We start from the raw sequence: 52,991 nt of genomic DNA, 5'->3' as shown, positions 1-52,991 counted from the left end.
AAGAAATGGAGGTTATCTACATGCAGATTAATATAAATAATCCATTGTTCTTTTTCAAGACAAGTTTAATAACAAAAAGGGGATAATAGGAGAGTAGGGATGTAGTACGAATGCAAATGTGAAATACAAATAATGACACAAGACAAGACAGGAACACATGAAATAGCTGAGTTAGTAAAACTTTCTTAAAGTAATAATCTGGAAGATTTTCATTTAAATAAATGTCTGTTAAAGGAGTAATTCGCCCCTGGAAAAAAACACTGTTCGTCAAAGCTGGTGTTCTCTGTAATCAATTGAAGCAATAATATTTGAAGTTGGCGCCATAGCTGTGGAGAAAGTTGTACAAACAGCTCGTGGTTTCGCCCATTCTACGTTCCTACAACACCCAGCGTGCATTGCGCCCCTCCCTCTGAAAGGAACAGCCCAGCGAGAGACACTGGAGTGAAATACTGTTTTCCAGTCAAGGACATTGATTGCTGCAGGCAGGGGCTCAGAGCAGTATAGAATCCGAAATACAACGAGAATATACCGGTCGATCATCGAAAAAGTCTTCAGGTCTGCAGTCTATATTTCAAACCTGACGATGTTGAATGAGACATGACATCAGAGGCGGGCGTCCTAGATTAAGGAAGTGTAGTTTAGCAAGCTCCCTGGCCTCGGCCAGATGGCGCGTTTTACATAGTCTGGCGGAGGTTTTCCAGGGCCCATTGGAGAAGCAGATAGCGTCCTCCAAAGACACAGAGCGTTTTTTTTTGGACCATAATGGCATTAGCTCCCCGTTATGGCATGATAGGACTGAGGTTGAACATTGGCGAACTGGCCCTTTAAGTCACTACCTATCGCCGAATGAGGTAACACAATGGTGATTGAGCCTATGGCCCATTGATGAAAGCCTTTGCATTTGTAGTAATACAGACTGGGTGTCTGTGGCGACTTTTGTGGAAAAAATCACAAGCGGCGCCCAGTTAGTGACGCGTTTTCCATCACCCAGCAGTGGTTGGTCTGCCAGAGAGGGTAGGCAGAGCTAAGCAGCTGTTTTTCCGGTCTCTGCAAGTGTCGCGAGTAAACAGTAATCTACTATGGCTGAACAAACAAAGAAAAGATCGATGACTACAGATACAACTTCAACAATAAGTGAAAATCCAAAGAAAAAGAAACAAACTCGACGCTCAGATGAAGGCAAGGAAAGCGACCGCCAGCGAGGAAAATCAAGAGTTACAACCGGAGCCAACTGTGGACGTCACACATGCAACACTGTCTGGATATCTGGGAAATGTGCTCCCGGGATTACCGTTTATCACCATATGTGCGAAACAGAGATCTTCGAGATCCCATGGTAGACTGTTTCAACAGCTTGGAGCATAAGGACAAAAATAGTCCTGCAAGGGGTTGTTCAAGACCAAAAAAAAGTGTTTTAAAATCAACATATGCACTTTAAAATATGTGCTATGTTTTATCTTCTGATTACTGATTTATGAGTCTAGTAGCAAACATCCATTTCGACTTCCTTCCAAAAGAACTACATACCTACAGGCGAGCTGGGAGCAGAGTAGGAAATGGGGTTACCAGTGCAAACTGAGGTAAAATGGGAGAACCACTCGAGTGTGTATAATGTGGAATATTAAAAATGTATCTACAACACTGGCAGGATCCAGTTTACTCTGACAGCTCTAGCAACAGACAAGAATCACATACAAAGAGTTATTTTAAGCTGATAAAGTAACACTGGTGCTTCTGTGTTATAAATAACTTGATGCTGTGAACCTTATATTCAAAAAATAACAGAGCTGCAAGGAAATCTGTGCAACTGATTTCTTCCTTTCACATTGACACAGATATTTCCCTGCATGATTGGTAATTATTCCACTTCATTAATACGGATCACAACCTGCCCTACTGAATCTATCGTCTGACCTTCGTCCTGCAAAGCTCGCTCATGCACAGAGAGCCATTAGCAGGAGTGAAAATGACGATGAGGATGAGGAGAGGACAAGTTGTCTGCTGTACGTGCCACACCCATCCCATCCCATGCCAGTGAATGGACACAGCAGGAGCCACATGTATCTTACAGCCAGCCTCCCTCCGCTGTCCTGAATGCACACTGTATTCAATGTCCAGTACAACTACTGCTATGGGATGTTTAATAATTCATCAATAAATCTGGTGTCACACGAAATGCAGCGTGCGAGTGAGTATCCCAGCTTCGATGACACAGGCAGAGCAGGAAACATGCCAATGTTATGATGTTATGTGTATGATGGATGCTGCAGCTGCATACGTGTCTATAGGAAAGATTGTGCATTATAAGCTAGATTTATTTTTGTCTCTTACCCGTGTCGGCTCTCCTGTCCTCTTCATATCCTCTCTTCCCAAGCCTGGTTTGTTATCCTCTCGGTCTGCCTCTGTCTGGGCTGGAAACAGCTCAGCAGACGTATGGGACTGGAGATGACATCACAGCTGCTCACTTGGGAGTAGCTCCCTTTGTCTAAAATTAAAACAGGTAAACCCTCTCTCTCCGTGTCTCTTATACTTACCTGTATTTTTTGACAACAAAAGTCACAAAAACAGTAGAGGAAGAAGTGTATTTACTGGAGAATATCTTCTCAACTGTAGATAATTAGCAAGTCAATGTTTCAAGGAAAAAAGTAACTAATTTAAATATGCACATGCTAACTTTTTTGGACATATGTAGGCACCCAAAAGGAGGATTAAGAAGAGACTTGCAGATGTCTTGACTTGTACTAAAATGCTATTTATAGCATCTTCTAGAAAGATCCTCTTTCAAGGAAGCAAGGTCGTTTATTTGTCATGTCTCGCCAGTAAACACCCACTTCTTTATTTTGTGGAATTTCGATTCTTCACTTCCTTTGCCAAGACTTGGATGAGACAATCAATACCGCTTTCATGTCTGCATGCTAAATATGGAGCTGGAGTCAGTAGTCTGTTAGCTTAGCTCAGCAGATAAACTTGGGCAAAACAGGCTAGCTATTGTTTCCAGTCTGTAGCTAGACAGCAGCCTATTAGCTTAGCTTAGTTTTAAGGCGGAAGCAGGGGGAAAAGGGTTGTCTGACTATATCAACAAGTGAGTAAAAAATGTTGATGCTTCATTCTAAGCTATCTAGCGCATGGTTGTGGCTAATAAGCAGCCTATTATTTTAGCTTAAAGACTAAAGCGGGGGAAAATGTCCAGCCTGGCCTTAATAATTAAGATTTTACACGACTGAAAAAAAAGAGTTACACTTTAAAGGTGCTGGTATTTATTAACTCTGGACTGAACCCGGCTAGCTGTTTCCCCCTATTTTCCCTGTTTCCAATCTCTAGCTAGTCTGCATCCTAGTAGCCTAGCGTAGCTTTTAGACTGAAAGCAAGGGCTTCATCAATAAGCCTGTACATTTTTTACTTGTATCTTTAGACAGAACCAGGAAAGCCTTTTCGTTTTTCCAGTCTTTATTCTAAGCTATCTCATCATGGCTGTGGCTAGTCAGAAGCCTATTAGCTTGGCTTAGCTTAAGGACTAAAGCAGGGATAATGTCTAGCCTGGCTTTGTCAATAATTAAGATTTTACATTTCAGTGTATGTACTGGAAAAAATAAGATTGTTGATAACAGCTTAATAACGGCGAGCTGCTTCCCCCCGTTTTCCCCGATTGGAATCTGTAGCTAATAAACCGGTAGTAGCCAACTTAGCGTAAAGACTGAAAGCAGGGAGAAATGGGTTGCCTGGCACGTACCTTTGAACAGAACTAGACTAGCTTTTTCCTGATTCCAGCATTTATGCTAAGCTAACTGTTAACATTGTATAGATCATCTCATCTCAAATTAAGTGAATAACCATATTTCTTTTAAATCTACTGCTCTATTCAGTTGTACATAATATAAACCCTGATAATCACGGTTATTTTCTCGACGAAGTTCCTTTAGCAACAATTTTCACAGGTGGAAAAGTACTCACTACCACCAGAAGTAAACTCATCGTTGAAGTTCCCCTTTTAAAAACTTTCAATAATTTAAACCACAATCTTCATTGCGGTTTAAATTATTCATCCAAAAACAGTTTCTGTTTTCTTCCATTTTCAGTGCTGGTTTTAATTATGCTTTTTTTTGCAGGAAAAGAGCAGCAAGGAAAACACAAAATCAAATCAAAGACCAGGCAATTTTAATCATTTTACCAGTCATGAGTAATTACATAACTTACACAGACATTAAGACATCCCATTGAACTGAGGTCAACCATGTAATCAGAGAATCCCCATTACTTCGACCACACACTGGAAAATGTAGGGAAACATGACTCAGCGAAATCCAGTTCTGTTGTCTGCAGGGTATCATGATATGACAGTTGAAATCCGTCCAACCACAGCAATGTTTTCTACTTTCCACTGAAATCTGAAATGGAAATCTCACACGCATAGCTACGTGTTGTAACACAAGCAAACAAACTCACAGGTGGGGATGATTAAGTAATTACCACTCGACGCTTCTTGACACTGCAATATAATGAGCTGCACTTCCCCTGTCAGCTGCTCAAACTGCTCTGTGTTTGATACCTCTTAAGTATCTCTTTGATGAGAGAGCTGAAGATTGCACAAAGATTTGCCTTTTATTCATTGCACGTACTCCCCAAGAAGTATCTAAACATAGCACACACGTCTCAATAATATTAGTATCATGTCTTGTAGATACAGACTGGACTCAAAAGTGTTTCCTGAAGACAAATGTAAATATCTCATGTCTTTCTCAAGAATATTGATGAACTGCTTTTTGGACGCATCAACAAATAAAACAGAGACATGGGTCACTACAGGACATGGTGACATGGTTAACAATCTATATATCATAACAGGGAAATTTAAAGTGAAATACAGGACATAAGATGGCTTTCTTCAATTAAATATTCATTTATTTTGGTCCAGCCCTTTTCAGGAACGTATGATGATTCTGAGTGGTTGGTTTGTTGGGTTAACATTTGGAATTACTGTGATGTTAGCGCAGCTGTTAGCTACAAACTTAAAGGGGCTATAATTGATATTTTCCTGATGAGTGCATTTTAAAATACAGAATGGTCCTGGTCATGTGGATGGACCTACAGAGCAAAACTCCTCCACCTGCAGTTGAACGCACAGTCTTGGAAACTACCCAGCTGTCATGTATCAAGGTACTTGAATGGGCTCGTTGGGCCCTGTAATTATGTTTGTTTTAGTGGTAGGCTTACTGTTGACATGTATAGCAACTTTGAAAGATATAACTTACATCTGTGCTTTTGCTTCAGTAACAAGTGAAAATATTTGCAGTGAATAAGGTCTATTAAAACCACAATCTCCTTGCCTTGTTGGATATATTCCAAGGGTTTTGGCAAAGCTGCTCTTCTGATAATTACTCTTCTGAGTATCTAGTGAGCTTATTGACATTGTTGATTGATCTATAGTATTTTTTAAGAGCATGTTTAACTTAAATCTCATTATTGTTTGACACACAGTGACGAAAAGGAGATCTGCATTGCTCATTTGAGCTAATAGAGAAGCTAACGCTGAATTAAATTGCAACATGTAACTATTTTTCTTCATTTTGAGAACTTTTGAATTATAATTTTAAAACTTCCTTTACATCTTTAAAGAAATTGTTTGTCAATTTGTTAGTTAGCTAAGATTAGAAAAGCAACACCACTCTCATGGCTGCATGCTAAATATGAAGCTACAGCCAGCAACCAGTTAGCTTAAGTTAGCATACAGGGGCGGAAAGCTAGCCATAACTTATTTTTAAACTCTTGTTTTTTACAGATTAATCAAACATGTTGTTATATTTTAATTAGTGAGCTTTAGAGGAGCTGTTTAACATCTGTAGAGCCAGGCTTGCTTGTTCCTTGTTTCAGTCTTTCTGTTAAGCTAGGCTAAGCTAACTGTCTCCTGGCTGTAGTTTCATATTTACTGTACAGACATGAGAGTGGTATCAATCTTCTTATCAAACTCTCAGCAAGAAAGCCCAAAATGTTTTCATTTGTGAACTTTAGAGGAGCTAGTTGGCAAATTCAAAGTCAGACTAGCTATTTCCATGTTTTCAGTCTTTCTGTTAAGCTAGGCTAAGCTAGCTGTCTCCTAGCTGTAGCTTTATATTTACTGTAGAGGCATGACCGTGGTATCAATCTTCTTATCTAACTCTCAACAAGAAAGCCCAAAATGTAGAACTATTCTTTGGATGACAATTTGACACTTTTTTAATCTCCAAGCATTAAATCTCTTCTGGTTTATTGTGGATTTTTACTTCATCCTCCTCCTTACGCAATTGCAAATAATCAGATACAGCTGGGAAATAGACCTTTCTAAAGTCAAGGTCAGTGGAAAATTCCCGTAACCCTCACACAGATGTTTTCACTTACCCTGCCTGCTCAAGTTAAAGTTGAGCTGGGAATATCACAGAATCGGATGTTCCCTCTAAAACAAGTAGTAGCGTGGGGGAGCTGTCGTACATCCCCACACGTTTGTTATCAAGGCAAAATAAAAATAAAAACCTGTGCAGGTGCATTGTGGGTGTGTAGACGCTTGAAGGCACTGTATTTAAAGGTTGGATGGATTGGAAGGAAGGTAGGATTATCACATTATCATATTTGTTACATTTCACCCTATCATTTGCTGCACGGCAACTAAAGATAAAAATCGGTGTTGATGTCATTTGACATTGAAAATTACTGGGAGGGCGTTTCCGACTATTTCTTCATTCTTTGCCTTTCATAAATGGGCTTTGAATTGCTTTGTGGTCACTGTGGTTTGTATTACTAACACAACCTGTGCCCTTTTAGACTGGTGATAGATGAGTAGCAGTATTCATGTGCGTGAATCTTCTAATTACGAAGCACAATTACTACTTTAATGATAATTGGTAGACACAAGGAGTTAAAAATAGTCTATAATATGTATGTAACATATTTTAGGGAAATTCACCATTAAAACTTAAATGTTACTAAACTGTACATTTAATGGGGGGATATTATGCTAATTTCAAGCGTCATATTTCACTCTGTGATACCTGTGCAATAGCTTAGCATAATTTACAGTTATGTAAATCAAAGTATGTAAAGTTACAACTTTTTCTCACACTGGTTCTCTGTGCAGGCCCTCATAGCTCAGCCCAGCTCTTCGAAGCCTGCTGAGGTCACAGAGTGCAGCATGTAGAAAAAAACTATGTGAAACCTGGCGTTCACAGCAGACTGAGCTGAGAAGCCTGGGAATTACTTCAAAATACTTTCACCCACGTTTAGTCTGGACGTCCAACATTGTAGCATTATATATATGTCTTAAAATGTGAAACAGTATAATACCCCCTCTTTAAGGTTTTAAAAAAAAATTGAGACATTTAGCATTTTTAACGGTTGAAATTATTTGTGCCATTCAAACACAATTAAAGCAAAATTCAACAGAAAATAATAACTAATAAATATTTCCTTGTTTGGTCTTTCACCCTGAACCCTGAAGGACCAGCAGTATAGATAATAGATGGATGGATGGATGTTTGGTCTTTCGAAATTAGTAATAATAATATGTAAATATGACAGTTTTTTTATTAAAAAGGGATGACATAAACACATCTTTATTGTTTTCTTCCTTTTCTCACTCATCCCACGATGCAGGGTTTTACTTTTTTGAAATGTGGTGGCAAAATTAGACTTTACAGATCTGTACAGTAGAAAAGGCAAGAATGTGATTTCCCTATAATGAGATAGAGGAGGTTTATTTAGCTTAGCTCGGACCGACTCTGCAACTTCTCATAGATTTTACCCTGAAATTTCTATCTTGCATTAGTAAAGCTGTAAAAAAAAAAAATTGCACATTTTCATGTTTTGACATTATCAGACTAAAAGTAAGTTGGTTACAGCCATCAATTATCAACCTAAAAACCTCTGCAGGTTAGCAGCTTCAAATGGACACCAAATATCAATACTGGGAGCAGTTTGAACTCTCTGAACTGTTTTGCACAACATCAGACTTATGTGCCAACCTTCTAATCTGTGATAAAGATACAGGAAAAGATTGTAATCTTTTTTTCTTCGTGCCCAATTGATACAGCACAAAAGTGCAGCGGTTGAGGGTACTGATTAATCTCTGAGTAAAGTGTCAAAACATTACACCAACTTACTAGTTCAGTAAATATGACATGGGGCCTAGATTACTGAGGAAAGGTGTATTTTTACGCATTATTTTAAAATGCATCAAAAATATATATATTTGCAGATGCATGAATAATTTCACCAGCAGTACCTCAGAGTAAAACATCTTTTTTTATAGGGTACAGCTTATTTTTTTGATGACTGGATGACAAAAAATGCACGATTATAGAAGAGGAAATGTACTTGATCAATCAAACCAGAATGATATTTTACCTTACTGTTGTAACGTGTCTTGGTTATAGACTGTATGAAAAGATGGACGACCTGAGAGCTCCCTAAAAGAGAAGCCAAAACATTTTGAGCGCCCCCTGCTGACTGGCTGTATAGGTCATAAAGCCCGCCTCCTCCATGTTAACAAATGGGACATGAGTCAAACTATAAAGTCAAAATAAGCGTCACTTTTCTGTCATTATAGTTAGTTCTTATCATGCTGATTTACGTCCAAGTGTTCAGTTTTCTGACAAGTTTGTTTTTAATTAGTTATCTGATGCTGTCAAAAGGATGATTGCGGGGTGCTGTTTGGCTCAGTTGGTAGAGCAGGCGCCCCATGTACAGAGGCTACAGTCCTCGTCGCACTGATCGCAGGTTTGACTCCCGGTCTGCCGATCATTTGGTGCATGTCATCCCCCACTCTCTACTCCCAACATATCCTGTCTATCTTCAAGCTGTCCTATAAATAAAGCCAAAGGCCAAAAAAATAATCTTAAGAGAAATGGACAGCTCTGTTGACAAAGGAACGTCGAGAGGGAACGTAACTAAAACAGAAGTTCACAAAGAAGCTGTTCTGCTGTTAAATACGCCGGGATCCTTTCTGTCTTTTTTCCGTAAGTCATGTGTGTGTTTTGTTTCACGGAAGCGGCTCCACCCGCCGATCTGTACTGCACAACTCTGGCTCCAAATGACCGACGTCACGGGGGGAATTTTAGCATCAATTTCACACAATGAGAGCAGACGGAGACGCATCGCCCATCTATATATACAGTCATTGGTCTGGATTTGTGCATGTTGTGCTAATTATTACTCTTATTTAATTCTTGGTAAATTGTTAAATGGTGAAAAAAAAAAGTATACTGCCCTCTCTTGGTTTAAATAAGCATTGCATTATTAGTCATTTTGGTAACTTGGTACTTATGATGCAATTCACACAGTGATGTTTCAGAAGAATTTACTATGTCAGCTGTGATCATCATAAATAGTTCTGTTGCACATGATTCACACATTACAACGAGGCAAATGTACAGTTATTGCACCAGACAGCGGGTTGTCACCCTGACTCAATGACTCAGATTAGTTCCTCTTTTCAGAAATCTCTTGTTGCCACTCGTTTTAAATCATAACAATATGTCTGTGTGCCTGTTTGTGGATAGTGCTAGACATGAGGAGCTCTGTATTTCTATTATTTTGCGAACATAAAGGTGTTTTCTGTGTTTGAGCAGATGAACTTGACGTCTCTTCCTGTCTTTGAAATGTCCTTGCAGGTCCAAAAAAAAAGGATTCATGCATTTTTAGACTTCTGGAATAAAAATGCCCCTGAAAATGGCTTTATGGAAAACATGCATGTTTTCAAACCTGTTGTGGCATTTTCATGTTACTTCACTGGCTGAAACTGACAACTAACTTCCATTCCTGAGGGCTCAGATAAACTGTGTGTTTAAGGTTGGAGGTGCAAGAGTTAGATTAATGCATTATCTCTCACTTGATGTCTCTACTTGTTGCTATGTAACTAGTAAACAGGCAAACAGAAAGCTTCTGAATGTCTCTTGGTTGTTGCTTCCGCTGAAGAAGAAAAAGTACAGTCCTCAACACACACATCATTATGTCGTTCTGTTTGTCCTCTGACCTCTGCACACCAGCGGCTGTGTGTCCGCCACAGCCAGTACAGCAGAACATGACACCTAGTCACTACAGCAGCCACTGAAACTACAGGAAACAGCTCCAGAGATGTGACATGACGCCTTATTTTTTACACCTTAACACAGAGGATCAGAGTAATCCAATAAATAAACTACGTGATTTTTTAAATACCGTTTCGCCCTCTTCGGAATAATGCGCTGCTACATTTACAAAGTGCTCACGGCGAGGCTTCTTCACCAAGGTGCAAATTCCTCAGCTTCCTGTGAGGGCAGGAGTGGAAAGGGGGGAATCAGAAGACCTGGGGGAGAAAGAGTTGGGAAAACAAGTTGAAAACAACTGGCCGAAAATGCAGATTAGATTTACAGATGTTTGTTTGCTGGATGTGCTGGCTGCATTATTCTTGGCCCAATGCGCAGATGTCTTTGCTCCCTGCAGATCAGGAGGAATTTATGAGCTCATGTGGTTCGCATGCTGGTTCCAGGACTAGCAACAATCTCCAACAGCCACAGCTTCCAGTAAATTGTTCCTCTCAAGCCGCTTTCCCACTGGTCAAAAAACACCTGCTAACACCCAGCATTTTTTGCTTAATGGGGAAGGCAACACTACGCATTCAGACCCGGGTCAAATGACTCTACAGTAGACACGGGTAATTAGCGCCTCGTCTCCGATTGGCATTGATGGGAACACAAAACCTGTGTTGACACGCTAATCTCCGCCCCCTATCCGGCGCGATGTCATCTTGTCATCTAACCTACAAATTCCACACGTCTCTGCTCGAACGTCGTTCCAAATTTGTCAGCGCCGAGTTTGATAAACAGACTGAGTGAGTAATAGGTACAATAAAGACCTAACCGCCGTCACAGCTGCACTGTTTACTAACCCCGTCTCCGGCACGTTTGTGATGTCAGACGGTGACGCAGCAGAAAAGAGACCGACAGGGGTATACTCCTCTGGCAATGGGAACAGAGACAATCACCATTTATTAGCTAATACGCTAATTCCGGTGGGTAAGAGGTATAAGAATATATTGAAGTACCTGACTACATGCATTTGGTGTATATGCAGGGAGTTCTTGTGTTGATTTTACAGTGTTTCCCAATGAGTAAACATTCCAACCTCTTTATCTCAAAGTGCTCTGGTCTCCGCCTCGATCTTCCTCTCCCCGTGGAGGCTGTCGGGGTCAGCCGGGGCCACCGTCTGCCTCACTGCAATCTCAGGGCCCCCGCCGTAAATACCCAACAAGTACTGCCACGTCTCCTCTGAGATCTGCCCATAGTCTGCACCTGAAGGCGAAGACAATAAAAACAGTGATTGACCGTCTGCTTTTCTCTTCCCTAAGCTTTTACACCAGCGCTGAGCTTTACCTTGCTTGAGCTGTATGTGTCCTCCTTTCATGATGCCAATTTTACTGTTGTCGATGGGACCAGGTGGCTCTGAGAAAACACACGTTTAAATTGTAAAGATCACTTTAACGTACTTCTCTTTTAGTCTACCTGCAGGGTCATACCGTTGTCTTTGCCCTTCACAAAACTCTCCCACTCCCTGAACCACTGCATGCTGATGCACAGGATCACTGTTGGAGCCTCCTCAGCCTGGAACTCCTTGTTCAGCTACAGACGAGAAGGAAAAAAATGCAGATTCAGCATTCAACAAAGAGCAAAAAAAGATATATTTATACAGGTGAAACCTCGCAGAATTCAGGCTTTTACCTTGATGAAAGTGTCTATTTCTGTTTTCCTGCGTTTAGCCAGAGCTTCAATCTCCACCTGGCAGATGGCACACATGTACAGGTGGTTCACTGCTGGGCCGCCTCCAAAGCTGAAGACATAAAAAACAACTTTTAACAGAAGAACTCAAAAATATTAAGTGAAATATTCACACAAATGATCGTGACAGTGCACATCAAAGGGCGAAAGATTTAATCAATATTAACTAAGGCCTTGGGTTACAGGTTTTGCATGCTGATCAGTGCAGATACACGTTTCCTGTCTTGCATTATTGTAGAGCTTTTAGCAGTTTGGATTGTCAGCACTAGTTCACACATTGAAATCAAAGCATTTAAATAAGTAGCTTTTGCACGTTAACGAGAACTCTTGACCAATTTGTCCCTTTGCACCTTAATTGTGCACTGTCCAAAACTGTTCGGTGTGTCACTCTCTATTTGTATCGATTAAATAAAGGCTATATATTCACTAAGGGGGGAATTCACTAAAGGATTGCACGGGTTTCGTGCCCACTAAACCAGTACAAGTGACACCAAAGACTCATTCTGGAAGCACACGCAGAGGGTCGAATGCAGCTCAAAGTGTGCTGCAGAGCAAACAGCGTCTCTGTGCTCAGGTGCCGTTTGAGCGTATTTAAAGGGCCAGTGTGCCAATTTTCAGCCTCAGTACTATCATGCTATTATGGGGAGCTGATGCCATTATGGTAGGAAAAAAATGTCTTTGGAGGACGCTATCCTCTTCTCCAGTGGACCCTGGAAAACGGAGGCCAGGGAGCTTAAACTACACTTCCTCAATCTAGGACGCCCGCCTCCGATGTCATGTCTCGTTCAAAATCGTCAGGTTTGAAATGTAGACTGCAGACCTGAAGATTTTTTAGACGATCCACCGGTATATTCTCCTCGTATTTCGGATTCTGTACCCCTCTGAGCCGTTGCCTGCAGCGAAACGGTTGTGTTTCACTCCAGCGTCTCTCGCTGGGCCGTTCCTTTCAGAGGGAGGGGCGCAATGCACGCTGGGTGTTGTAGGAATGTAGAATGGGCGAAACCACGAGCTGTACAACTTCCTCCACAGCTATGGCGCCAATTTCAAATATGATTGCTTCTATCGATCACAGAGAACACCAGCTGTGAATGACAGTGGCTTTTTCCAGGGGCGAACTGCTCCTTTAAGAAACTCAACATTAGCTCTGAAAATCACTTCATGTGATGTTTCTCGTCACAGGAGGCAGAGAGCTTTTAAACATAGCAACAGCTTTCTTTCAGCCTTGTCACTGTTGGATGTTTCCAGTAACTAGTCCTGCATCATGACCTGCTGACGCCTGCTGGCTTTGGTCTAGACAGAGTTCAGGAACTCTGACGCAAAGCAACATTTTGTGTTATCTGTCATGCTGCTAAGGCTAGTTAAGCTTTTAGAGTTGTTGCTGTACTGATAGCAGTAGCAGGAAATGAGAGCAGTATTTCGCTCCAGCGTCTCTCGCTGGGCCGTTCCAGCAATCGGACCTCGAGACGGAGCAGATAGCGGAGGCGAATGATGCGCAATTTATGGAGCTAACAGCGGCCGCAATTCATTCTTAGTGAATTCCCCCCTAAGTGGCTGGCTGCTGCAAACTTACCTGTTGTAAAGGTACTCCCACACATTCTGCGGAACGATCACAACCAGGTCGTCTATGTAGTGGTATTTATTAGGAGGGATGCCTGTACAGAGAGTGTTCAAAGACAATTTAATGACTATTTCTGGCCTGTGCTTTTAAGAATTCCAACAACTATGATGGATGTTTCTCCTCCTGCACTAAAATCCCTACAGCCTGTAACTCAAAGGAGCAATAAACAGGAGGTACATCCTCTCACATTTTTCAGACAAAAAGATATGTTTTTCCTCCACGCACCTCCGTGCTGACAGAGAAACGTGTGGTTACTGATGGGGCCTGGCTCTGCGAAGGTGTTGAACTTGTTCAGCCATTCTCTGGAGATGTAAAACTGCAGCAGGCTGGGCTCCTTCATGTTGGCCAGGGCCACCACCTTCTGCCTCTCTCTCACCGACTCCTCGCTGCTTTTCCTGCAACAGTCCAGAAAAACAGTCGGTCAATAGATTGGCATAGATTCAGTGTAAAAGTTTTACTTTAAATGCTCACCTGTAAAACAACACATAGGCCTCTGCGTTCTGCACCACCGTCTCATGGACTTCTGTCACGTACTGGTCGTCAAACTCATACCACTGTCCGTTGATAACATTCTGACAGTACGCTATGTAGTGTCCACCTGAGGAGTAAAAGAAAGAAGGTGTTAAAAAGAGAGGTTAAACACTGAAATGCATTTATCTGTCGGAAATGAAGCTATCTCTTACTTCCTGCAGTGCCATGGTGACAAATAACAGACAGCAGGTCGTACGTGGTGACCTGGGATGGACTCTCTTTAGCGAGGAAAGGCCGCATGTCGAGGCCCTCCAATGGAAAGGATACGTGGCTGCTAATCTTGAACGAATACATGACCTCATGGCGGAAGCGTTTCAGATGAATACACAGAATCTGCCCACAAAAACAAAAGAGGCACAAACACTTTAAGTTGGCAACCATTACTGATATTTATCTGCAGCAGGAAGGAGATAAGATCAAAACAGAATGTGTACCTCTGGAAGTCGAAGCACTTTGCAATATTTGACACCGTTTCTCAACCTGAAGAAAAGAAAATGCAGAGTGAGAAAATGATTTGTTTTAAGTATGTGACAAAAACTGCTCATTAAAGTGGAGAATCTCAGTTTTAATAAATGTGTCCGCCTTGATTTACTCACTTTTTACACCTCTCACAGCTGTACATGTTGTCCCCTGAGGAGAGGATGAAGGGAAATGTAAATCAGCGACTCATTTTCAACACTTTTAAAGACGTGAGGACTTTAAAGGGGGGGTATCATGCTCATTTCAAGCTTCATATTTCACTCTGTGATACCTGTGAAGTAGCTTAGTAGGCTTTGATTTGCTTTGTGGTCACTCGTTTGCATTTACTAACAAGCTTTGGGCCTTTTAGACTGGTGATAGCTGAGTAGCAGTATTCATGCGAGTGAATCTCCTAATTACGAAGCACAATTACTACTTTAATGATAATTAGTAGTAATAATAATAAGGTTTATAATGTGTACTCTATGTTCTAACATTATATGTTTATTTAAATTTACCTTCAAAACTTAAATGTGCTAATTTCAAGCTTCATATTTCACTCTGTGATACCTGTGAAGTAGCTTAGCATAATTTACAGTTTAAAAAACTCATAATTTTTCTCACACTGGTGCTCTGTGCAGCCTCTGCCTGAAACGACTCAGTCAGCTCTGTCCATTTAAGAAAACCCACCCCCCTGGGGCGCTGTTTAGCTCAGTTGGTGGAGCAGGCGCCCCATGTACAGAGGCTACAGTCCTCGTCGCACTGATCGCAGGTTTTGACTCCCGGTCTGCCGATCATTTGGTGCATGCCATCCCCCACTCTCTACTCCCAACGTTTCCTGTCTTTCTTAAGCTGTCCTATAAATAAAGCCAAAGGCCAAAAAAATTATCTTAAAAAAAAATAAAAAAAATAAGAAACCCCGCCCCTACAAGCCCACTGTCTTCTGATTGGCCAGCTCTCCGAAGCCTGCTGAGGTCACAGAGTGCATCGTGTAGAAAAAAACTGTGTGAAACCTGGCGTTCACAGCAGCCTGCAGACTGAGCTGAGAAGCCTGGGAATTACTCCAAAATACTTTAACCTACAGATTTGAAACTTCACCCACGTTTAGTCCGGACGTCCAATAGTGTAGCATTATATATGTGTCTCCAAATGTGAAACAGTATAATACCCCCTCTTTAAGGTTTTAAAAAAAAATTAAGACATTTTGCATTTTTAGCGGTTGAAATTATTTGTGCCATTCAAACATAATTTAACAGAAAATAATAACTAATAAATATTTCCTAACATACGTCACCCACGTAACATTATATATATGTCTTAAAATGTGAAACAGCATAATACCCCCTCTTTAAGGGAATAGCTCAGTGTGTTATAATTATTTTTACCTTTGAGCTCATCTGCAGCAAAGAAAGCAGCGAGGCAGTCCTCCAGAGTCACCATGGGCCCCCAAAACCAAGTGGGGATACACGAGACTACGAACCTGTTCAGAAGCAGCACAGAGAGACGTCACCGTTACAACCACATGTAGCCACAGGGCCTTTTTTAGCTTCTGATCTCACTTATCATACTGACAGAAAAAGACCTACATTCGTCAAATTACCCCAAAAGCAATTCTGCCAGGAGCAATAAAAGTCCCTGAGAATTTTCCTCAAATGAAACATGCTCTGCGTCTCCACCCGTGATTAAAGAAGCTGAGGTGTAGATTACTCCATCTCTACTGCATTGGAAACCACAAGAGACACCAGCTGTTAAAATAACTTAATAAAGGAGCAATATGTAAGAGGAAAACACAGATGACAGTTGGGGAACGCAGAAAGAGAAACTCCTATAGACAGAGTTATGTCAGGGTATGTCCGCTTTGCTGACACAGACAATCATTACACTTCCTACTTCACTGTAACTCCTCTGCAGTCCTGTTGAGTCATCTGGTGTCTCAGCGCTCAAATCCTGTCTCGGAGCTTTGGGTCAAGCATTTCCGATCTCTCCTCAGCCCACATAATCCCTCCATCCCATCAGTCCTGGACTGAATCCTAGACGGACTCAAGGGGCCTTTTTCTGCACGGGCCACACACAAAGTTTCAGAGACGTTCTGATCCCGATTCAGACTTTAATTTACCTTTAACTTAGCAGCTTAGTAGTAGCAGTAATAGAAGCTTGTGGCAGACATAATAAGTATTATTGCTGTGTTTTGAAGATGTGTTTATGAGGTGGATGATGGTATCAGATGAGTGCACTGACTGCTGACTTATACCGCAAATAAGGCGTTATCTGTGGCATTTCCTGCTACTGCTATCAGTACAGCAACAACTCTAGAAGCTTAACTAGCCTTATAGCATGACAGACAACACAAAATGTTGCTTTGCGTCAGAGTTCCTGAACTCTGTCTAGACCAAAGCCAGCAGGCGTCAGCAGGTCATGATGCAGGACTAGTTACTGGAAACAGCCAACAGTGAAAGGGCTGCAAGAAAACTTTCGCTACGTTTAAAAGCTCTCGGCCTCCTGTAGAAGAAATTAATCATCTTCAGGTCCGATTCAGTGGCTGGTTCAGATGAGTTTTATTCACTGCGCAGTGAGCATCAGTCAGAATATATATCTTGGGTCACAGTAAACAAACGGCTAACCAAAAGGGCTATGCTAATTGAGATAAAGCAACAAAGGGCAATACACAACCAAGATGGAAGAAGCTACGGCGTCATTCTCAGAGGGGGGTGTCTGGCGGACCAAACTAACAAGAGGGTTCAAGCTAGCTTCTCGAGGCTCATACAGCGGTCTTAGGGGTTAACAACTCACAGCCTGATGGCTAAACAAATGTATAGAAGGAAGTTAATCACAGGGGTTCCTTTGGAAACATCAAAACCTTGATTAACACTGATGTGACAGCAGGAAGGAAAAAGAATACACTCTGATGTTGTTCAGCTCTGAAGCTACAATTTGTTGAGACAATTGAACTAAAAGTAGAAAGGTGGAACGAATTGTGAAGAAAACCATAATTATTTAAGATGTTAACAAATACAGAATTAGAGCCATAAATTCTGTTTCCACACTCCTGTGACGAGCAACATCACATGAAGTGATTTTCACAGCTAATGTTGACTTTCTTAAAGGAGCAATTCTCCCCGAGAAAAAGCTGGTGTTCTCTGTGATCGATAGAAGCAATAATATTTGAAATTGGCGCCACAGCTGTGGAGAAAGTCGTACAAACAGCTCGTGGTTTCGCCCATTCTACATTCCTACAACACCCAGCGTGCATTGCGCCCCTTACTGTGAAAGGAACGGCCCAGTGAGAGACGCTGGAGCGAAATACTACAGTTTTCCAGTCAAGGATATTGATCGAATCGAGAATATACCGGTGGATTGTCTAAAAAATCTAGTCTACATTTCAAACCTGACGATTCTGAACGAGACATGACATCGGAGGCGGGCGTCCTAGATTGAGGAAGTGTAGTTTAGCGAGCTCCCTGGCCTCTGCCAGATGACGCGTTTTACGTAGTCTGGCGGAGGTTTTCCAGGGCCCACTGGAGAAGCGGATAGCGTCCTCCAAAGGCACAGAGCGAGATTGCATTTTTCTGTACCATAATGGCATTAGCTCCAACAGGTCGTGGTTTCGCCCATTCTACATTCCTACAACACCCAGCGTGCATTGCGGTCCTCCTTGTGAAAGGAACGGCCCAGCGAGTGAAATACTACCGTTTCGCTGCAGGCAACGGCTCAGAGCGGGACAGAATCTGAAATAAGACAAGAATATACCGGTGGATCATCTAAAAAATGTTCAGGTCTGCAGTCTACATTTTAAACTTGAAGATTTTGAACAAGACATGACATCGGAGGCGGGCGACCTAGATTGAGGAAGTGTAGTTTAGCAAGCTCCCTGGTCAGACTACGTAAAACACTGGGCCCATTGAAGAAGCAGATAGCGTCCTCCAAATGCACAGAGCCAAATTGCCCTTTTTTCCTACCATAATGGCATTAGCTCCCCGTAATAGCATGATAGGACTGAGGTTGAAAATCGGCGAACTGGCCCTTTAAGAAATCATAAGAATATAATCCTGTAACAACACAAACGCACTTCGTGTTAATCTAATCTCCTTCCTTCTCACTTTGATGTCAGAATGAAACCTATTTCTGAGGCGTGTCTCATCAGATTATTTCATTTACGTCAGCATTTATATTGTGAAACCAGATTCTACTGAATTAATGTGTTTGACACATAAATGTGGTTTATTAACCTGCGTATGGAGTCCATGATGAAGGAGATCCAGCCCTGCGAGCTGTAACTGTCGGGACACACACCCGTCTTCACTGGAAGGTTCTGGTGGATGGAGGAGTGGAGCTTTGCCAAGTCCTCTTTGCCGGGAATCGGTAGGGACAAGTCTTGGAAGGTTTCCACTGTTGTTGAGACCTGTCACACATTCAGAGGAAAGGTTTGTACTGAAAGCATCTATGAGTGGAGCTGGATTAAAATAAATCAATTAACATCCATGCTAAATAAAAACTACATAAAGGATACGTGAATACTTTTATGCAAAGTTTAAAACAGGATTTTTCTGATCAAAAATTAAATGTGTGAATTCTAATCATGTAAAATACTGCAATGACACAACAAATACAAAGGCCTTACTTCCATTGAAATTTCACATCTTGGAGTAAAAACCATGGCTGCTTCCCAAGTCTCTTATTTGATAGCTCCTCGCCCGAACCGGAAGTAGTTCCGGAGCCGCCATATTGAGGACTGTCTCAAAGCTCTTATCGCTGCTCGGAGGAGCGAGGAGCAAGGAGAGAGGAGGGAGTTCCGAGGAGCGATAAGCGAGGATACACGAGAGCAGCCTCCACGGAAGTCTTTTACTGGCCGACACGCCCCCTTATTACAGATCAGTTAGTGTTTGGACGCTGCAGCAGATCGGACTGATGTGAAACTTCATCACCGGAGTTTCATATCGCAGAGAGGAAGAAGCGGACCTTAAAACAGACTTTACAGGGCGCCTTGAAACCGACTATAAACAACGTCGGCATAATGAGTTGGTGTTTGACAAGCTGAGATCGTTTAGAACGAAATATTAATATACGTAAAATATATAAAATGCAGTGAATAACTGCAGATTTGATTTGTTTTCTGAGTCAACATCTGAGTAAAAATAAGTTAATTGTCTAAAAATCAAAAGTAGCAAAAACAGATTCATTTGTATTAAATGTTTAATTTATTATTTAATCTAAAGAAATACCTCTAGTCATGATCAGTTATTTCCCTGCTAACTTTTATCACAGATGAATGAAAGAATTCAGAGGGAGCAGGAGAGTCTCTCTGTCAGCAGGTAACACTTTTTACGTGTGAGAATGATCAATGAGGTCGGGTTTGATCAGCGTGACGTGATTTGTGTTATCCCTGAAACTTTGAGCCTAATCAATAATGTTCATAGTTCATGAACAGACAGTATTTACGCTTATTAAATAATTAATTCAGATCAGATGATCAGTGATCAAACATGTAAATAATTAACAAATAATATAAAGGCACAGTGCTGGTAAGAAATGTCTGTATGGCTCTGCAGCAGGAACACAGACTGCAGCCTGTTCTTCATGTGCAGGTGTTTGTTAAACAGGTAACAGGTTACAGAGAGGAAACACTGTTACTGTTTGTTTTCTTAGGATTAATACAGAGCACACGTGCAGACAGAAACAGCTGTTAAACCAGACTGACAGCTGATCCAGCGGTTACCACCATCACAAACGCATGTCCCTGCACGTGGGGCCTCATCGGAAAGCACGTCTCATGTCTCTTAAAAAACATTCCCTCGTTTCCTCTCTCCTCTCTTGGTTTCCTCGCGTCTCTCCATGCATCTCTGCTGGGAGGGACTAAGACGCAAGTGAACGACGCAAGTGAAGGAAACATGGATGCAATTTAAGAGACTTGGGAAGCAGCCACTTTGATTTCTGACTTAGTATGTAGCTCCCCCTGGTGTGTAAACATGTGAAGCGCAGCTCACCCTGTCACAGGTCAAACACTGGACCAGGCTGAGGATCGAGCCGTCGAAGATGTCAGAGATCACGCTGCGGTAGTGAGACTGTTTCTTCTTCCGGGTGCTGAGCAGCAGCTGAGCTGGAAGATTCGGGACAGCAAAGAGGCGAGTTAGAGGACAAAGGTCATATTGTTGAGAGCTGAGTAATCACTTCCACCTGCAGGACCAGAATCTGTTTATTCTGGTGCACGTACAAAAACGTAAAAAAGGTTTTATATACAAAAGATGGACCGTTCCTTTCAGAGGGAGGGGCGCAATGCATGCTGGGTGTTGTAGGAATGTAGAATGGGCGAAACCAGCTGTTTGTACAACTTTCTCCACAGCTATGGCGCCAATTTCAAATCAGAGAACACCAGCTTTTTCCAGGGGAGAATTGCTCCTTTAACTGAAAAACATAAACTCTTTTGTGGGACTTCTTCTTCAGATGTTTTCTTACCTTTTTTGAAAGAGTATGCAGGTCCAGCAGAGCGGAGCGGGCTGGAGCGAGGAGGACTGGAGGACAGTTTGGGATGCAGCTCCTGGAGGGTTCGCACAGGGCTGCAGGGAGTGGACTGTGGCTGTGGCTGTGGCTGGGGCTGCGGCTGAGGCTGAGGCTGAGGCTGGGTCATTGATGCTTCATTGTCCGGCTCTGGAACACAACATGTTAGATCCACACAATCAACAGTTTAGAGACAAATGATCCGCTAAATAAGAATGTGGAACTAAGAATATCCACTTGTTATCTTGTACCTGAAGTGTTGCTGCTCTGGGTCTGCGCCTGCCCCGTATCAGATATCTGGTTGTTCTCTTGGTTCTGGACCTCTGCGGTTTCTGTTGGCGTCACCTCCTCTTCCTCCCCCCTCTCCGGAGCCCCCTCCTCCGCTGCTGTATCCACATCCGCGTCCTCATCCATCTCTTGAGAACCTCCCCGGAGAGGCGAGCCGGACACCCTCCTCTCCTTCAGCCTCTCCTTCTCAGAGATCACCCCGCCCGTACCGACGCCCACCATCCCTCCCGCCGGCGTCCTGATCCCGTCGCATTCATCCTGCAGGAGCAGTTCGCCGTCTCCCGCCGCGCCCCCCTCCCCCCGGTCGCTGCCGGAGTCGCAGGAGAGGAATTCATCCTCGGACGGGGAGCGTTCTCCGTCCCGTATTTCCTCGCCGTCGCTTCCCTCCGAGCTCATGCTGCACTCTGTCAGAGGCTCCTTCAGCTCCTCGTGCAGCTGGTCCATCAGACAGCGCAGGAACTCCTGAGTGTCCTTTAGCAGGAAAAGCAGACTACTGTCACTCACGAGGAGGATGCATGACAGTGTGTACATATACAGAGACATAAGCTTTGCAGAGAACGTAGACATGTGTTGAAGGGAAACAAATACACGTCTCTAAACCTGAAGATGGAAAAACAAATGCATTGGTGTCTGTGAGACAGGCGACACTCATTATTTAAACATAATCACAATGCAAACAAAACCAGATGCTTCCAATCACACATGCACTAACCCTGCATGAACTAGTTTGAACAGATAATTCAGTGTCTTGTAAAGAATCAGACAACTTCAACCCCAATCAAACTCAAAGGTTCCATTTGAGTTGTTTACTCTTCCTTCCCAGAAGTCAGACAAAGTCACAGATGGGCTTTTAATGTTTCTACACAAAGCCTAAAAGTATGTCGAGCTATGTGTTCAGCCTCTTTTGCCTCAAGTGTAACATTTTGGGAATGAAACCTTTTTACTTTCATGCCTAGAATTAGATGACAAGGTCGATAGCACTCAGATGCATGTATGCAAAATGTAAAGCTACAGCCTGGAGACTGTTAGCTTGGCTATCAGGCTTTATGCTAATCTAAGCTAACTAGTTCAAACTGTGAAGTACTTTTTAAAGAAATACATCTTTTACTTCTCTTTGAGAGTTTGTCCGAACATAAGCACACATTGTTAGGATTTATGGGATTCTTATGAATTGGATTACATCTATCTTCTGTTAAAGGTAATCTCCCCTGTTTTCTACCAGGAGACATAAAAATACATCTATGACTTTTTCTGCTTCTGGAGATTTAAAGCTCCTGTGAGGAACTTTCAGTTTGTGTTGATTTTGGCGCCCCCTGTGGACAAAGTCGTACCTCTTATCTCTTTGCTGATTTTGTCCTGTATGTGCTCAAGTTGTGGTTTTTAACCAAAAACCTCATCCTTCTCTCCATATGTACCACTCACGTTTAAAGGGCCAGTGCGCCGCTTTTCAACCTCCGTCCTATCATGCTATTATGAGGAGCTAATGTCATTATGGTAGGAAAAAAAGCTATTCGGCTCTGTGCCTTTTGGAGGACGCTATCCGCTTCTCCAATGAGCCCTGGAAAACCTCCGCCAGACTACGTAAAACGAAGCATTGGCGGAGGCAGGGGAGCTCGCTAAACTACACTTCCTCATTCTAAGACGCCCGCCTCCGATGTCATGTCTCGTTCCAAATCGTCAGGTTTGAAATGTAGACTGCAGACCTGAAGATTTTTTAGACGATCCACCGGTATATTCTCGTCATATTTTAGATTCTGTGCCGCTCTGAGCCGTTGCCTGCTGTGAAACAGTAGTATTTCACTCCAGCTTCTCTCTTGCTGGGCCGTTCCTTTCAGAGGGAGGGGCGCAATGCACGCTGGATGTTGTAGGAATGTAAAATGGGCAAAACCAGGAGCTGATGCACAACTTTCTCCACAGCTATGGCGCCAATTTCAAATATTATTGCTTCTATGGATTACAGAGAACACCAGCTTTGACTGACAGCGGCTTTTTACAGGGGAGAATTGCTCCTTTAAACTTTTGCCCTGGAAAATGTAAACAAAGGCAGCGTGCAGTTAATCGCCTCGTCTGACACCTACCCCCCTCGCCAGTAGATTCAGGCATTAAAAATAACTATATAAAAATAATCAGTCTTGTCGCTGATGGTCTGGTTTGCTTTTGTAGCTCAAATAGAAGCATCAGAATTAATTTCAGCCTGTTTCATAACCAGACCCTCACAGGAGCTTTAAGATTAAAAAATAAAGCCTCAAAAAACCTTGAACTATCCCTTTAACACAAACAAGTACACATATTAAGCCAAACATGTTATTCACAATAAATGCAGTCAAAGCAAACGTAAATGTATTTTGGGAGTGTGTGAGTACAAACACAAGGGTTTTCACAGACAGTGTAAAGCTGCTGAGTGATGCCAGGTGTAGTTACCTGCTGGGTGCTTGCCCCTACCTGCTGAGCGTAACCACGAAACATGGGGTTTACGAGTTTGATGCCGTGAGACAGGCTGGTAGGGACCACGTAGCTGGGCCTGGGAGGGAGACACCGTCAGAGTTAGTTATATATAATGAAAACGATTCATTAATGTGTTATATAATAGTTGAGCTGTCTTCCATTGTTTTTTATGTCTTTCTTACCTTTTTTTATGCCAGAGTTCTGAGATGAGTTTCTGGTAGCTCTTACAGAGAGCAGGCTTCTTATCGGTCCGGACCAAACCACTGCAGTCCAGGAAGAACTGAGTGAGAGGAGGACTGAAGAGGAGAGAGAGGAAAATGTAATCAAACAAGGAAAAGGAATTAGCAAACACAGAAGAAGAAGAGACACATCTCCGGGGATGGAGCAGATGAGAGAAAATGACCTCACCAGTTGGACAGAGCTTGAAGAGCTGCGTTCATGTAGCAGGAGTTTCCGATGTTTTTCATTCCTGTCAAACCTTCAAACAAGAGAAACGAGAGGTGCACAGTTTTTTGTAGAGTGTGAGAAGATCACAAATTTAAGCATATTTTTAGATCACGTAGAACAGAGACGACACCACCACGGGTTAATTATCAACGCCTGTCTGGATTAAAAGGCCTCGTAGCTATTCTGAGAACGTAGCACAATTATATCCATTAAATACGGCAGCTGTGACCTAATATTACTAGTAATGATTTTATTAGACAAAGAAAAGACTATAGGAGCTGATTCTTCAGGGTATTTTAATTGATTTTTTGTCCTATTAATAACACCAAATAGGAGTCTGACTTCAGGAGCCTAGCTGACTTGGTTACCTCTAGGTTTAAGCTCATCTTCCTCCGACTCTGAACCTTCTTCTTCGGCCACAGCGATCGGTACGGCTTTTAGCGGGTGACCCACCGGCTGAGGAGCTGCTTCCTGAGAAAACAAATCATAAAAACTATTTAAATCCATCAAGCAGGAGGAGGCAGAAACCACCGAGGAGGGAAGTCGTACCTGCTCTGTGGCTTTACAGTGATGTGGAGCAGCAGGGACCGGCACCAGCGCCGGCCTGTGGTCCAAAAACACCTCCCGCTCACACACATAACACCAGATCCTGAACGTGGTCAGATTCACGGTCAGGTTGTGCTTCTTAGACTAAAAGGAAACAAACATTTAAGGGACTTAATTCGACAATTTCTGGTAATAAGACGGTAAACTGATGAGCAAAAGCTGGCAGATACTGTATATTTAGTGGGTGAGGTGTTCACCTGTGCGTGCAGGGTGCTGTGATCAGAGAAGGACTCTCCACAACCAACGTAAGGACAGTCGCTCTACAGAGAAGAAACACTGTGTTAGACAGGAACCTTTCTTCTATCTCACAAAGAGGTAATATTATCTTCCCGCTGATTGATGTTTATAAATTGAATGCTATAAAAGTCAACGTGAGTCAGGGTAAATAATCAAAGCTGTAACTGCACACATTGCATACTGCTTGCCTGCCTGAGTTAGAGAGCTGCTGCTTTTATATAACATTAATGCCATACATCATTGTTAATTATTTAGCATTCACCCAGCTTGCTACACTTAAATGCAGTGCTGGCTGCATTTGTAGTAGTCATCATTTATGTGCGTAAGCTTAACCAGCATTTTCCCTCCAAAGACAAAAATTCACACCTTAAAAAAACATTAAATCTTACCTGCAGACAGGCCCACAGGTTTGGGCCTCCTGCTCCACAAGACTGGCAAGTACCCTGCAGCAAGAGGAAACAATAGAATAGAAAGAATCAGAATAAATAGAACATGTAAACAATTATTTTGATTCAGGAAGAGCAGGGGCTGACACATGCCAGGATGCTTGAGCACAAATACCATCATAGCAGAGATACAAGAGTATATTCCAGCACATATAATTATCATTACTGTGTAAACAACATAGTTATTAGCACACAAAGCCAATGACTACTCTGACATTGTGCAGAACACATTTAAAGTGGATGAATTGAAACCCACCTTGGATTTCTGCAAGAGGTCCTCCTTGGTTACCTCTCCTATGGAGTCCAGGTGAGGACAAATGTCTTGTTCCGCCATAGCTACTCACTCTCTTCAAAAGGACGTCTGCTAATTTGACAGGGCAGTGAAAAGAAAACTGTGGTGATTTTGATGTCGTAGCTAAAAGCTAGCTTTATCATCTTAACACAAAACGCGAGCTGCAGCCACAGACATCGCACGATCCTCGCTTTTGACTGACAGCAGAACATATATCTTAAGTATTGTTTAGGCCATCTTTTCCTATAATAACCCCACATTTACCCACATTATCTAAAAGCTCTGCAAAGTGAAAGGCCTTATGTTTACCATCGAAAGCTCAGAAATCATCTCCTGGCTGCAGCGATGACAACATTTGTTATGAATGGCTCATATTTACCAACACAAGCAGCTGCCACGTTGATAGTCGCTATTTTTCATTCTTCTTACAAACAATCCATACTGGATGCGGGCAGGAGACCGTGAGCTAGCAAGATATCAAGGAGCCGAGTCGAGGGACGCGATACCCCGGCCCACCATCCCAAACAACTCCGCCCCCTCCCATCCAGAGTCAGCACGGTCCGGCACGGCTCGACGCACGGCTGGGGGAGGTGGAGACAACACGGAGACGTCAGCCTGACAGAGAAATATCTTAAATGTTTTCATGAACTTTATCTGGTGGGTTTAATCGTTGTAATTTATATAATTAATGTTATTCAACGTAGACCGTTGTTCAAATTGATAGACAGACATTATAATATACAATATGAAGGATTTTCCCCGAGCTCCCTGTTTACGGAAGTGACGCAATGCTGTCCTTCGGTTAAACTAGCCCCCGAGCAACTGTAGGACAAGTGTTCCATCTGCCAAGTACCTAAAGGAAGAATGATACTGATAATATAAAAATAATAATAATATAAGCGGAATGTTCGAGAATGCAGACGTTGACATTAATATTAACAGTATTTTAGCTCACTCTATTTGATACAGGCGCAGCCGAATAAATTCGTAGTTTAATTATACGTCAAAATATTAAAAGATCCTCATATTATGAGAACAATGTTGTTATTTCATAAGACTGTAGTCAACTATTTTAGGGGGGGAACTGTATTTATGACGAAAATAAGTCGTTAAAAACTCGTAAAATTATGAGAATAAAGTTGTTTATTGATTTGTAACATTGATGTTAAACTTTTACTTAACGCTTCTGAGGAACTTTTGGTTTGTTGATTTTGGCGACCCCTGGGGACAAAGCCGTACCTCTTATCTCTTTGCTTATTTTTTCCTGTACCTGCTTAAGAGGTGGGTTTTAACAAAAAAATCTCATCCTGCATCTTATTTCTTCAACAGTCATATGCATCACTCACTTTAAGTTTTTGCCCTGGAAAATGTAAACAAAGGCAGCGTGCAGTTAACCGCTTCGTCTAACACCTACCCCCTGCCAGCAGTTTCAGGCATTAAAAATATCTATATAGAAATAATCAATATTGTTGCTGATGGTCTGGTTTTCTTTTGTAGGTCATATAGAGTAAAAATAATTAACTTCAGTCTGTTTCACAACCAGTGAAAACTCCTCAAAGAACTTTAAAAAAAGAAAAACCTTACATATTAAATCTATGCTTACCGGCATAGATTTAATATCTAAAATATTTTTTATTTGTATTTGCATTTTGCATTTGTTTTCTTTTTGTATAGCCCTATTAATAAAACACCTTTTTACTGCAGTGTAATTAGCAATGCGATAGTTGATTAATTTAATTACAATGTAATAAGGTTATTATATATGTAGCAATCAAGTATTATTTATAGTATGTATAAAACAAAATATATTATATAAGCTATACAAAGTTTATGGCCTATAGGCCTAAATGGTATTAGTGAAAAATAAATTGTTTTTTTATCATATAAATAAAAGTTAACTATTTTAAATGAGTGTGAAGATAAAAACAAATCTCTGCTACCTAATTAAGAATGACGTACAAACATTAAGACTATTGATAACATCCACACACCGATCCTGAGTCAGTATCTCAATTTTTAAAACTCAACACCCTGAGTTGGTCAGTCGTTATTACATCTGACTCCAGATCGGCGCGTAGCAGGCCACGTAACCACGGTGCAAGCCTCGCGGTATTTACGTTACCCAGAATCCCTCTGTCTTCCTTTCTGCCTGAACCGACATGGTGGGTGCATAGCCGATCCTTCTGAGGAGTAACTTTTCTTTTTGTATCTGTTTCCATCGCTCTATGTATGCTTGTTCTGACATTGTAAAATGTTTTTGTGAATTCTGTGAAGCATGACCGTTTAATTAATGTCGATATTATTTGTAGATGTTGTGTAGTTTTTGACTAAATCTTAGTTTGATTGACCCTGGTGTAGCCGGTACGAGTAGCACTGTGACTGCCTGTCAGAGCTGAAGCTAACGTGGGTGAACACGCTTGTCTTAGGAGCACTTTTCGGTATAATATAACTTCTGCATTAATATAAACTTTGCCTCCATAGTTATTATGTGTAATGTCTTCACTTTTTGACGTATAACGGGATAAGTAACGTTATGTTGAATGGCACAAGTGTGTGTCCGGCTTGTTACCCGGTAGTGTTAATAGGCCCTAGCATTGCTCACGTTTGTAAATGCTAATGCTAACGTTATAGCTAATAAGCGAAGCTTTATTTTCGTATGATTTAAATGTGTTTGGTATATCTCTAAAGTGTACTGAGTGTTATGGTTTGTATACCACATCAATTCAGTGGTAACAGCTAAGCTAGTTGCATCGTCTTACTCGCTTTGTATGGGTAATAGCAGTGTAGACTGAACCTGGAGCTTTTGCTAGCTTGGTTTACCCTTCTGCTTTGAATCTAAGTTTAATGTTTTGTCATGAAAGCAATGACTACTTATTTGCCTTCGTACTCTGTGTGAGATACCTACTTTGCAATGAGTCTTGGTGTTGGATGATGCTTATCTGCTTGCCAAGCAAAAGATGCTTTAGGTCAGTCATGATGGGGGAATTTGATCAGTGTATTTGATTTGTTGAGATCACGTTTGAACTTGAGACTTACTAAGGCAGCAAATTTAAGATGTTTTTATGTCTAATAATTATGCATGGACTTTTGCTTAAGTCAGGGGTGCCCAATCCTGCTCCTGATCAGCTACCTTCCTGCATGTCTTTGGTTTCTCTGTACTCTAACACACCTGATTCTAATGTTTTGCTCATTTTTAGTATATATAGTAACACTTTTATTTCTTCTAAACAGCCCAAGGGAAAGAAGGCTAAGGGGAAGAAGGTGGCACCAGCCCCTTCTGTGGCCAAGAAACATGAGGCCAAAAAAGTGGTCAACCCCCTGTTCGAGAAGAGGCCAAAGAACTTTGGCATCGGTAAGTAGCTCTGAATGTGAATTGGGTAGGACTGGGGATTACAATGGTGCAGATGATGTAAACGGATATTTGCTATCTTAACATCACTGATGACAATTTCCCACCAAGATCGCTGATGCACTCAGATTAAAAAAACAAGAATTTTCCTCAGTTTGGTGTCAGATACTAAACATTTGTCTTGTTCCACAGGCCAGGATATTCAGCCCAAGCGTGATTTGACACGCTTTGTTAAATGGCCTCGTTACATCCGCCTGCAGAGGCAGCGCTCCATCCTCTACAAGCGTCTGAAGGTTCCCCCTGCAATCAACCAGTTCAGCCAGGCTCTGGACCGCCAGACCGGTATGTTTCCAAAGTTTTTGGCATCGCAGGTTACACCAAAGTGAGTGCTTTTGACATGGCTGCCTCCTGAGGAAAGCTGTAGTATTTCAACAATGGCTTACGTGTCCTTACTGATGCCATTATGGCTTTGCATATGATGTGAAGAATATTTGCTATCTGAGCAGTCATGCTGACATTCCCACCAAGATCACTGATGCAATTACTTCAAATACGGTTCACTTGTCAGGCTATAGAGCAAACAAGCATGTAGCCACTTTTAGGTGGTTAACTTTGTACTGTACTGTCTTCTTCCTTAGCAACACAGCTGTTCAAACTGGCCCACAAGTACAGGCCAGAGACCAAGCAGGAGAAGAGGCAGAGGCTGCTGGCCCGCGCTGAGCAGAAGGCTGCTGGAAAGGGAGACACCCCTACCAAGAGGCCCCCTGTCCTCCGTGCAGGTGAGCGGCACAGAACTAAAAGCTTTGAGACTGTAAATTGATTCTGTATGAAGATGTTGGTTTTCACACTGAAGTTCAGTTATTTGCGACATTATGTTGCATGTTTTTAGCCTCATCTCAACCTGGCCTGCAATGATGTCATGAATTTCTTCACCTGAAACATGCCGTGATGCTTTATGAGCTTTTTAACCCTGAGCACTGGCCAAAATGTCTTAACATAGTTTTAAGGCGAGATGTTTGCTGATAAGTGTATTAAATGGAATTGTTCTCCCTCCAGGTGTGAACACTGTAACCTCTCTGGTGGAAAGCAAGAAGGCCCAGCTGGTCATCATTGCCCACGATGTGGATCCAATTGAGGTGAGTTTGTCAAACATGTGGCAGCAGTGGAACTTAAGTTGAGTCTGTGAAGTGGTCTCTGGCAATGATGTCTGAATTTCTTCACCTGAATCCTCTATGTGGATCAAAACACACGAGCTTTTTAACCCTGAGCAGAGACCGCAGATATAGAATACGTGTTTTGACATTGACAACATTTGTTATTGTAAATATTACATAAAGTAAAAAATGTCTCGCCTGTGTTTCTCCTGCTCCTCCAGCTCGTCGTGTTCCTGCCAGCTCTGTGCCGCAAGATGGGCGTCCCATACTGCATCGTCAAGGGCAAGGCTAGACTGGGCAGACTGGTGCACAGAAAGACATGCACTTCAGTTGCCTTCACACAGACAAACCCGTAAGTTTAATATTCTGTTTAAGTTTCTGCTTCAATAAGGGTTTGCACTGTACTAACTCACCTTGTTCCTTCCTAGTGAGGATAAAGGTGCACTTGCCAAGCTTGTGGAAGCCATCAAGACCAACTACAACGACAGATATGAGGAGGTGAGAATAAGAGGAAACTGTGGTGATTCCACCAAATGAAGTTCAATCAACATATTTGATCAAAGAACAAATTTACCCATCGTTCATTCTTTCAATCTCGTTCTTCCAGATCCGTCGTCACTGGGGAGGCAACATCATGGGTCCCAAATCCACAGCTCGCATCAGTAAGCTGGAGAAGGCAAAGGCCAAGGAGCTGGCGACCAAGCTTGGTTAAATTGTTTGGAATAAAAAATGTATGTCCTAATGGAGAGAGACTTGTTTTTATTGTTGCACCTAAATACAGAGTGTTTTGAACCAACTTTCAACTGCAGAGCGTTTATTTACAACAGGTTAATGTCGGAACAAACATTGTGAATGACTGTCCAGTTGAATCAGCAGCATTTATTTCAAGTAGGGATAAAATGTTAATATACTTGATGAGTTTTTCTTTGTGTAACCTGACTGTAAGCAATGCATTTGATCAGAGTTGATCAAAAGACAGATCATCTAAATTAGGAATGAATGGTTGAGTTGGGATAGGGGGAAGAATTTATGCTTTATTGGGGGGTGTGGGGACTACAGATTTTAATGTTCATATTTAACGGGAAGATGCTGAGTTTTAGCACAATTGAAGTCTAAATGATAAAAGCTAGAAGTTGATATCAAGTGACATTTAAGTCAATGAATCGTGAACTCATGAGTTTTGTTGGATGTAGGATCTCCCGCGTGTGAAAACAGCACCAGTTTATCCAGCACAAGACGTCACTGTAGCTTTAGTCTCCAGTTACTTCACACTGGACGAGGTCTTAAGACAGCAAAGCTAACCTATGGGGAATCTAGTTTGTTAAACTGGAGATGCCAAGAAAACGCTCCTTGGTAAGGAAAAGTGCCACTTGAGTTTATTGCAAGAAGTTCCCACTTGTTAATAAGCTAAAGGGTGTGCATGGTGAGTATCAGGCTGAGATCTAAAGGATTATTCAACGATGCTTTGGCCTGTTCTGCACATGAAATACAAACGGGTCGAGTGTGTGGTAGCAGCTGCCTGACCGATGCGTTGTGTGGCCATGCCTTCACAAAGAAAGAGGTAGACTGGTCAAAGTGAGTTTAATGATAAAAGTTAATTTACGGTCAAATAAAAAAAAATCCTTTTATGGACAAAAATTGCAGTGTTGGTAGTTAGCATAAGAGATGGCAAATACGTACTTTAGTTACATCAATTGCTTTTTTAAAAATAAATTCAACTACCAGTAAGTTACTGCAAGATGTAGTTGAATGACATTTTATAACTGAAAACTGAATCTCAATTTCACAGAACAAAAGTGTTTCCGTTTTCCCATGAGGTAATGGAACAATAATAAGCTACATGATGTGCATAAAACAAAAGAATTAATTTGTGTTAATTTATTCTCAAATAAATCTGTCAGGAGAATAATTCAGGGGCTCAGGGTTTATTTTTGTCACCATAGCAATGACCCCTTACTCGCCTTCATACTCTGATGTGTAAAATACCTTCTTTGCAATGAGTCTTGGTGTTGGATGATGCTAATCTGCTCGCTAAGCAAAAGATGCTTCGGGTCATTTGAACAGTGCAAGTATCTGATTTGTTGAGATCACTTTTAAACTGTAGACTCACCAAGGCAGCAGATTAATTCATTTGTATGTCTATAATGATTATGGTTCGCTTTCACTTAAGACAGGGGTGCCCAATCCGGCTCCTGATGAGCTACCTTCCTGCATGTTTTAGGTTCCTCCGTGCTCTTAACACACCTGATTCGAATGTTTTGCTCATTATAAATCCCCTGAAAAGCTTCAGTTGATAACGAGCAGATCATTCAAATCAGCTGTGTTAGAGTACAGAGAAACCTAAAACATGCAGGAAGGTAGCTCTCCAGGAGCTGGGTTGGGCACCCCTGACTTTAAGGCATTCATGTAGATTTAAACCTTAATTTGAGCTGTAGAACTTCTTGTGGCATCAGGATGTTTTAAGAACATGACATTGCTTCTTCTAAACAGCCCAAGGGAAAGAAGGCTAAGGGGAAGAAGGTGGCACCAGCCCCTTCTGTGGCCAAGAAACATGAGGCCAAAAAAGTGGTCAACCCCCTGTTCGAGAAGAGGCCAAAGAACTTTGGCATCGGTAAGTAGCTCTGGGTGTCCTTTTGGGAGGACTGGGGATCGCAATGGTGCAGATGATGTAAACGAATATTTGCTATCTTAACATCACTGAAGACAATTTCCCACCAAGATCGCTGATGCACTTGTAGCGTGAATCGCCTTGAATTGAATTCTACATCTTTTACAAAGTGTTCTGATCATTGGAACAGACACATGCAGAGTCTGTAAGAAGAACGCTGGTACAGATGGTCAATTTAGGTACCAACCATTCCCCAAGTTTACGACCCTTCTGACATTCCAGAGAAGATAACTCTCATGCAGACACATCCTTTCTGCAAAGAATATAAGGACTAAAGTGACTGATTCTCCTATGCAATTGAAATGTACTTAAAGTAATGTTATGCTGAGCTAACCTATTTTAATTCTGTGAAAATTGTTTTAACGTGAATCTGAAGCTGCAGTTCTCCTCATCCTGATCACACCTCCTCCTCATGTCTGTCTGCTAACAAAGGAAGACCACATGAGATCATTTGATCCATTCATGTGATGTGCAGAAAGGTTTACCTGTGCATATGCAGACGTGTACGTGTACATGTGTATACTATTTGTCGTCATAATGGATGTTGCCATCAACCTTGTTTAGTTGTTTAGTTCATCTAATCCCTTTTCAACAGGTTTTACTCAACAATTAATATAAAGTGTTTGGTGTCGTTCTGTAGTTGACAGAGCCCAACTTTTAAATATGGAAGAATTAAATGCATGAAGTAGGCAATATTGATTTTAATGCTTTAAAAGAAATAATCTCACTCTCAGAGCCTTCTCCTCATGGGTGTGGCTAGAGAGGGACCACAGAGACCAGCCCCCTCTGGTCCCAAGATTATAAAGCTGCAAGCAACTTCCTCTTCTGTTCTCTCTTCGCCTGTCGTTCTTCTCCTGTTGCTCTTGTTCCTGAGTCTTCTGAGTTCTCTTCCCCCACTGGGAGGGGGGGAGGGTTGGCCACATGGCCTGTCCCAGGTTCTGCTGTCAGCTCATGCAGACTGAACCTCTCCTGAAGTCCTGAGCCGTCAAGAACGGCCTTATTGTGTACTGGGCTGCAGAACGCCGCCAGTATCACCATGCTGATCCCGCGCTGCACTGAACGTGCTGAAGAAGCCGAATCCAGCGACCTTTAAAGGAGACTTTGCACAAAAGACACTCCCGAACGACGTCTGGCAAAACTGCCACAGACTTCACCCCAGTCAGAGAAAGGGGGGTGATGATTCAGCTTCCTGCTGAGCCAGAGAGAGAGATGGAGAAACCCGATTCAAGCCGAATCGGCCACGAGGGACGAAAGCCGTCCTGAAAAGGCCCGAGCGCCAAAAGATGATCATCAGGTGATACAATTACATCTCCCGTGTGTTGATGCTTGATGCTAAATTAACTAGGATTAATTAACATTAAACCTAAAATCTTTTACAATTAGAATTCATTTTGAATTGCTTCACAATCTTCCTTGGTGCCCTTTTAAACTCTCAACTGCCTAACGATGCATTAGTAATTAAATCCCATTTAATTCTAAAACGTCAGTGAAACCAGTCAGATGCTTTCTACAATGTGATCCGTTGTCATTCATGTATATATTATATGTATAATATTCCAATTAGAAGTAGTTAAATAAACCTTTAATTTATAAAGACCGTGATCCATGTGATTTGTGTGTGTATGAAACTGTAAAGTCACTGTACACAATGACCAAGAACCTCGTAGCAACCCTGAGATCATGAGCCTAAAGTCATTAACTATAAGTTTTCCCTGTTTTGTCAAAATTGGGTGGTGTCCAACACTGAATTTAAGGTCAACCTAAATCCTTTTGATATTAATTGGTTATTAGTTTTTAATCTTGCTACCCATTTACGCTACACACTCCAGATTAAAATAACAAGAATTTTCCTCAGTTTGGTGTCCGATACTAAACATTTGTCTTGCTCCACAGGCCAGGATATTCAGCCCAAGCGTGATTTGACACGCTTTGTTAAATGGCCTCGTTACATCCGCCTGCAGAGGCAGCGCTCCATCCTCTACAAGCGTCTGAAGGTTCCCCCTGCAATCAACCAGTTCAGCCAGGCTCTGGACCGCCAGACCGGTATGTTTCCAAAGTTTTTGGCATCGCAGGTTACACCAAAGTGAGTGCTTTTGACATGGCTGCCTCCTGAGGAAAGCTGTAGTATTTCAACAATGGCTTATGTGTCCTTACTGATGCCATTATGGCTTTGCATATGATGTGAAGAATATTTGCTATCTGAGCAGTCATGCTGACATTCCCACCAAGATCACTGATGCAATTACTTCAAATACGGTTCACTTGTCATGCTATAGAGCAAACAAGCATGAAGCCACTTTTAGGTGGTTAACTTTGTACTGTACTGTCTTCTTCCTTAGCAACACAGCTGTTCAAACTGGCCCACAAGTACAGGCCAGAGACCAAGCAGGAGAAGAGGCAGAGGCTGCTGGCCCGCGCTGAGCAGAAGGCTGCTGGAAAGGGAGACACCCCTACCAAGAGGCCCCCTGTCCTCCGTGCAGGTGAGCAGTACTAAAAGCTTTGAGACTGTAAATTGATTCTGTATGAAGATGTTGGTTTTCACACTGAAGTTCAGTTATTAGCGACATTATGTTGCATGTTTTTAGCCTCATCTCAACCTGGCCTGCAATGATGTCATGAATTTCTTCACCTGAAACATGCCGTGATGCTTTATGAGCTTTTTAACCCTGAGCACTGGCCAAAATTTCTTACCATAGTTTAAGGTGAGATGTTTGCTGAGAAGTGTATTAAATGGAATTGTTCTCCCTCCAGGTGTGAACACTGTAACCTCTCTGGTGGAAAGCAAGAAGGCCCAGCTGGTCATCATTGCCCACGATGTGGATCCAATTGAGGTGAGTTTGTCAAACATCATGTGGCAGCAGTGGAACTTAAGTTGAGTCTGAAGTGGTCTCTGGCAATGATGTCTGAATTTCTTCACCTGAATCCTCTATGTGGATCAAAACACACGAGCTTTTTAACCCTGAGCAGAGACCGCAGATATAGAATACGTGTTTTGACATTGACAACATTTGTTATTGTAAATATTACATAAAGTAAAAAATGTCTCGCCTGTGTTTCTCCTGCTCCTCCAGCTCGTCGTGTTCCTGCCAGCTCTGTGCCGCAAGATGGGCGTCCCATACTGCATCGTCAAGGGCAAGGCTAGACTGGGCAGACTGGTGCACAGAAAGACATGCACTTCAGTTGCCTTCACACAGACAAACCCGTAAGTTTAATATTCTGTTTAAGTTTCTGCTTCAATAAGGGTTTGCACTGTACTAACTCACCTTGTTCCTTCCTAGTGAGGATAAAGGTGCACTTGCCAAGCTTGTGGAAGCCATCAAGACCAACTACAACGACAGATATGAGGAGGTGAGAATAAGAGGAAACTGTGGTGATTCCACCAAATTAAGTTCAATCAACATATTTGATCAAAGAACAAATTTACCCATCGTTCATTCTTTCAATCTCGTTCTTCCAGATCCGTCGTCACTGGGGAGGCAACATCATGGGTCCCAAATCCACAGCTCGCATCAGTAAGCTGGAGAAGGCAAAGGCCAAGGAGCTGGCGACCAAGCTTGGTTAAATTGTTTGGAATAAAAAATGTATGTCCTAATGGAGAGAGACTTGTTTTTATTGTTGCACATAAATACAGAGTGTTTTTGAACAAGGTTTCAACTGTAGAGCGTTTATTTACAACCGGTTAATGTCGGAACAAACATTGTGAATGACTGTCCAGTTGAGTCAGCTGCATTTATTGCAAGTAGGGATAAGATGTTAATATCCTTGATGCGTTTTCTTTGTGTAACCTGACTGTAAGCAATGCATTTGATCAGAGTTGATCACAAGACAGATTATCTCAATAAGGAATGAATGGTTCAGTTGGGATAGGGGGAAGAATTTATGCTTTACGGGGGGTGTGGGGACTACAGATTTTAATGGGCATATTTAACAGAAAGATGTTGAGTTTGAGCACAATTTAAGTCTAAATGATAAAAGCTAGAAGTTGATATCAAGTGACACCTAAGTCAATCAATCCAGTGAACTCATGAGTTTTGTTGAAGGTAGGATCTCCCACGTGTGAAAACAGCACCAGTTTATCCAGCACAAGATGTCACTGTAGCTTTAGTCTCCAGTTACTTCACACTGGAAGAGGTCTCACTACAGCAAAGCTAACCTGTGGGGAATCTAGTTTGTTCAACTGGAGATGCCAAGAAAACGCTCCTTGGTAAGGAAAAGTGCCACTTGAGTTTATTGCAAGAAGTTCCCACTTGTTAATAAGCTAAAGGGTGTGCATGGTGAGTATCAGGCTGAGATCTAAAGGATTATTCAACGATGCTTTGGCCTGTTTTGCACATGAAATACAAACAGGTCGAGTGTGTGGTAGCAGCTGCCTGACCGATGCGTTGTGTGGCCATGCCTTCACAAAGAAAGAGGTAGACTGGTCAAAGTGAGTTTAATGATAAAAGTTAATTTACGGTCAAATAAAAAAAAATCCTTTTATGGACAAAAATTGCAGTGTTGGTAGTTAGCATAAGAGATGGCAAATACGTACTTTAGTTACATCAATTGCTTTTTTAAAAATAAATTCAACTACCAGTAAGTTACTGCAAGATGTAGTTGAATGACATTTTATAACTGAAAACTGAATCTCAATTTCACAGAACAAAAGTGTTTCCGTTTTCCCATGAGGTAATGGAACAATAATAAGCTACATGATGTGCATAAAACAAAAGAATTAATTTGTGTTAATTTATTCTCAAATAAATCTGTCAGGAGAATAATTCAGGGGCTCAGGGTTTATTTTTGTCACCATAGCAATGACCCCTTACTCGCCTTCATACTCTGATGTGTAAAATACCTTCTTTGCAATGAGTCTTGGTGTTGGATGATGCTAATCTGCTCGCTAAGCAAAAGATGCTTCGGGTCATTTGAACAGTGCAAGTATCTGATTTGTTGAGATCACTTTTAAACTGTAGACTCACCAAGGCAGCAGATTAATTCATTTGTATGTCTATAATGATTATGGTTCGCTTTCACTTAAGACAGGGGTGCCCAATCCGGCTCCTGATGAGCTACCTTCCTGCATGTTTTAGGTTCCTCCGTGCTCTTAACACACCTGATTCGAATGTTTTGCTCATTATAAATCCCCTGAAAAGCTTCAGTTGATAACGAGCAGATCATTCAAATCAGCTGTGTTAGAGTACAGAGAAACCTAAAACATGCAGGAAGGTAGCTCTCCAGGAGCTGGGTTGGGCACCCCTGACTTTAAGGCATTCATGTAGATTTAAACCTTAATTTGAGCTGTAGAACTTCTTGTGGCATCAGGATGTTTTAAGAACATGACATTGCTTCTTCTAAACAGCCCAAGGGAAAGAAGGCTAAGGGGAAGAAGGTGGCACCAGCCCCTTCTGTGGCCAAGAAACATGAGGCCAAAAAAGTGGTCAACCCCCTGTTCGAGAAGAGGCCAAAGAACTTTGGCATCGGTAAGTAGCTCTGGGTGTCCTTTTGGGAGGACTGGGGATCGCAATGGTGCAGATGATGTAAACGAATATTTGCTATCTTAACATCACTGATGACAATTTCCCACCAAGATCGCTGATGCACTTGTAGCGTTAATCGCCTTGAAGTTAATTCTGCATCTTTTTACAAAGTATTCTGATCATTGGAACAGACACATGCAGAGTCTGTAAGAAGAACGCTGGTACAAATGGTCAATTTAGGTACCAACCATTCCCCAAGTTTACGACCCTTCTGACATTCCAGAGAAGATAACTCTCATGCAGACACATCCTTTCTGCAAAGAATATAAGGACTAAAGTGACTGATTCTCCTATGCAATTGAAATGTACTTAAAGTAATGTTATGCGGAGTTAACATATTTTAATTCTGTGAAAATTGTTTTAACGTGAATCTGAAGCTGCAGTTCTCCTCATCCTGATCACACCTCCTCCTCATGTCTGTCTGCTAACAAAGGAAGACCACATGTGGACAAGTGAGATCATTTGATCCATTCATGTGATGTGCAGAAAGGTTTACCTGTGCATATGCAGACGTGTACATGTATATACTATATGTCGTCATAATGGATGTTGCCATCAACCTTGTTTAGTTGTTTAGTTCATCTAATCCCTTTTCAACAGGTTTTATTTAACAATTAATATAAAGTGTTTGGTGTCGTTCTGTAGTTGACAGAGCCCAACTTTTAAATATGGAAGAATTAAATGCGTGAAGTAGGCAATATTGATTTTAATGCTTTAAAAGAAATAATCTCACTCTCAGAGCCTTCTCCTCATGGGTGTGGCTAGAGAGGGACCACAGAGACCAGCCCCCTCTGGTCCCAAGATTATAAAGCTGCAAGCAACTTCCTCTTCTGTTCTCTCTTCGCCTGTTGTTCTTCTCCTGTTGCTCTTGTTCCTGAGTCTTCTGAGTTCTCTTCCCCCACTGGGAGGGGGGGAGGGTTGGCCACATGGCCTGTCCCAGGTTCTGCTGTCAGCTTATGCAGCCTGAACCTCTCCTGAAGTCCTGAGCCGTCAAGAACGGCCTTATTGTGTACTGGGCTACAGAACGCCGCCAGTATCACCATGCTGATCCCGCGCTGCACTGAACGTGCTGAAGAAGCCGAATCCAGCGACCTTTAAAGGAGACTTTGCACAAAAGACACTCCCGAACGACGTCTGGCAAAACTGCCACAGACTTCACCCCAGCCAGAGAAAGGGGGGTGATGATTCAGCTTCCTGCTGAGCCAGAGAGAGAGATGGAGAAACCCGATTCAAGCCGAATCGGCCACGAGGGACGAAAGCCGTCCTGAAAAGGCCCGAGCGCCAAAAGATGATCATCAGGTGATACAATTACATCTCCCGTGTGTTGATGCTTGATGCTAAATTAACTAGGATTAATTAACATTAAACCTAAAATCTTTTACAATTAGAATTCATTTTGAATTGCTTCACAATCTTCCTTGGTGCCCTTTTAAACTCTCAACTGCCTAACGATGCATTAGTAATTAAATCCCATTTAATTCTAAAACGTCAGTGAAACCAGTCAGATGCTTTCTACAATGTGATCCGTTGTCATTCATGTATATATTATATGTATAATATTCCAATTAGAAGTAGTTAAATAAACCTTTAATTTATAAAGACCGTGATCCATGTGATTTGTGTGTGTATGAAACTGTAAAGTCACTGTACACAATGACCAAGAACCTCGTAGCAACCCTGAGATCATGAGCCTAAAGTCATTAACTATAAGTTTTCCCTGTTTTGTCAAAATTGGGTGGTGTCCAACACTGAATTTAAGGTCAACCTAAATCCTTTTGATATTAATTGGTTATTAGTTTTTAATCTTGCTACCCATTTACGCTACACACTCCAGATTAAAATAACAAGAATTTTCCTCAGTTTGGTGTCCGATACTAAACATTTGTCTTGCTCCACAGGCCAGGATATTCAGCCCAAGCGTGATTTGACACGCTTTGTTAAATGGCCTCGTTACATCCGCCTGCAGAGGCAGCGCTCCATCCTCTACAAGCGTCTGAAGGTTCCCCCTGCAATCAACCAGTTCAGCCAGGCTCTGGACCGCCAGACCGGTATGTTTCCAAAGTTTCTGGCATCACAGGTTACACCAAAGTGAGTGCTTTTGACATGGCCGCCTCCTGAGGAAAGCTGTAGTATTTCAACAATGGCTTACGTGTCCTTACTGATGCCATTATGGCTTTGCATATGATGTGAAGAATATTTGCTATCTGAGCAGTCATGCTGACATTCCCACCAAGATCACTGATGCAATTACTTCAAATACGGTTCACTTGTCATGCTATAGAGCAAACAAGCATGAAGCCACTTTTAGGTGGTTAACTTTGTACTGTACTGTCTTCTTCCTTAGCAACACAGCTGTTCAAGCTGGCCCACAAGTACAGGCCAGAGACCAAGCAGGAGAAGAGGCAGAGGCTGCTGGCCCGCGCTGAGCAGAAGGCTGCTGGAAAGTGACACCCCTACCAAGAGGCCCCCTGTCCTCCGTGCAGGTGAGCAGTACTAAAAGCTTTGAGACTGTAAATTGATTCTGTATGAAGATGTTGGTTTTCACACTGAAGTTCAGTTATTAGCGACATTATGTTGCATGTTTTTAGCCTCATCTCAACCTGGCCTGCAATGATGTCATGAATTTCTTCACCTGAAACATGCCGTGATGCTTTATGAGCTTTTTAACCCTGAGCACTGGCCAAAATTTCTTACCATAGTTTAAGGTGAGATGTTTGCTGATAAGTGTATTAAATGGAATTGTTCTCCCTCCAGGTGTGAACACTGTAACCTCTCTGGTGGAAAGCAAGAAGGCCCAGCTGGTCATCATTGCCCACGATGTGGATCCAATTGAGGTGAGTTTGTCAAACATCATGTGGCAGCAGTGGAACTTAAGTTGAGTCTGAAGTGGTCTCTGGCAATGATGTCTGAATTTCTTCACCTGAATCCTCTATGTGGATCAAAACACACGAGCTTTTTAACCCTGAGCAGAGACCGCAGATATAGAATACGTGTTTTGACATTGACAACATTTGTTATTGTAAATATTACATAAAGTAAAAAATGTCTCCCCTGCGTTTCTCCTGCTCCTCCAGCTCGTCGTGTTCCTGCCAGCTCTGTGCCGCAAGATGGGCGTCCCACACTGCATCGCCAAGGGCAAGGCTAGACTGGGCAGACTGGTGCACAGAAAGACATGCACTTCAGTTGCCTTCACACAGACAAACCCGTAAGTTTGCAGACACAAACAAGCGTGCGCGTTTGACACACCAAGATTTGGCCAAAAATCTCTTCTAGTCACAGCCACATCTGCGTGTAATCTAGAGTGTAGTAACCTGCATTTTAAAATAAGCGTTTTCTGGACTGTACTAACTCACCTTGTTCTTTCCTAGTGAGGATAAAGGTGCACTTGCCAAGCTTGTGGAAGCCATCAAGACCAACTACAACGACAGATATGAGGAGGTGAGAATAAGAGGAAACTGTGGTGATTCCACCAAATGAAGTTCAATCAACATATTTGATCAAAGAACAAATTTACCCATCGTTCATTCTTTCAATCTCGTTCTTCCAGATCCGTCGTCACTGGGGAGGCAACATCATGGGTCCCAAATCCACAGCTCGCATCAGTAAGCTGGAGAAGGCAAAGGCCAAGGAGCTGGCGACCAAGCTTGGTTAAATTGTTTGGAATAAAAAAATGTATGTCCTAATGGAGAGAGACTTGTTTTTATTGTTGCACCTAAATACAGAGTGGTTTTGAAAGTTTCAACTGTAGAGCGTTTATTTACAACAGATTGACAGAACAGACATTGTGAATGTCTGTCCAGTTGAGTCAGCTGCATTTATTGCAAGTAGTTGAATGTACTGAAGTAATTAAATGTTTTCCCTGTGGGGCCTCTGGCAGTAAACAATGCATTTGATTAGACTGAGACTATCGTAAGGTTGATTAGCTAAATAAGGAATGAATAGTTAAATTGGGATAGGGGGAGAGTGTGGTTTAGGTGTAACAGAAAGAATTCTTCACAAATACAAAAAAACATGCATGTTTAAAAATATTCAATGGAAGGATTTTTAGCTCAAAGTGAAATCTAAATACGTTTTTATTAAATGTTTGATCTAGATTTAAAAACGCCACCACCAGTTGATCCAGCACAAGATGTCACTGTACCTTTTAAGCTGTGCTCGAAATGCCATACTAAATACTGCCTACTGCGTTCGGCGGCAGTATGTAGTATGGAGCAGCTTTTCAAATTAATTTCGCAGTATGCTACGCCAGGCGGAAGTAAACAATAACCGCCGCTTCTTTAGCTATAGCGCCCCCCTCTGCTGCCGTAGTGACGTTCCAACGCTTTGCATTGTGTGATACAGTTGGCGAGATAGACTGGTCCGATGTCCGAGATTTTCTCCGAATCAGTACAACATCCGGGTATTTTTGGCATACTACACATTTTGCTTTTGTTTGCATACTGCATCCTACATTTCGGCCAAATCAGAACGTACTTTAAAAAAAAAACAACTATATATATATATATATATATATATATATGTAAGTTTAGGTAAATAATTGAGATTTATATATAAGGAAGCTGGAAAATAATTGAAAAATGACTTATGGAGAGGGGGTGGGATTAAATAAGTTTGTACTTCTTCCCACTCCCTTTCGGATGTGTATTCAGTCATCAAATATTCGACAGTCTGTTACTGCGTTATGCTTTCTATTTGTGTAATTATTGTTTTCTGTATGAAAACAAATAAATCCAATCCAATCCAATACTGCTAGTACAGTTTGGTATTTCGAACACGGCACAAGTCTCCATTTACTTCAAACTGGATGAGGTTTTACTTCAGCAAAGCTAACCTATGACCTATGGGGAATAAAATTCGGTCTACTGACTATACTAAAAAAAGGCAGTTGAAACTGAAGATAAATGATCGAATTGGCAATCTTGAAAAATGCACATGCCAAGAAAAACTTAGTTGAGTTTGTTGCTAAAAGTTCCCACTTGTTCATTTGCTTAAAGTTTGACATTTTGATTTTGGGGGTTATTACTCAGGCTGAGATCTGAAACGATTATCCATTGATGCAGTCACTTTGAGCACTGAGCAATGATTTCCTTCATACACACGACAAATACTTCTTCAGTGTGGTTGTAGCTGCTTGTCCAATGTATTGGATAAGCATGCCTTCACAGAGGTCAAGGAATTTAAAATAATATTTAGTATAAATGACTTAGATGACCACTGTAAAAAATAAAGTAAATGTATTTTAACTACCAGTAAGTTACTGCAAAATGTCATTTTCTGAAACCGAAAACTGAATCTCAATATTCTGTGGAACAGAAGTACTTCACTTCTCCCATGAGGTAATGGAACAATTAAGCAGCATTATGTGCATAAAAAAGAGAAGAATCCAGGAGACAAATTAATTTGTCTTAATTTATTCTCAAATACACCTGTCAGGAGAAAGATTCACAGCTATTTACATATTTGTCTCTGAGTGTACGCAGCAGACTGGAGCTAATACAAGTCAAGTATCACAGAGGTTTGTTCACTGCATTTAACGACATCAAACAATCTTCTTGATGAACTTTGCAAACCACATGTAGGAGGTGGCTGCACACAAGCCGTACCTGAGGAAAAAATGTAATTACATCAGTACATAATATACATTTATTGACACTGTTGTCACTGTTTTTTTAAAAGAACACCTACCATGTTATAATGTACTGCATGTGTTCGTTCCTCAGGGTGACTCTGGTCTGTCCACCTATTGGTCCACCAGGAATGGTGCTCCCTAAGTGATGCAAGACATTTTCATGTATCTCTGCACCATAATTAATAACATTTTGTATTCAAGGAGATTTAAACGTTGCATTTTTTTTAGAATATGTATCATTAAGTGTACGACCAGACTTATTAAATCTGTAGAGGAGTCAAAGTATCCTAGACATTTTTACCAAAGTCTGCATCGATGAAGATGGGCACAGCTCCGGTGACACTGGACATGGCCTCCAGGTCTCTGAAGTGCCAGCGGTTTCTCTCCACATCGTTGTTGGGGACAAAGGGTTTGCGGAGCTCTGTGAGCCTGACCACCCCAACCACGTCCATCTCACCCTCCACCTGCACAGAAGCAATATTACATGTTCTTAAAAGAGTCTCAATAGATAGCAAAGTATTAAGAATGTAAGGATGAGCGAGGGGAGCTTGTGGTGCATCTGTTTACTTTAATATATTGTGATGTTATTGCTGAAACCTAACACGGAAATCCCAGCACCATGAAAAACAAAATCAGTAATATAAATCCGCTCATTAAATATGTATGCAGTCGTGTCCACAGACTTGATGTGTTAAGTGGAAACTACTGAGTTTTCTGTCCGTTTTCTTTTGCAATCTCGGACAATGATGAACATGCCAAACATGTAGCCAGCGGTTAGCATAAACGACTTCCAGTGCTGCATTATGTACAGAAAAAGAAACATTTGTTTCTTGTGATTTTCTTTAATTAATGGGTCTTGCCTTTGCCGAAATTTTCAACATCATGATGCAGTAAAAATGAAGCTTTGTCAGGTCTGTCCTCAAGAGGAGAAGAAAACTACTTTAAAAATGCTCGTTTGTTGAAAGAAGTTCGGATCGATCATTTGTGATGCATTTGAGGGAGTCGGGAAATCTGAAAGCTGAACGGCTTTCGTGACACAACGTCAAGACAATTCATCTCAAGTTGAATTTCTGATCTAGAACAGATTGTTAGCTGTTAGCATGCAGATGTCTGTTTATAGAGATTAATAAGAAGCTAGGTCGTTGTCAGATGACCGCTGATGGGAGCCGGGATGTCATTACGGTGCATTACATTCCACCTGCTTCTGCTCTCCACACGGACTGTTTTTCCTGCATACGCCGCAGCCTGCTGATACGCGATTGGTCAAGAGTACTCGGGCTACAAACGTAGTAATAACGGAAAGCTGAACACTTGTCATCCCTAAATCCACGTCCCTGCCGACAGATTTTACTTTTCTATATAGAATCTGTAAATAAAGATAAGTACTTTTGTGGCTCCAATGGGAGCTGCACCAAATCTAATTTACTGTCTCAAGTGATGTTACTTGAGTCAGTCTCAGTTTAAGATGTGACCTTGCCAGACCTAATGTGATGCTTGAGACGGGCAGCGTGTGATGCACTAGCTGCTACTAGCATAGCAAGCCTGAACCGTCTACACTCGTATTGTATTGTGGGTAATGTAGGCAACAAGTTTTAACATGGAAAGAGAATGTGTAGAAGAAAAAAGACAAAATATCTTTTTCTGCATGCAGATAATTTTTTTAATTTTAACTTTCCATTGTGAGTCTGACAATGCTATTGGACTGCATGGCTACATCGCTGGTATACTCTTATGATAAAAAGATGTGTCCCATTACTCACCTGCCCCTTCATCCTGGTCTCCGGTCTTATCTTCTGCCTCGGGACGTATCCTCTGTTCACCAGGATTGTGATGCTTCAGGTGAACGTGGTAAAGGTAAGAGAGTGCAGTTAATATAACTGCAGGGTTAACACAGTACAAAAGTGTTTTTATGTGCCGTCTTACCCGAGGTCGGTACAGTAGAAGGGAGTGATGACATTCGCTCCGGTCTCCCCGCTTGAAGACAGCCTTCCTGCCTCTCGGGCCTCTTTTTCAGGGTCGACGGGCGAGCGGGGCAGAACGTAGAGCTCCTGTGAGTGGTCATATCGCCCACGCACTCGCACCCTTCTGTACTCCAAGCTGTTCAGCTCAAGAGGACTAGAACAAGGGAGAAACAATACAAAGATATCAGCACATTGGTCAGTAACATGGGGGTTGGCCAAGAATCACTAAAGTAATTCATTTTTAAAGTATAAATGATATTATTTCCTCATTTAAAAATGACAAAATTGAAGAAATTAATCGGTTTTAAAATAGTTCTAGCCATGCAACTGAATTGACTTTGATACAGCTTCCACATATCTATTTCTCCAAAGCATAATTTGCCCCATGAAGCAGTGTTGGATTTATTTGCATTTAGTGTACTTAATAATAAATAATAGAATAATAGTAAAGGTATCTAACATGCACTCACTCAATAGGAAGAGGAATGGGCTCGGCAGTAGTGAGTTTGTTCAGCTCGCCAATCAGCTGCATTTTCCACTCACGCCGTTTCACCTTCAAGGAAACAAAAGTATCTCAGTCCATTTACCACCAACAAACCAGAGACATAGTTACAAATGTGATAACAGAGAGGTAGATAAACCGTACCTGCCATGTACCGAGGCCAAAGGTGGTGGCAGGGATGAGCAGCAGGAACCATTTGAGGAAGGAGTCTTCTCCCCTCTCTGCTCCGGCTGCTGTGGAGCTGGACTGTCGCACAAAGGGAACGAAAGTGCCTGGAAATACACAATAGATGGAGGTAAAGCACATACATTTTACTATTACAATTACAATTTACATATACAATATTACTACATTAGTATCATTAATTAACTGTGACTATGTGCTTCAAATGCTTTTTATACTTTCCTTTGCATGTTTTAAGAGTAAAGAAAAACAAGTACAGAGAAAGTATGAACTAGATTAAGTCAATAAAAGTGATCATGATTTATTTACCGTCTGCCCGTTTGAAAAGTGTCAGTCTGGGCAGGAGTAGAGTCCTCTTGATATAAATGACATGCGTCTGCAATGACAGAAACTCAACTCAAACCCTGCGACAACAATGACATTCGCGAGTATCTGTGAAGTTTATAGGATTAAAGAAACGTGTAACTCACCTGTTTTTTAAGTGTCGCGAGCAGCCTGGTTGAGTACACAAGCGCTGATTTCAGAGAAGCCATGCTGACTCAAAATATCAATGAAAAAGAGGTTAAATAATGGTGAATCAATCGTCTACAGAACAGCTACATAACTGCTCAGAGGGGGGACTTCTTCTGGTGTTACTCCTTCCGGTTTAGTGACGCTCCGCCCCGTGTTGTACCCACGTGTGTTCAGAAATGTGTTGATATTTTATACCAGTAAGTTCCCTTCTTGATGCTTGTTTTTTAGCTGGATTAAAGGTTGATTTGTCGACATGGATCTCGCCTCCAAGGACTCCTATATTCAGAAACTCGCCAGTAAAGTATGTCAACGAGAGCAGGAGCCAAAGAAGAGACCGTTTGGTATGTCCGCTAACTGTTTTGGCTAATTTACAACCTACTCTGATTATGTGCTCTTTCCCGTGCTGTAACTGCAAACATCACTTTTAAAGCGACTGTATTAGTGGATTTAGTAAAAGTCAATATGTGTCAAATACTGTAGCTGTTACTGCAGTTGCCCAAAGGTGGCGCTACACTGTTTAAAAAGCAGGGTTTGTCATACAGTATTCAGACAAATATTAAATATAGATAAGAGTAGTCTTCTGCAAAAAATGTTTTCTTTTCTTTTAAATTGTCTAGACATTTTAAGACAAGGTACTCTGCAAAAAGAGACGTTTCGTTTTGGACTAACAAAAAATAGTGATAAATCCAGCACTTCCAAGCCAGGTGTCAAGACCCTTTTAAAGGTTTTACGAAATTAACGTGATGGAACTTGAGATGATAAAAAAAAATCCCCAACAGAAAAATATGTATATTTTGTTTGCCTTTTTACTTTTTGGTGCTTGCTTTGATTATGTGGTGTAGGGCAGTGGTTCTCAACTTGTCGAGCCTCAGGACCCACCACCACCTCTTATTGCGCTGAAATTTCTTTAATGACTAATGATGCAGTTTGGACCTGTCACGGAACAAAACATCACAGTATGTAAACATCAGAAAACACAATAATATAATAGTCGAACAAAATGACCAGCAGGTCATAAGAGGAAAATATTCTCTCTACAATTAATTCAATTAACAGCCTTTTTCCAACAGAAATCAACTTTAAAACTGCAACATAAATGCAACTACTGTATGGCTCATCAAGTTTCAAGAATGTAAATGTAACTGTAGCTGGGATGAGCCAATCAGTGGATACATGGAGTGTGAATAAACTGCACGCAAGTCGTAGGAAACCCATGTCCTTCAAAATAAAAGCATAGCATAGACTATTTGCCACCACTTTTATTTTTCAAGCACACATCTGAAAACTACGGAGCCCCTGAAGTCCTAAAAGGTGAAAGATGTTATCTTGTGCACACAAGATAAGAACTTGTTTGCACAAGATAATAACTTGTGCCCACAAGATAATAACTTTTTTTTTCAACTTTTGGGACTTCAGGGGCTCTGTAAAAAGCAGCTTCAGTATATGTTAATATGTTTTCACCATTGTTTGAAACATGGCAGAATAAATTTCTCCCCCCTGCAAAAAGGCACAAGATAAAAAAATGTCACCTTTTGGGACTTCAGGTGCTCCGTAGAAAACAGCTCCGCGACCCACTTTTGGGTCTCGACCCACCAGTTGAGAACCAGGGTTGTAAGCTACATTTCAGGCATAATTTTTCATTTTAAAGATTGAAGGACTCACAGCTTGTAGACATTCAAACTATGTAGAGGGGTTGCAAAGAAGTTTTGCTTACTTTATTGCTTTCCTAGAGGAAGTGTCAGCTGTTGTTGGCTTTTGTCTCTGGTTAAAAACAATTGCCTAATTATGTTTCAGTTCATTGTCTTGCAACTATAATACAAATGATGTTGAATGTACAGTATTTTATCTTTTAAATTTTTATTCTACTTCTATATTTTGAACCAAAACACCAAGACTTGTATGTGTAAGCCTACTCGGTCATACACCTGATTTGGATTCTGATTCTGTTTAATAAATGTGTTGCGTTTGTCTGTGTGTAGTTCATTTCAAGGGTAAAAATGACGCTGGTCCTCCAAAGAAGAAGAAGAAGTGTAAAAAGAAGCATTTTAAAGAAAAGAACGTTGAAGAGAAGACTCCCAAATCACAGAAAAAGCCCTCGCCCTCGAATGCAGCACAGAAAGGCCCCGCCACAGCCAAACAGAGCGGTTCCAAAAGTGTGAATGGAACTACAACACAGCCGCCTAAAGGTAGAGGGAGTGTATTCAAGTGTAATAACTTTAGCAAAAGCCTACATTACTTTGTCCACCTCTCTGGGAGGATTTCATGTTCTTTACTGTAGTGACAAACTTTCTTTCACACTCCTAGATCCATTTTAACACTTTCACGTGTTCTCCTTCTTTGATTCCCTTAAAGGAGGAAATGTAGAGTCCAGCTTCTCCACTGTGGATGTTCTCCGCAAGAGGCTACATGAAAAGATTGAAGAGTCCAGAGGGCAGGTATGCAGAACACACTTTCTTTATACTCTCTGTCGGTGACAGTGACAGTGTACGTGACAGTAAAAACTTCACCCACCAACTCCTCAACTGTATTTTTAAAACCAGCGAAACAAGTCAGTGTTGATTATTGTTGATTATTTGCTTCCGCCAAACACTAATGTTAGAGCGTACAAACAAAAGCTTGTATGCTCGGTTCGGGATGCAAAGTGAAAACAAATGCAGTGTGTGAGATCTTTGACAACATCAAACACCGTCAAAGAAATGTTTAATGTTTAATTATGTATTTATTGTAAAGATGCAGCATGTGTTTGTTTCTTTACAATTGATGCCAAAAAAACGATAACTACCTGCTTCTCGTGGAAGATTTTTGTACAGTAAAAAGACCTGTAGCTTCTGCACACCTGAGGGTAAGAAGGGTAAAGATGAATGATGACTTGCTTACTGTATTTGATCCCATGCTTCTTTCAGCAAGATCTCATTTACTCTAGCATCTTTTTCCACTATGATGTATAGCAAATAGGGTTTATTTTTAGGTGCCTAATGGGCAACATGTAACCATAAATGTGTCTGCCTCCTTTATATATAACCCCTTTCCCACCGAAATTAGCCTGTTGACACAGGTTTTTCAGACCCCGGCAGACCCACTTATAAATGCCGATTGTCTCTGTTCCCACTGCCGGTGGAGGTCTCTTTTCTGCTGCGTCACAAACGCACCTGAAACAGGGTTAGTAAACAGTGAAGATGTTACGGTGGTTAGGTCTTTATTGTATCTATCACTCATTCAGTCTGTGTATGAAACTCGGTGCTGACAAATGTGGAACGATGTTCGAGCACTGATCGGAAGGAGACGGGCGGAATTTGTAGCTGAGATGACAAGGAGCCGCAGAAGTTACCGTCGGAGCATAGCATCGCCGCAGGAAAGGGGGCGGAGATTAGCGTGTCAACACGGGTTTTGTGTTCCCATCAATGCCGATGGGAGCCGAGGCGATAATTACCCGGGTCTACTGCAGAGTCATTTGACCTGGGTCTGAATGCCGATTGTCACCTTTCCCACCAAGTAAAAAAGCCGGGTGTTAGCGGGTTTTTTTGACCAGTGGGAAAGGGTGTGTACCTCCATCTTTATGGCCAACGCAGCACAGAAGTTCTGTGCTGCGTTGGCCACAGCTGAAAAGGTTTGGTGTTGTGGCAGCTACATTTCTTTAGTTTAATTTACACAGTAAAGCAGAGATTATTTAGCGCAGATACTTTGTCTCTTGCTGTGGAAAACTGACAAAAAATTCAACAATTGTTGTGAATAATTGATTTGTCAACAATTGTTAGGCTAACCGGTTATATTTGTCTTTCATCAGGGAGCCCCAAAGGATGCATTGTCAGAGGCCGTCCAGGCGAAGCGAGCGAAACGAAAGCTGGAGCGAGAGCGCAAGAAGAGGAAGAGGAAAGAGTTTCGCATGAAGAAACTGGCTGAACAAAACGGCCACGAAGAGCAGCCGGAGATAAAACAGGAAGTGGAACAGGCCCCGGCTGCAAGCAAAAGAAACCAAACTGCCATCATCTTCAACAAGGTGGAGACAGTGGAGGAGGGATACGTAGATAAAATCCAGAAGAAGAAGAACAAGAAACTGGCCATGAAAGGTCAGATAACGCCGCTGACGGGGAAGAACTACAAGCAGCTGATCAGCCGCGTGGAGGCCCGCAAAACCAAGCTGGAGCAGCTGCGGGAGAAAGACGAGGGGAAGGCCAAAGAGCTGGAGGAGAAGATGAAGTGGACCAACATGCTCTACAAAGCAGAGGGCATCAAAATCAAAGACGACGAGAACATGCTGCGTACGGCCCTGAAGAAGAAGGAGAAGAGGCGCGATCAGAGGAAGAAGAGCTGGAGCCAGCGCAGCGAGAACATCATAGAGAAGATGCAGAACCGGCAGGACAAGAGGCGAAGGAACCTTCAGAAGCGCAAGCAGGTCAAAACGGAGAAGAAGAAGGACCGGGCGAGGAAGAGGGGCCGGGTGCTGCCTGAGGACTTGAAAAAAGCAGCAGTTTAGAGGAAGGAGTGTGAATGATGTTTATAACATAACAAATGTTTATGTTTGCTTTTTATGGCAGTGTGAAAATGCTACTGCGGCTGTAGTCGTTGGCCCTTCACTCCTGTTGAGGAGTAATGTGACGTGTTATGATCAAATAAATGTGTTCATTATGACGACCATGAATGACAACCTCTTATTCGCAAGCACCGTCGCCTCACAGCTAGAAGGTTCCTAGTTTAAATCCTGGTTCGGACGTAGGAGGCCTCTCTGTGTGGAGTTTGCATGTTCTCCTTGTGCATGCTTGGGTTCCCTCCAGGTACTCCGGCTTCCTCCCACAGTCCAAAGACATGTTAGCTAGGTTCATTGGTGACTCTAAATTGCCCGTAGTTGTGCAAATAACAAGACAAAAGACAAAACAACATACTTGAGACAGACAAAGAAATTTAAAATATAAAATAAAAATGTTTGTGTGAGTGGGCTTTTAATCAAATAAAGAATACAGTGATTGTTCAATTGGGTGTGTTTTCCCTGATGCTCGAAAGCCGATGTTAGACTGATAAAAGAGCTTGTATAGCAGCTGTTGAGGAAACATTTAGATCCTTAAGTAACAGAACTAATACACTGTTTATGAATATATTAATTATAAAATATGTTATTATTACTCATGTATTCATTCATGAGAAGGATTTAACTGTTCAAGTGGAGCTCATTGCGGGACTGCAGCAAAATATATTCATTCTGGATTAATGTGCTGATTATTTTTCTATAATGAAATAAATAAAAAATAAATTGGTTTAGTTTAATAAAGTTTTGTTCATGAAATCAAAGGTGGTTAGGGTCTTGGAAATTTTACTATGGGCTTTTTTAAGGTTTAGATCGGGGTTACTCAATTAAACTTGAAAGAGGTCCAGTTAGAGGTCCGGAACATCATGTCGGACCTGCGATATGACTGAGTACCATACATTTATACATTTTGAACGTCTGTCAAATCAAATAAAGAAAATACAATTAGGCTAAATAGTTTTTACAACAGCGCTAATAACTTTTACACAGAGCTCTCATAATTTAACAATAATAATAATAATGAATACTTTAATATTGGTAAGGAAATATAGTGTGTGTTTGTATGTTGGGGGGTCTGGGTTTTTTTTAGTGTCAAAACCTTTATTTCCTGTATTTTTGGTTTATTTTTTGTAAATGAAAACGAATAATATAATATCTGATACTACTGGTAGTACAATGTTGTCCATGCAGAAATCAAATGAAAGAGAGAGAGAGCTTTACCTCTTTTCTTAAGCTGATCTCTCTGCCTCCTGACAGAATTATCAAAAATTTGACCATAATAGGATAATTCACTTTATATTTTATTTCATGTTTGTCCAATTTTATTACATTTTTTTGCCGAAATGCAGTTGCATT

The 52,991-nt window shown here is 41.6% G+C and overlaps 5 protein-coding genes, 12 non-coding genes and 1 pseudogene across 19 annotated transcripts; 16 read left to right on the top strand and 2 right to left on the bottom strand.

Annotated features, from left to right (window-relative positions):
- Positions 1 to 7,244: 7,244 nt before the first annotated feature.
- Positions 7,245 to 26,145, bottom strand: usp20 (ubiquitin specific peptidase 20). 3 transcript variants are annotated; one of them, XM_069673426.1, is made up of 25 exons: positions 26,018 to 26,145; positions 25,603 to 25,710; positions 25,290 to 25,343; positions 24,861 to 24,923; positions 24,607 to 24,747; positions 24,426 to 24,528; positions 24,019 to 24,088; positions 23,793 to 23,906; positions 23,587 to 23,686; positions 21,129 to 21,636; positions 20,836 to 21,027; positions 20,367 to 20,479; positions 18,612 to 18,784; positions 15,771 to 15,865; positions 14,523 to 14,556; positions 14,361 to 14,406; positions 14,079 to 14,259; positions 13,867 to 13,993; positions 13,621 to 13,790; positions 13,348 to 13,429; positions 11,721 to 11,829; positions 11,519 to 11,621; positions 11,376 to 11,444; positions 11,128 to 11,294; positions 7,245 to 10,309 (listed from the first exon to the last, which is right to left on the bottom strand). In XM_069673426.1, the coding sequence occupies exons 2-24, from the start codon at positions 25,678 to 25,680 to the stop codon at positions 11,137 to 11,139; spliced, it is 2,883 nt and encodes a 960-aa protein (XP_069529527.1). In that variant the 5' UTR covers positions 25,681 to 25,710; positions 26,018 to 26,145; the 3' UTR covers positions 7,245 to 10,309; positions 11,128 to 11,136. The 3 variants fall into 3 exon arrangements, with proteins under 3 accessions (XP_069529527.1, XP_069529529.1, XP_069529528.1); XM_069673428.1 differs by having other exon boundaries at positions 23,608 to 23,686; XM_069673427.1 differs by having other exon boundaries at positions 25,603 to 25,707.
- Positions 26,146 to 27,775: 1,630 nt separating this feature from the next.
- LOC138602178 (large ribosomal subunit protein eL8) lies at positions 27,776 to 30,883 on the top strand. Its single transcript, XM_069673600.1, has 8 exons — positions 27,776 to 27,800; positions 28,870 to 28,990; positions 29,180 to 29,329; positions 29,626 to 29,766; positions 30,044 to 30,123; positions 30,363 to 30,493; positions 30,570 to 30,639; positions 30,749 to 30,883. The coding sequence occupies exons 1-8, from the start codon at positions 27,798 to 27,800 to the stop codon at positions 30,851 to 30,853; spliced, it is 801 nt and encodes a 266-aa protein (XP_069529701.1). The 5' UTR covers positions 27,776 to 27,797; the 3' UTR covers positions 30,854 to 30,883.
- Positions 29,038 to 29,110, top strand: LOC138602470 (small nucleolar RNA SNORD24). Its single transcript, XR_011309195.1, has one exon. It is a non-coding gene; the product is annotated as a small nucleolar RNA SNORD24 (small nucleolar RNA).
- On the top strand, positions 29,458 to 29,527 carry LOC138602473 (small nucleolar RNA SNORD24). Its single transcript, XR_011309198.1, has one exon. It is a non-coding gene; the product is annotated as a small nucleolar RNA SNORD24 (small nucleolar RNA).
- Positions 29,894 to 29,966, top strand: LOC138602467 (small nucleolar RNA SNORD36). The gene has a single exon (XR_011309192.1). It is a non-coding gene; the product is annotated as a small nucleolar RNA SNORD36 (small nucleolar RNA).
- Positions 30,183 to 30,259, top strand: LOC138602485 (small nucleolar RNA SNORD36). Its single transcript, XR_011309208.1, has one exon. It is a non-coding gene; the product is annotated as a small nucleolar RNA SNORD36 (small nucleolar RNA).
- Positions 30,884 to 32,488: 1,605 nt separating the features above from the next.
- On the top strand, positions 32,489 to 36,401 carry LOC138602400 (large ribosomal subunit protein eL8-like). The gene is made up of 8 exons (XM_069673876.1): positions 32,489 to 32,498; positions 32,606 to 32,752; positions 34,703 to 34,852; positions 35,149 to 35,289; positions 35,561 to 35,640; positions 35,881 to 36,011; positions 36,088 to 36,157; positions 36,267 to 36,401. Exons 1-8 carry the CDS (start codon positions 32,489 to 32,491, stop codon positions 36,369 to 36,371), a joined length of 834 nt encoding a protein of 277 aa, XP_069529977.1. The 3' UTR covers positions 36,372 to 36,401.
- LOC138602469 (small nucleolar RNA SNORD24) lies at positions 32,800 to 32,872 on the top strand. Its single transcript, XR_011309194.1, has one exon. It is a non-coding gene; the product is annotated as a small nucleolar RNA SNORD24 (small nucleolar RNA).
- Positions 34,981 to 35,050, top strand: LOC138602472 (small nucleolar RNA SNORD24). Its single transcript, XR_011309197.1, has one exon. It is a non-coding gene; the product is annotated as a small nucleolar RNA SNORD24 (small nucleolar RNA).
- Positions 35,412 to 35,484, top strand: LOC138602466 (small nucleolar RNA SNORD36). Its single transcript, XR_011309191.1, has one exon. It is a non-coding gene; the product is annotated as a small nucleolar RNA SNORD36 (small nucleolar RNA).
- LOC138602484 (small nucleolar RNA SNORD36) lies at positions 35,701 to 35,777 on the top strand. Its single transcript, XR_011309207.1, has one exon. It is a non-coding gene; the product is annotated as a small nucleolar RNA SNORD36 (small nucleolar RNA).
- A 1,606-nt stretch (positions 36,402 to 38,007) lies between the features above and the next one.
- Positions 38,008 to 42,002, top strand: LOC138602399 (large ribosomal subunit protein eL8-like; annotated as a pseudogene).
- LOC138602468 (small nucleolar RNA SNORD24) lies at positions 38,319 to 38,391 on the top strand. Its single transcript, XR_011309193.1, has one exon. It is a non-coding gene; the product is annotated as a small nucleolar RNA SNORD24 (small nucleolar RNA).
- On the top strand, positions 40,505 to 40,574 carry LOC138602471 (small nucleolar RNA SNORD24). Its single transcript, XR_011309196.1, has one exon. It is a non-coding gene; the product is annotated as a small nucleolar RNA SNORD24 (small nucleolar RNA).
- On the top strand, positions 40,934 to 41,006 carry LOC138602465 (small nucleolar RNA SNORD36). The gene has a single exon (XR_011309190.1). It is a non-coding gene; the product is annotated as a small nucleolar RNA SNORD36 (small nucleolar RNA).
- LOC138602483 (small nucleolar RNA SNORD36) lies at positions 41,223 to 41,299 on the top strand. The gene has a single exon (XR_011309206.1). It is a non-coding gene; the product is annotated as a small nucleolar RNA SNORD36 (small nucleolar RNA).
- A 1,721-nt stretch (positions 42,003 to 43,723) lies between the features above and the next one.
- On the bottom strand, positions 43,724 to 47,218 carry surf1 (SURF1 cytochrome c oxidase assembly factor). The gene is made up of 9 exons (XM_069673685.1): positions 47,074 to 47,218; positions 46,913 to 46,979; positions 46,565 to 46,692; positions 46,389 to 46,471; positions 45,881 to 46,072; positions 45,718 to 45,790; positions 44,259 to 44,421; positions 44,014 to 44,095; positions 43,724 to 43,931 (listed from the first exon to the last, which is right to left on the bottom strand). The coding sequence occupies exons 1-9, from the start codon at positions 47,134 to 47,136 to the stop codon at positions 43,868 to 43,870; spliced, it is 915 nt and encodes a 304-aa protein (XP_069529786.1). The 5' UTR covers positions 47,137 to 47,218; the 3' UTR covers positions 43,724 to 43,867.
- A 62-nt stretch (positions 47,219 to 47,280) lies between these two features.
- Positions 47,281 to 52,045, top strand: surf6 (surfeit 6). The gene is made up of 4 exons (XM_069673404.1): positions 47,281 to 47,457; positions 49,096 to 49,302; positions 49,469 to 49,551; positions 50,901 to 52,045. The coding sequence occupies exons 1-4, from the start codon at positions 47,370 to 47,372 to the stop codon at positions 51,588 to 51,590; spliced, it is 1,068 nt and encodes a 355-aa protein (XP_069529505.1). The 5' UTR covers positions 47,281 to 47,369; the 3' UTR covers positions 51,591 to 52,045.
- Positions 52,046 to 52,991: the final 946 nt, after the last annotated feature.

The sequence above is a fragment of the Semicossyphus pulcher genome, unplaced genomic scaffold (genome assembly GCF_022749685.1).
Source record: "Semicossyphus pulcher isolate SPU_LCO1_2020_fin unplaced genomic scaffold, fSemPul1.0.p SCAF_22, whole genome shotgun sequence".
NCBI lineage: Eukaryota > Metazoa > Chordata > Actinopteri > Labriformes > Labridae > Semicossyphus > Semicossyphus pulcher.
This window is presented reverse-complemented; position numbering and strand designations above follow the sequence as displayed.

Coding starts and splice junctions, on each gene's coding strand:
- LOC138602400 (XM_069673876.1), top strand. Junction 35,641..35,880: donor ACGATGTGGATCCAATTGAG/GTGAGTTTGTCA, acceptor CTGCTCCTCCAG/CTCGTCGTGTTCCTGCCAGC. Junction 36,158..36,266: donor ACAACGACAGATATGAGGAG/GTGAGAATAAGA, acceptor TCGTTCTTCCAG/ATCCGTCGTCACTGGGGAGG.
- surf1 (XM_069673685.1), bottom strand. CDS start 47,136: ATGGCTTCTCTGAAATCAGCGCTTGTGTACTCAACCAGGCTGCTCGCG. Junction 46,472..46,564: donor TTGGCCTCGGTACATGGCAG/GTACGGTTTATC, acceptor GTTTCCTTGAAG/GTGAAACGGCGTGAGTGGAA. Junction 45,791..45,880: donor TTCTACTGTACCGACCTCGG/GTAAGACGGCAC, acceptor GTTCACCTGAAG/CATCACAATCCTGGTGAACA.
- usp20 (XM_069673426.1), bottom strand. CDS start 25,680: ATGGCGGAACAAGACATTTGTCCTCACCTGGACTCCATAGGAGAGGTA. Junction 23,687..23,792: donor GAACTCTGGCATAAAAAAAG/GTAAGAAAGACA, acceptor TCTCCCTCCCAG/GCCCAGCTACGTGGTCCCTA. Junction 11,830..13,347: donor TGGGAGTACCTTTACAACAG/GTAAGTTTGCAG, acceptor TTATGTCTTCAG/CTTTGGAGGCGGCCCAGCAG.
- LOC138602178 (XM_069673600.1), top strand. Junction 28,991..29,179: donor GCCAAAGAACTTTGGCATCG/GTAAGTAGCTCT, acceptor CTTGTTCCACAG/GCCAGGATATTCAGCCCAAG. Junction 29,767..30,043: donor GCCCCCTGTCCTCCGTGCAG/GTGAGCGGCACA, acceptor TTCTCCCTCCAG/GTGTGAACACTGTAACCTCT.
- surf6 (XM_069673404.1), top strand. CDS start 47,370: ATGGATCTCGCCTCCAAGGACTCCTATATTCAGAAACTCGCCAGTAAA. Junction 47,458..49,095: donor GCCAAAGAAGAGACCGTTTG/GTATGTCCGCTA, acceptor GTCTGTGTGTAG/TTCATTTCAAGGGTAAAAAT. Junction 49,303..49,468: donor TACAACACAGCCGCCTAAAG/GTAGAGGGAGTG, acceptor ATTCCCTTAAAG/GAGGAAATGTAGAGTCCAGC.